At 37.2% G+C, this 72,089-nt stretch overlaps 1 long non-coding RNA gene across 1 annotated transcript; it reads right to left on the bottom strand.

The window, feature by feature from the left end:
• Positions 1 to 41,563: 41,563 nt before the first annotated feature.
• LOC118170128 lies at positions 41,564 to 70,537 on the bottom strand. The gene is made up of 3 exons (XR_004752503.1): positions 70,306 to 70,537; positions 63,696 to 63,759; positions 41,564 to 42,003 (listed from the first exon to the last, which is right to left on the bottom strand). It is a non-coding gene; the product is annotated as an uncharacterized LOC118170128 (long non-coding RNA).
• Positions 70,538 to 72,089: the final 1,552 nt, after the last annotated feature.

Raw genomic sequence — 72,089 nt, 5'->3', positions numbered from 1 at the left:
GTGCCTTAAAAAATATTTTTTTAAGCAGCATAATTTATTCCTTTAGAACATAAACTTAAGACTCTGAACAACTTCCATGAGATCTCAGCTATACAAGCTCAGGTTTTCATTAGAAATAATAACAATAATAAAAACATTGCTCAATATAAGCATGGATGGAAAACAAAGATTTTATATATATATATATATATATATAAGAAATAATTCCATTAACTGAACATATAGATAAAAAAGTACTACAAATAAAAAGGATGAATACTGTTAACCCGTGGTTATATTTGGGAACTAAAAAAAATGGTATAAAGGGGAAAAAACACAGCAGAGGATTGGGTGACATGCATGATGTATGTATATTTCCTTTAAGGTGCATTTCATTGCAGAAAGACAGTCTAACGGATTCTCCAGTTCAGCTAGATTCAAGAAAAAAATGCTGCAAATTAACCAGTGTTTTTTTTTGTTTGTTTTTTTTTTTTTTTTTTTACAGGACTTGCCATCCATAGATAAATGCATGTGTGCATGCTCACATGCAGCTCTCCAGCTGAAAACAGCTTTCCTGCATGCTGTACACACTCATTCTTAAGGCAGTAGCTGGAATACGCCATATAGTAATGATGATATAGAACAGCATAGCCACCTCTTCAAGCCCTCCAAAACAAAATACCACCCACTAAAGGCTATTTTACATAATTTCCAATTACAACAAGATGCTCTACAGTTTGCTTGGAGATGTTTTAAGCATCATATGAATTACAATTGCTCTCAGGATCCTCAGCATGGCTATGAGTTCTACAATGTTCTACCTCATACACCCGCAAACAGACCATTCCCTGCCATTCTAGTAATAAATCAGTCTTACTAAGGACTTAAATATTTTTTATTCCATTGCTAATTTGGAATAAACAGAGATACGTCACATGTACCTTCCCGCTTCTGCTTTAATTTACCTGAGTGTAAATGAGTATTATCTCAGAGTAGGCATTAAATGGTGACAGGAAAAACTGACAGTGTATTCTGCAGTAGCAAACTGCATGCACCAGCAGAAAACCGTGCTGAAATAACAATATCCTGCCCTTGCAAGGTTAGCAGAGAGATCCAATATTTTAAGAAGAAAGTGATCTACCTTAAAAGATAAAAAATGCCTTCCATGCCCTTCCTGCAGATTTTGACTCTCTATTTATTTTTTTAATCTTCTAATACCAATAAAGAATTTTTTTAAAAAAAACAGAGCTGTGTGGATAATCCATTATTATTGGAGAGTAGCTACAGCTTTATCACACAGAAAAGGCCTTGCAGGTCTCATTGGTCTTTTCAAAAAGATCTTTCCAAGTGGATTCACATCTGCATAGAAAGTTATTTCTGTTGCACTGGCCTGGCTTTTCATATTTATGCACTACAAATGTTTTATGGTGGTAAGACCTCTCTCTGCATCAAAACTATATGCTGTTATCAGACCTTACAAATCCTCCAGTTGAGTTTTCCTTACAGAATTTCTACAAGCTAGACATATAGACAATTTTAAGATGCAATAAATCTGAAATTCCAGAATGTAGTTCAACCTTTTGTCTTATATCTCCTCCATCCAACAGAACTCTAAACCAAATAACCTCACTGGGAAACAATGAATTTAGTGAAGATTGCATCTACTAAAGTTTTTGATGTGAAAAACAACGCTCTCTTTGGTCTATGAGATTGCGATATATATATATTGCTTATCAAAAGCAGAGCACTTTTTCCTCTGTGGTTAGAAACTGATTCACAAATTCTCATAATGGAAAAAAAGAAAGGTATCAAAGACAGATCAATTGGCTCAGAAATTTTGCCTGGGAGATTAAGTCTGTATGCTGTGACTACAAAAGAAAGCTTCCAGTAAGTAGTAAGGAAATGAAAACACCCTACTAAAAGACAAAATTATGGAAATATATATATTTTTTCCAGCAGGAAAAGTGTGGGTATTCATATTGTCTGACTTTATGCAGCCAACACTGTTGCCTAAGCAAATGCAGAGAACCATATCAGTATGAGATACATCCAAAGCTGATTCAAAATGCCTAGCCTACCAGCACACTTATTTTCCCCACATATTAAGCTGACTGCTATACTACAGTTTATGCATAGCCTGAGTTATTTCTGCTTTGAATTGCTTTGAGATTCCCCCTCTCTTTACTGGCATGCAGGACCAGGGGAGACTTAGACTCCCTGCTACTCCATGTGTTCTTGGTCGCAGCATGGATAAAATGTGTATCTATGAAAGAAATGTCTTTCCAATGATACATTTTTCATCTGCTTTAATAGGAGCATATACATAAAAATAATAAAAAGGGCAACAAAACAAAATGCTACAAAGATGATACAATTATCACCTTGGGGATAGGAGAAGGAATGAGCCAGACATGACAGATGTGAGTTGCATCACTTAGTGCCTAGCTGGCAGGCTCCTGGATGCTGAAGTGGTAAAAGAAGCCTAACAGAATATGACTGGAAAGGTAATGGAAAGCAGACATGAACCTCTGATTGATGGTTAGCTAAAACACTAAATTCAGACTTCAGAAAGGATGAAAAATATTTAATTTTTCGTAAAAACGGTGCTGAATGAACAGTGTCAAGCTCAATTCATAGTTAGCATTTTAGCTAATTGCAGTCATGCATTTAAAATTACTACAACTGTGGGGGAAAATGAAGTTAAATTTGTGTAGGGAAGCATGGCGGTTAAATAGTGATTATCAAGGAAAATTATGGGGCTTCTGGGAAGCACTCAAAGCATTGATCCCAAATAATTTACCATTCATGGGTAAAAGACTGCACGTTTTATAGTTCCATAGAGTATTACTTTGTCTTCAGTGAGAGAAGAGGTAAGGCCCTTAACATACCACAGTGAGACCTACACATCCTGCTATATGATATATAGGCTATAAAGACAGAACACAGCAAAAGCTTGAACCTTTCCTGCATCAGACCATGTAATTATGCAGAATTACATAGATTGACTCTTATCACCTATTCTGAGACAAGTGAAATCTTATTTTCCTGCCTCAGAACTGCAGAGACAAACTGCAGGACTCAGTACCAACATCTGTACATCAGTACATTTTGGGTTGGTTTTACCTAAAATTCTTGATAGAATGGACCACCTGAATGGTCATTAGAGGTTGGATGCACAAGATGGACTCATGGAGCACATCTCTCTTTGAGCCTATTTGCATTTTAGTCCAAATCAGAAATGAATCTTCCAATCTTACCTCCTCTTAGCCTGTAAATGACCATGGCACGTAGGATGCCCTGATAGGCACGTTCCTATCAGGGTAAACTAATTAAAGATTCACTCCAATCTGATGAGACCCAAACTCCAACAGGCATTTAGTCTAAAGGAGCAGGTAACAGCTAATGACTGAAACCCACTAGGTGAAGTTAGATACCTACTACCAACTGTTTTGCTATAAAGACTTACTGCTCCAACTGGATCATGCTAGGTGGTTAATATGTTCACAGTCAAAGTGCCTGCCTTAGGCCAGCTCTGTTTTCTTTAAATGGCACTAAGTTAATTAAAAAAAAAATGAAATAATTACGATAAATAAAAACTGACCTGCAGCAAGCTACTCTTAGTGTTTCTGGATAAAAAGCTCTTTCTGCAGATTATACGTATTCTGATTTTTTTTTAAACAATGCTATGCAACATGCAAGAAAGAGTGTGGAGAACCATGTGAACAAGATTAGTGTTATTTTTTTAAAAAAACTTTCTTGGTTAACGATTTTTGGGATAGAAAACAGACATTTTTCAGCTGCACTGCTTAATTGCAGAACCAAGTTGGTGTCAAAGGTTTTCATGGGAAAATATAATTAGCACTGACTCAAAAGGCAAATAACTTCTGTTTCCCTCCCACCAAGTAGGCAATAGCTTTAAAGCTATATTTAAACTTTATTAAACTCACTTCACAACCTGAATTTTACAGTGAAAAAGACACCAATGAAATTAAGGTTTAGGAATAATAAAATATATAGCACAAGCACAAGCTAAACATCTACCTCAAGCTATAGCACAAGCTAAACATCTACCTGCCTTGACAGATCAGAAGTTATGTCAACATGGCTCAGGTAAATTCCTTGTTGTTGGCCATCATTACTCAAACTGCTGTCAAAGTACTTAGCCAGTTGAATCCAAGGAAGTTTTTTTTATTTTTTTTTTATTATTATTATTTTTATTTTTTTAAGGCATCTTTTTTTTTTTTTTTTTCAACCGTAAGCAGCTCTAGTTTGACTCTCTGGATCTAGAAAGCTTTGAGAGACTTTCAATTGTCCTTCCACGGTGACCAGTCCTATTCTTCAGGATCCTTCCTGATATCTATACGTCTTTACTAGAGGAATGCTAGAATGTGTGAATGTGAGACCATCCTCCAAACATGCAAATGGCATGTGTGCTTAAAAAAAAAATCAGGAAAAAAAATACTGTTAAGCTTCTGCTCCCACTGCTAGACTTTTCACATTTGAAATAACAGGAATAAATTCAGCCAAAACAAGCAAACAAACCTCAGTTTTGAAACAAGAGTCGTCACGTAATCACGTTTAATCTCAGAAACATAATTAGCATTGATGTTAGGTGAAAGAGGTGTCATCTCCTCTGTCCCAATGTCATCAAGTAAACTCAAGCAAAAGTTCCTCCCTGGAACATTATGGTTTTGTAGTTAGGATCAACTAAAATTTTTAAGTTATATAGAGTTTCCCAAGCCAAAGTGATGCCACTAAAATCATTGACTGCTTTCTTTCTAAAAATGTAAGATCTGGCATGAACACTGAAATTATCATTTAATTCAGTACATCCTAAGTCTTTCTCTGCTCAGGTCTTCAAGAAAATGTATGGGTATTTGAATATTCACAGGAAGCATATTGATACAAGTAGTCTATCAGTACAAATGAGAAGCTTTTGATAGCCAAAACAAATCATTATAACACACAGAAATCAATATCTTTCAGTTCTTTCATTATACTTCAGTTCTGCTCACATCCTCATACTGTTGAAATGATAATAAAGAACTGCCCTTGTCAGTTGCTCAAGTAGATAGCACAACAGTCATGGATTTTAAAGAAATACTTGCTAGGAAAAGAAAATCCTTTAGGGGAATGTTTCCTTTCCATATTTTCAGGCAAATGCAGGAACAGAAGCACTCAGCTACTGTTTAGACCCCCGCCCTTTGTTACCTTCAAATATCAAAATATCACTGACTCATTCTTGGCAGACAGTGCATTTTTGTGACATTCTAAGTTAAGTGGAAATTAGAAGCATCCACAAATCTGAAAATCCAAATTCGCTAGATATGTATTTTAACACCAAATATTTACTCTATGTAATTTTCAATAAATTTAAATTAGCCTATCTACAAAACAAGAAGATTTCACAAAAGCCATCATATATATTTATTATTTTTAAACTAAGTTTTTAACTAGAAGAGTGCAGAATGGTGCAAGTTCATGAAAAGTTTGCCCTGAGAACACACTGCGTCCTGCATTATTTCTGATGGGGAACCTGGAATTTCTTTACTTTCAAGATAAATGTACTGTTTCTGAAAAGGATTCCACAGCTCCTAGTCCCTTGGAACTGCAACAATAACTGGACTGAGCAATTAAGCTTGACCAATGCTGAGCAAAGATGGGCAATTTTTAATTAATTAGCATGGGAGGCCTTCTGGACAGGTCATATTTATCGTGCCGTTCAGCCTTTAGAGTACTGAGCGGTTTTGTGAAACAGAATAGGGACTAATACCACCTTACTATTATAAAGAGCATGTAATCCTAAAGGTTTCTGTACTGTTTTAGGGACTTCACCAGGAAATTGAATATTTGTCTGAAAGAAGAGAGCCAGTGGACTCATCAAAACACAAATAATAAATGAGAGGAAGGTACAAAGTGAGGCAGCTATGTTTCCACATTTCCTGAAACTGTACCAGATGGCCCAATGCTTGCCTTTCATTAACTAGTGTGCTGGGATAAAGCTGTTTTAATTAAATCACTAAACTACCACTAATTCTTTGTTATTTTTCTAACTCAACAAATTCAATTTTTTTTGTTTCGTTCAATACAGCAAATTCTAATTAAGTCTTGTAAAGTTAAAATTATCAATAATTAAATAAAATAGATGAATAATGATATGCAGTTGTCTCTGTTGTAATACTAGCAACAAAACACAAGTTTGAGGCACACAGTAGCTTACAAGGAAGGAACGTTTTGCTGGAAAAAGACACAACAGAACAAAATATTCAAGCAAGAACTTTATAATCTACTTGCTAGAGCATCACAAATGCTGCCAGCACGCCGATCAAGACGTAGGCTGTTTACCACCAAGCATGCAGCTTTTCACTAAGATAACCTCACAAATGGTACGGTCTTCGCAAAACTGATTTTGTGGCCCCACAAGTCATACAGCTTCAGCTTCACCAATTTTATAACACGCAGCACTCCAAGCTGTAAAGAGCAGGTCCCATCTCTGCTCAGCTTTCGCTTTACCACAAAGTCAAAATCTTGTCAGGAAAGTAGCTGGAGTGCCAGGCATTCTTGTTACCCTTTCCTCCCTCATGGCCTTTTGGGGGAAAACAGCCAGCTGAGCAAGCCAGAGCAAGCCACCAAATGTCCTAATTGTTCCCAGCAGGACTAGCAATTCAGTCTTATCTGAGTGTTTCCCCTCATTTCGCTCTCTGCTTGCAGCAAGCAGTCCTAGGAGTGCAGAGCATTATTTATTAGGAGCTGTTCCTTCCCTCAGCTATAGTCACAGTCAAGTCCTTCCTTTCTTCATCTAATGTGCTGAAATTTGAGAGCCAGCAGAAAAAAAAAAAATCACTCCATAATCAGACTTGCTCTTTCCTTTTTCCCATGCAAGGCCTCGGGCAGCCTTCTGGGTGCCTGACGAAGAGGCACATCAGCTCTAGGACAACAAAGGTGCAGCCCAACAGGCACACAGAGTCCTGCAGGCTAAAGAGTGAGGAACAGGAAGCAGAGGAGGACTGCTCCTGCTCCAGAAGGGCTCCTTCACATTCCTTGGTTAAAAAGTAACACGGCAGAGCTCAGGGGCCATGTTAAAACACACATTCGACTTCCTCAAAAACAAGCTAACATTTTATTATTATTATTATTATTTCTAGTTAGAGAGTTGAGCCTACTTCATAGCCTATGAACTCATCCAACAAAAATACTTCCAAACTCACAGACAATTACTAGGAAATTTTTTTATTTTTCTTTTTATCAATTTGTATGTATTTTTCAAGGCAGAGAACTGTACAGAAAATTGATACTACAAGAAAAAAAAAAGAATTTATGATTACAACTGACACTATGTTCATATTCCAGCTCCATTCATAGCCTTCTCTGTGTGGGGGAAAACGTCCCGCCATTAACATGTGTGCAAGGCTGACAAATATATGAAATCAGTACAGAAAACAAATTTACCTCCAATAGAGGAGAATCTTCTGTCAGGAGAGAGAAAATATTGCTGTTAAGTGAAGATATTTTTTTTTTTTTCCTGAAAGCTGGATTGTAGCAGAGACTGTTGAGAGGATGGTGGGAGTAGCACCCAGGGTTAATTACCAGTGTCACCCTAGAGAAGTCAGATCATTAGCAGCACACAGAACGGATAACTACTTCCTTAGGTAACAGCTGCAGTGCTAATACTCTAAAAAAAAAAAAATGGCAAATGAGCCTCTATCAAATATTTATGCCAAATGCTCAGCTATGTGTATGACAGGTGTAACTAACCTGTCCAGTTTTTAATCTCTTCCATATTTGTATTTATGGTTTTTAATTGTGTAGTCTTGATACACTCACCCGTGAATTACGCCTGTGCCAGAAAGCTAGGAGCTGGACTCATTCGTTCGCATTCTAATAACTAATTATTTGGCTGTTAAGAAATGGTGATATTCTAGGAGATGTATTTGCTTGGTTTTATTCCTGAGGCTTTTCTTAAAATATATATACACATACACACACGTGCATATAGGACACATTAACACCATTTTTCCTCTGAAGCATTAGAGGAAGGAAATGCAAGCAAGCAGCTGAATTACATAAAGGGCTGCTTTCTTGGAAGGTTTCCCAAGTGATTAGTTCAAGAATTTGAGTTGTCAGAGAAACCTCAGCTGCAGAGCCTGCTCCTAGAGATGGACAGGCTACCAAGATGAAGCGTGCAGCATTTCTGCTGCTGTCCTTCTGAAGTCACTTGCAAACTAAGAAACAACTCAAGGCTAAGACACCAAGTAAATCTCATCCCCGGTGCCTTTGGGGCAACACATCAGTCTGACTCCCTCCCAAACGTGTTCAGCTCCTGTGGAAGCACCTCCCTGCCCCAGCAGTGCTCAGGCAGTGGGGTGAGGCACTGGGGCTCCCTGTTGACAGAACTCATGGAAGTCTGTAAAAGTCACGTACTGTGCAGGTATAAACGCTGAAGAGCACCGGTTCTCAGAGTGGATGCATAAACCTCCTTTAACAACCATTTTGGGGAAATGATTAAGAGACAAATATACCACAAAATATGAAGCCTATCAGCTTTTATATTGGTTTTAACTGAAAGAAATAAAAGTTGTAGCCAATTTTAGTTATAAAAACTGGCATCTCAGGCTTTTTTCCCCTTTATATTTATTTAAGCATCAAGTCTTCGTCAGAATCTCTCTCCCCTCTGCTCTGTGTGCCTCCCTCTCCCTTCCCAGAATGGAATTGTTCATATTAAAGAGATATTTGTCTTTTCATACATTTCTTCCTGTTTACTTGGCAAAATGTAATAGTTTATAAAACAATTATTATTATTTCCTGCTTATTAAATCCTTTGTATTGATTAACAATGCATACACATGCAAACATAGAGAACCTCAACTGCAGCCTCCATTCCCAAGAGAATACCCAAAGAAAGCGCAATTTAAAAGTGCTAATGTTTCATTACACTACTAATGATAATGAAACAAGGCTGATTTACATTGCATTCTGACAGATGACATTGTTGTTCAGCTTTTCCTCGGGAAAAATTGCTAACCTGGATATGTTCCTCACTTGGGAAGAGACTGTGGAAAGAGGTGAAGTGTATACAATGATGCTTTCTTCCTGTTGTTTGTGATGCTCAAGCTGAACTGTACCTCTATTAACTAAGGAGCTTAGCAAGGTCACAGTCTTTAAGGGATTATGCTCTACTTAATACTAGGTGTAAAATATTTCTCACCTGTACTAATGCCTCAGAAAAATCTTGAAGAATTTCAAAAATTACTTTGAATAGGTTTTGGGTGGGGGACTTCCCCCCGTTTCCCTTCGAGATTTTCTTTGTGCAAGAAAAAGAGGACTGTATTTAATGTATTTATTTCTTGCTACTGTTCTGAGATAGAAATTATGAAAAAATTGAAGAGATTAGAGAATATTTGCAGCTAGTTCCACTTACCTTTTGAGAAAAAAATACCATTTCTTTGCAAGCTTCAAAAGAATAAATAGGAAAACACTTCAGAGGTTTACTTCAGATACTTTTTTTTTTTTTTTTTTTTTTTTTTTTTAGAAAATACAGGGAAAAGGAGAATGACAAAAGCAACCGGAAGAGAAACCTCATTTCTTGTCCATATGCCCTCTGATCAAAGGGAAGACAAGACAGAATATATTTTTTTAATTGGTTGCATTATCTGGAAAAAATAATGATATCAAATCCACCGTACTAAGGTACTCAAGATGCTATAGTCAAAAATCACTAACATTACTGAATTAAATGCATGATGACCACTTAATTAGGTTTGCATTTTCAGTCTTTAACATGTTTGTATTTCTTTTAAACCTAAACTCCTTGGATTTACAGTAACTGGTCTAGAGATCATTACGTGACTTGTTAATTGTATTTCATCCTAAACTGTTATCAATACAAACTTCCTATCAGTCAAATTCTGCTTGGGAACAAACACAAATTACTTCCAAAATTCTCTCAAGTACCAGAAATACAACTGTTTATTGACTCATGTATATTGTCAGGAATCAGATTTGATCTCAGCAGAATTCTCTCAGTAGTTCTCCTCTTCCTTTGGAACACAAATGAAAATACTTCGACGCTTTAATTATCAGTAGTGCTCTCAGAACAGAAATTATATTTTAACCCTGAACTGCCCAGTCTTTCTCCTCCCTTCTTGATCTTAGATAAAGCCTTCAAACTTACTCATCTGTAGGGAATAGGTAAAGAAATTAGAAGCCTAACTAGATTATTTAAGTCATAATTTAAATCTCTGAAATTTCCAGTTTATCAAGGCCTGAAGGTCTGTAAAGAAATAATGAATAAATCTACCTTAATCAGAAAGAAGTCCACTCTTCCTCGGCTTGACATTTTCTGCTTTGTGCCATGTAATTTTTGTAAGGAATAATTATACTTCCTATTATCTGAAAACTGATAATATTTAAAATGTAGACATAGGCACTGTGGTCTGCAGTCCGTATAAAACATTCCATAGACATGAAGCATTGCAGCTGCTCAAACTCTCCACACATTCCACATCGCTTTTAGAAATACACGGTTTTAATTAAAAACAACTTATTCTTGCTGGTTTGGATTGTTCTGCAACAATCTCACTTATTAATCTTTGACCCTATACACCCAAAATGTCACTTGCTAAATTAGCTGTCTGCAGTACTGCTCTAATCAGATTATTTTAATACATATGCTTGCCATTGGCTCCTTTGCAGTCTCAAATAGATGCTTCACAGCCACTCTGATTTTTTTTTTTGAACAAAGTAATTCTGAACTATTCATTACATTTGCTGATCGTGTCAAATTATGAATGATAAAATTATTTGCTGTGTCAGAGTAAATGTAATATTTTATGTACCTTGCTAATAGGTTCATATGCATGCAAAACTCTTTGGTAGTCTAGAAGTAGCACGTTAAATTCACTTAAAATACCATTTTTCCCCACAATATATCTTAGTTTTATACATACTGTTTCAGCACACTAAGATACAAGTAAAAATTCAAATGTAAAAGCTGAACCCATCATCATTACCTTTCACATATCCATAGTTTATGGATGACAATTGTCAGTTATCTCCTACTTTAAAATATTAAATGAAGATACATGTTCTTCTCTTAAATGTTTGTTTGTTTTCCTTTTTTTTCCTCCAGTACATCAGTATACACCGGTTCTATTTACAAACCAAGTATTTAGAGACCAAGGAAGAAACTACATCTATTTCATACCCTAAAGTACCAGAATAAAGAGTAATTCTGCCATCAGGAAACTGGTAAGAAGCAGACACTGGACTAGGATGGTCATTGTACACAGCAAATTAAGATGCTTATTTTGAGCAGACTCATTTTAAAGACAGACCTTATCTGAATTCAAGAAATAGGTACCTCAAGATATGCAACTCATCAGTGGACCTACCCTGGGACAAAGAAATTTTGATAGATCCAAGCTGTATTATCTCCAGGCAGAGAATAACAACTTCCTTTCATCGGGGAAACAGGGAGCTGAAAATGGAGAGGAGCAGTGTTCTTCACTACCACCTCTTGCACACATTACCATCAGTGGAAATGTTATTTAGTCACTGGGGGAAAACGTTTCTACTGAGCACTAAAATTTGAACAAAGTTGACTTTTCATAAATTGTTCATTTGCTAAGTCTGTCAGTTGTTACTAAAATCTACTTTCCCTGAGACTGTAAGGTCCTATAAAAGAAACAGCTTCCCAGTCTAGTAAGTGAATGCATTGTGGAAAAAAAGATATCATTTGGTAATTAGAGTACATCAAAAATTTTATCCTCCCCTCTTATTTCTTTTAAGGATTAGTTTGTTTGTTTTTTCTCAAGTTTCATAAAAATAGGTAATGAAATTATATTTTTTTAAGAGGAAAATCGAAGTCTTGCATTAACATTTTTTTTTCTGCAAACAGTACAAAAAATTAATAGGAGGTGTGAGAATACATTACTTAATTCATTTTCTTCCAGTGGGGAGGACTGGATACTATAGGATGGACCTTTGAAAAACTAAATAATATCCAAATCCAAAATTCTCATCCATTTTCCTTATGCACTCTAATTAAACTGTCCCTCATGAACTCTTCTGTAAGAAAGAAACAGTTACTTTGCTTCTAAAGCACTGATTTTAAGAAAATAATGTATTGTTTGTATTTTTGCTTCTCAGGTGGAAACAACCATTGAATTGTACTGCTAGCTGTTTGTAAACTGTTTTTGTTTAAAAAAATAATAATAATAAAACAAACCAAAACCCAGGCTAGCTCTGCAAATATTTTAATCACAGACTGTAAGAGCAGAGAGGAAAAGCAAGCTTCATGGTGAACAAAGCAGTCTGTCACGCTATTGTGCCCTGAGGGTGAATATAATGCTAGATGTTTTATCAAATAAAATAAAAACAGCTTGTACCTTTCTTACATTAATTGGTTCGTGATTGAACTTTAATAAACCCACAAATTGTCTTCAAAAGTTTCCTTCCCATTTTTTAAGCTTTATCTTTTTATTTAAAATTTCCTTTTTAATGGAATTTCTCAAGTTCAGTGCAGTGACAGGGTTTTACTGCCATTGAGTGCTTTATTCTATTTCAAAGCATTTCAAGCCAGCATATGCATTCTTGCTCAAAATATTTTATTCTAATTTTCATCATATTTCTCTATAATCTTTTCAACTGGCTTATCTATATATGTTTTCTATATATGTTTTTTTTTTTTTTTTTTACCTTTATGGCTAACTCAACCAGAGTTGTACTATTTAAATGTAATCCTCTAGTAATATAGTAATATTTTGAAAACATCAGAAAGGAAAAAGGAATAAGGAAACAATGGCAAAGTAAGCATTTAAAGTAATCCATATCCTTAAATTGCTTGTTTCTTGCCACCAGCTAGCATATTTAGACAGCCAAAGATAACCTAGCTTACAGGAGTTTACATACTAGATATGTGAATATGTTACTTTCTGTGTATTTAACTTCAGATTCACCTGTTCTGAGGATTATGATTTTTTTTTTTCATCTGTCTTTCAGTGTAGTGCGATGTCTAGAATTAAACAGGTGGGAAACAAAATTGTAGGCAGTCAAAACAGAGAATGTAATGGAAATCAGCTTCTACCTGAACTCCAGAAAAGCAATCAGCTTATTCAGCCTGGTCATGATTAGTGAACTGACTGATGAAGGGAAGGGGCTTTGCAAAAACTCACATCCCTCTGAAAGATGAAACTGTAGCATCCATTGACAATAAAATAAGTATGATGAAAGTTCTGTTTCTATATCTGCATGTATATTGCACTAATGCTACCTTTCCAGTTCTGTAGCTTTTAAATTCAATCATATCACTGTTGATGAAGCCAGCCAGCACAAAGTCTTTAAATTAGACCACTAAAAATAGCTGTTCAGTGTAAGACCGGGTTAAGACTGGATCTCCTATTTAGAATAGGACTGTATTCTAAACTACTCAAGTTACGTGTCCACCATTACGAAATTTATCATTCTAACAATTTCAGGAGAATCTCAGGGAGTGAGGGAAGAGTATGGAAGAGTCTGGAAACTGCTCCCATCAGCTCTGACTTAAAAGATTCAGCATCCTACCCTTTCTTGTCAGATGAAAGTTATCCAGTCTTTCATGCAACTCCACTGCTATACATTTTATGAGGCACTTTACAGTTGTGCAAATTAACCTTTTATTTCCATAACTCTAGTGTGTTTAGCAGAATGAGGCATCATTAGATTTATGAGGCCATGATATAATTACTCTGAAGATTTTAACTATTACTCTTGGTTTAAATAGACAAAGAAAACAAGTTTGCTTGGAGGTCCAGCGTATTGACTTTGCTTACTTCAAATTTTTTATGCTGAAGTCTACTAAATGACCATCCATCTTTTAAAAGTAGATGTGTTGGTCAATTTTAAATCTAAAGTCATGAATTCTCAAGTCTCTCTGAAGTGAAAGCTAGCTTGGAATGCATAGATACTGCAAAATTAGGTCAAGCGCCTTTACGCAACCTTGAATTATTTTACGACAGCGATAGTGAAACAAAGTTACCTTCTCCTAAATATATATATATTTCTCCAAAAAGTCTAAGGTTAGTTGTCTTGTTTGTTCAATAAACCTTGAAAATTAGATAAGATTGGCACCATTTGATTATGAATTACTGGGAAATGTTCCTACCCACCTGAGTGCTGATTTTTGAGCTTCAGAGTGTGAAGTTATTTTCCTATGGCTTTATGGTGGGAGAAAAAATATGCACTTTTCCTTCTTGATCTGTGTAATTATTATTTTTAAGCATCATGCTTGTACTTTGGAGAAAAAACAACTCATTTTCTGAAAGTAGTATTTAATGTCAGTAATCAGCAACAACTGCTTTTTCAAAGACTAGCAATTCAAACTATGCTGAAATAAACAAAACAGCTCTAATACCAATAAATAAATAAATAAAACTTAAAATAGCGTTTCCTCTAATTTTAAACCAACATAAGCCTTACATTGGTATGAGTTTGTAGTCATTACATCAGTGAACATATTCAATTCATCTGCACTCTACAATTATGCACCATACAGCTAAGGCAAATACATAAGTCAAGTAAACTGACAAAAAAAATCACAAAAATAAAACAAGTTATTTTCAAATACTACAGCATCTGTAAAAAAAAAAAAACAACCTACACACCTTCATATAATCTCTTTTAAAAATACATGCAATGACAACACCCCATTCTAAATCTATTGTAGCCAACAAAGGAGCCATTAGCGTATCACAGTTACCATTGAGGAATCAGTTGTTGACCACTTCCAGTGTTATAGAAGCAAGTTTATAAAAAAACTCATACTTGAGTCCAAAATGAAGTAATTTTGTAATAACGGTCAGAAGACCTCTGATGAGAAGACCATTCAGATGTGCTTATACTCCTTGACTCTGTATTTGATTTCCCTATTATTAAAATTAAGTCACTAAAAATTGCTATTTTAATCCCCCAGCTCAGTAATGGCTAGAGGATCTGGCATGCTGACCATTTGAAGAACCACTTTATGAGGCAATATATTTGCAAATTTCTACAATTTTTGCTTCTGGTTATAACTGCTAGTTGGGGAATTTTATATGCAGAAAAACATTTCTGTGCTAGCCCTTTCTCTTTCTAATGAAGTTCATGTCATCTCGTAAGACAACTTAGAGAAAAGAGCTTACTGGTATTCTTGTGATTCTTTTTTCCACCACTAGAATCACTTGCTAACTTCATTAGGGTGATAGCTGTTGTGCATATGAACTCCAGATTATTTTTGTAATCTCACTATAATTTTGTATTGACTATTTAATTCCTTCAATTCTTCCTCAGTACTAAAGAAAAAAAAAAAAAAGATTTGGTACTTCCATCGATCTGTCTATCTCCAAGTAGTTAGCACTCAAATACTGACAGTGCAGGAACTGATTTACTGACTTCAGCTAAACTAGAGACTATGAAACCCCCAAGGATTAAACCTTTGGATTCAACAAGAGCTTTAGAATGAAACAAAAACTCTGGTTCAAAAGATAGCTGACAGATTCCAAGTATAACAGAGTACAGTGAAAACCACTGAAGAAAACAAAAAATGAATAGCAATTCAACACTGAAGCTTTATTTGCCAGTAGCACTGCACACGTTAGAAGCACAGACTGATTTAGGTTAGTAGAGATGTCCAGGCGCTTTCTGTAGTAAGATCCAACTATGGCAGGATGCTGAGAACTACCTAGTTTCTCCATCTTTGAGAACAGAGATTCCCCAACTTCTCTTAGCAGCCTGCTCCAGGGTTGGCCACCCCCCAAGGCTGAGAATAATTTTCAGCATATTTAGTTGGTATTTCCCATTTTCCAACTTTTTGTCTGTCGCCTGTGCACCTCTATGAAGAGCATAGCTCCATGTTCTCTACATCCCTCCTATTAGGTGAAAGAAATCAGCAATGACATCTCCCCTTTAGCTCCTCTCTGCCTCTCCTTGACTATCACACGCAGTGTCCTTATCATGCTGTCTCCCAGCTTCTCCTTTTATGCTACTGGCATGACTTTCTTTATTCTGGCATCTATCTAAAGAATTTAGTTTCCCTGGAGTAATATTGAAAGCCTTCATAACAAGTCTCTCTCTCTCTCCCAGAAGTATTAGGCTTCAGGATTAATTAATTGTATGAGGTACTTCATGCATAAGGAAGCGGGTAGCTGAAGAAGCCCATGCAGAAGTTTTGATGTTGTCATTTTTAACAGTAAAAGCCTCCTCAATGCTAATATTGGACAATATTTCCACACACACACAACCCACAATATTCCTAACTGTCCTATTCTTTTTTCAGGCTGAAGCAGCAGAGGATTCATGGTCGCATATCAATGCAAAAATTCTGCAGAACTAATTCATTGGCCAAGGAAGAATATGACAGTATGTTTTAATTATTCAAGAAATAATTATCCAAAAAAATATTAAAGGATAATTAATATGCAAAGCCATCAGTATGTTCAAGTATATCCCTGAGACACCGACCTCAAAAGTGAGATGCAAGTCAACGCTTGACTTGGAGTGATTTACAGAAACACCTATGCACACAGAGATATGACAATACTAAGAATCTGGGAAAGTGGAGAAATTTTTTGACAAACAACTACGTTCACAACTGCTGATACATTTATAACTGCTGGAAAACAAATTCACCGCTACTGAAATCAGTGGAGCTATGCTGGTATACTTCCTTAAAAAATCAGGTTCCCACTGTAGTCCTCTCCAGCCCCTCAAGATGCTTCTCTTTTGACATCACACTGGAAATCATTCAGTTCTCTAAGTTACTTTCAGCCTAATTTCTTTCTTACCCTTTGTTCTAGCTGAACTTAACAAGAATCATTTCAGGAGTTGTTAAACAACTGAACCCATAGTCTCCAATATTTATTAACGGAAACAGAGCAGAGTCTTATTTTGTCTGATCAATAACAGTTTGAAACAATTAGGACTCAATGAACCACAGCACCACATACCTTACTCACTACTCTACCGTTGCCTGGCAAATCTTTAAGATCATGCTTAATGCATTTTAAATGTATACTTAACATAGAGGTTCTGTTAGCCTTGAGGTCGCTGCTGCTATCTAGTACAAAACAAATGTAATGCCTCATAGCAAAGCATTCAGGTATATGTAGAAGTCTAACACATCATTCAAACTAAAAGCTATGCTTCACCTCAACTACTTTGATGAACGGTGGCCTTCAAAAAAGGAAGCTTGTTGGTTGAAAGCATGTAATATGGTACTTATTACCACTATCTTTTACATCAGAGGAATTCATCCCATAGATCAAAATCATTTTGCTAAACACCGCTGTTCAACTTAGAAAAGCTAATGAGTGAAAGCAGTAGGAACAGTATTCTGCATTGAGAAAAAAAAAATAAATAAATAAATCTTTTTCTCCCTGAAGCACCTTGTTGGCTGTGAAACTTAGCTGCATGACAAATTCAGCTTCAGAACAGAAAGTGTGTTGCTTCTTGTAAGGATAGTCAATTGCCATCTAAACTTCAGAAACTAGCAGTATTTTGTTCCCTGAAATAACCTATCAGTAACTGTGATTTTAAAATGCAATATATTGTCAGCTTCTGTTGCTGAATTTCCCCCCACCCAAAGCTAACTCTAACTCCAGGCTCTTTTGAAGCTATGGGAATGGGAGCAGAAGTGAAGAGCTGTTACCAGAATATTTTGCTGTTACATGTCTGCTACTTAGAGTATCTTTATTGTGCAACCACAGCCTTAATGAGATGTGACCAACATTTGAGATCATTTGGTTATGAATAAATATTAGAGGTTTGAAAACAGAACAATTCTTACATCTTATTTTATTCTCTCAGCAATTCTTGATAGTAAAAATTAAGTAAAGGTGAATCATCTTAGCATTGCTAACTTAAATTTTAAGACATGAAGCAAAAAATGTGAAACTCAATACAAAAAGGACAAAACAGAAGACCACTAGAATTGAACACAACGGGAATAACAATCAAAGTTAAATAAAAATAATAAAAATCAAGCCATTAGAAACATAATTTTTAAACATTCTTCATCAACTTCTTGACAGATTGGACATCGGCTTCTGTTCTCTCATGTCTAGGTCAAATACTCCTTTCCTTTCCCTTCCATGTCCTTTCCCTTCAAACTCAAAGTCCCAAGTTTGTTTCAAAGATGGTTTTATTGTTTGAAAATTAACACACTGTTTATGAAAAAGACAGCTGGCAACGTTGGAAACCAAATCCTCAAGTCATAGGATGGAGAGATGGGGCAATGTTTGTACTTCTGTCTATAATCTGTCCAGGCCTGTTCCGGGTATATCATGTTTTTTATCTATTAGCTGAGCTGTTCTGGGATTCTGCAAGAGCAGCCTATTCGAAAATAAGTCAAAAGAGCAATCCTACAGAAACTAGTGAAAATACTTGTGCATATAAAATAAATCACATTTAAATCCTTCATTTTTATCTTCTAGAATTTTTAGTAAGACATCAAGTACAGACTTTTTTTTTCTTACATCAGCATTTCTAACAAATTGGGATACCAATTCCATTTCCACAGAATATTAAACACTGACCCAGTAGCACCTCTTTTCTCCAGTGTTTATGTATCTAAAATGCTACTTAGGAGCATTCTTAGGAGCAACAGATTCTCGGTTGGAGTTCTCTGTTACTTCGCTATTGTTTCCCATTGTAGCACTACTCCTAGGGTATATTCACCCTTGCAAATTATTTTTGCCCAGCCAAGCTGTCATATCATCCTTCCATTTAGTCACTGGTTCTCAATCATTAATCCAGTGAGGAGCTGGGAGAGCCAACCAACAATTCCTGAAACAAAGGGATTAATATGTGGTCTCCCTTCTCTTTCAACCCAGGACTTTTTCCCTCAAAAAAGCTAGCAAGCTTGGAGAACTCACAATAAGTATCTACTAGCATTCACCACATGGTTTGAGTCAAGACTGCCGCTTCTGTCTGTGTCCTTGAGTAATACAACCAGATAGGAAGCCATTACACATCCTGTCTACAAGAGGAAAAGGTTTTACAGAGGTTTACATACAATTTCAGAGCAGCATATGGTGTAAGTACAAACATTTGCAGCTAGCTTCCCATTTTATAAGCATAAACTCAATACTACCAACACCTGCTTCTTGATGTTTTGGGGGCTTTTCACTGAGTACATACACTCCCTATAATTTTTGCCTTCTCTCATGTCAATTACTCATACATCTTCCATAAGAAATCACAGGCATCACTTCTGAAGTCACATTACAATTTTTCAATTTACAGTTACAAACAAAAATAAGGCTTGATCCAGGCTGCCCTTATGACAAGCCACAACAGTCTTCTTACCTTTATTATTTGTGGCTATCATATTGTAGCTATGCACACTGAACTGTGTTGTCTCCAGAAGACGGGCATAAAAATAAATGATTGCTCCTTCTTAGCAAAGCTACTTAAAGTATCCAGGGGCTTGAAACAGGAACTAGGATTTCTCTCCTTCTGCATCTATTTCTATTACTGCTAGTAGTCTAGTTTATGATAATACATGGTGTTAAAGAATGAAAGCAAGTGGACAAAAGACAATCCATTGATGGCTTCAGTAATAACTCAAGAAATCTGCTATGAATCAAGTTTGAATTAAGGAACTTGGTAGCTGGCACTGCAGATGCAAGTACTCAGGCTGCATCCAGACAGCTACTTATTTTCCAGGATGCACTGAGTAAAAAATAAAAATTAGAAAATAGTGCTACAGAGCTGTTTGAAACCTATTTTTTCCTAAAGCAAAGTACCGCATTGTAAGGAAAATAGGTTTATAAAGGAATTAGGGACCTTCCAAGACAATTAATGGGTGAATAACCTGGCTACATTTGACAGTAAAAGACTGCTTTCACAGATGGAAATAACATAGTGAAGGATGCAGTCTTAATGGAGGTGAACTGAAAGCAAACAATCACTTAAAAATTGGACAGAATACTCAGGGCATCAGAGAACAAAGTATTCACCGGACCTTGATGGGCAGATGTTAATTAGACTAGCGACCAGTGAGTGCTATCACACACAGAAACATAACACACTGCAAGATATTAGAACTGGAGTGAGAAGTAGCAAAGCCACACATACTGCAGTGGCTCGGAAACTGTAGACATCATGCAAAAATAGTGTTTCATACTTGAAATGGAAGGAAGCTTTTACCACAATAACCAACCAGTGAATAAAAATTATTACAAGAAGTTGTACAATTCTGAAACCTTTCACAGTAAAAGGAGCATCTTAATCTGGAAGTCAGGTGATCAAGGGTGCAGTAGAAAAATCAAGTCAGGCTGTGGATTTTTTTTTGTAATGGCACTGCCAAAATCAGAATTACTCCTATCAACACAGTTGTGCATGATGATGATCAAAGCACAGACTGTGATGCATAAAAACAAGACAGCTATATCATCTACAGTCTGCAGGAATCCTTCAAGATGCTCCTCGCATGCAAGAAATCTACAAGTCTGCCCCAACCAGAACAAGTGCAGCTACCAAGTGAAATGACTAGCTGTGATCACAGCAGCTACATTCACTAAAGTCAAAAGGGGTGGGTTGGGGGTATAATGGTATTATAACAACGCAAAATATTATAACACTGTTATTGAGCAACAGCTTTACTAATACCAATTCCAATGGTGTTTTGTTTGTTTTGTTTTCATTAGCAATTAATAAAGTAATACTTTGATAATGCACCACAGAGGATTAATGTATTCTGCAGGACACTGCTCTTTGATCACTTTTTAGGGGGTGTACTGATCTGTGGCACTGATAGCAAGATAGGACTTTGAAAAGCCTTTTTAATAATTATAATGACAATGAAAAGCCCCTTCATTTCCTTTATCCCACATGAATCTCCATTACTGTGAGCAACCTAAGCCGTGACAATAATAGTGTTGAGTAGCCAAGCAAAAGCATTGAGTCATATCCTAACAAACCTATTAAGAAAGGAAAATTAGTAAGATCACATCTCAGTGCCATGATACTCACTCTTTTCATGCAGCTATGCAATATATACATATCAGCTTCTGCACTCCTACATTAATAAAGAAGCTGCAGGCTTAACCTGGATACCCTCATCTCAGTTCACATCTGCAGCAATGTTCTTCTTTCCTGCTGTTTTCTCTTAAAGGACGCCAAGAAAGCAGCATTTAAGTCTTTTGTCTTCTCTTTTGCAAATCCTGCACTGTTATCAATTCCTGAGCAGAGAATTTCCTGCCAGGCACCATGCCCAAAGCCTTGGCAGTCAGAAAGGCTTTAACTCATTCCAGGACAGATTTGAGCATTTTGCATTGAATGGGAAGGAGATCGGTCACAGAACCAAACAACTGGAAGAGTTTAGCAGAAATTAATGAAATAAATCTCAAACTGCCATTTTGAACAGCTTCTTCTATCAGTTCTCTCTCTCAACACACACCCCCCACTTTTTCTTCATGTTGCTCTCAGAGCACCATGGTCAGCATTTTACCATCCAACTAGGGAAAATACCTCCCGGTCTCATTGCAAGGCAAGCCATCTCCTCATACACAACCTCGAGCAGCCCAAGCAAGGCTCAGATGCCTCATCACACCATCATTTTTACACGCTCAACACAGCACTAATAGACCTGGGTCAGCTTTTGTGCTGTTAGAGTGCACAGCATTGTAATTGTTAACTCACTATAGGAATAAGCCACCACTTAATGCTCCCCCCGTTCAAATGAAAGCCCTCAAGCTGTGCGGTAGCGTGCCACCTTTGATAATTCAACCATAATTCATACCAAATCTGAATTAGCATATACTGTAAAATATGCATTTGGCTAAGGCTTTAATGGCTTTCTGAAAAAAATAAAACAAACATACAATGTGGATTCAGATTAAAATGGTGTAAATAGAAGTTAATGAATATTATTACTTGAGTTATTAGAACTTTCTGCTTGAAAAAATTTAATCTAATATTCCCATTTTTAGCATTGCCAACAGCACTGGGGCATGCAGTTCAATAGTTCAAAGTTACCAGCTTTATAATTGCTTTCTACAGACCTTAAAAAGGCATTTATGTTTCAGGATATAACCAAAAGGAATGAATTACCCATAGTCACTTCAAATGCAAAAAAAAAGAAAAAGTTATCACCGCGCACCGAGGCTGCCCATATACCTTTTCCTTTGAGGAACACGAGGAAGAACTAAAATGCATGGTAAACAAGTGAGAGAAAATTCTCTGATGAAAAAATCAGTAAGTCTTGGGCATATCCAGTTCAACCAATACTTGTAAATAAAAACATGTTTTTAATTGATGCTACAGTTTTTTTTCTTTTAAATACAACATTATAAATACCAAATTGTATTTTACATACTGTTTTCTATGCTCTATGTACTCAGAGTATAACAAAAGTCTGTCACCTATTACCCTTATATCACTTAAAGCAGCACACCTGAGGAGAAAGGTTTTCACATGCTATCTTCTGGTTAGATGGTATTAAAACATAGTGACAATTTTAACTTTGCCAGTTAACACAATGCACAGAGCATACCACTGGAAGGAGGAGTTGTTTCATTCTCATACTCTTTGTCTTGTTAATGGCACCATCAGATTTACTATTTGAGTGGCAGTCACAGGAATACCTGAGTGACTACCTATAGCAAGGATGCACTATTTGCTGAGCAACTACTGTGACAATCTATTTTCCGTTACTAAGAAGTATTGATTCAAATAATGAGTCTAAATATTAATCTTGATAGGGGAAAAAATAAGGTAGCTAGCCCAAGAATCATTGTTCTAAAAATCATGTTTCTATCGACAGCATTTTATGAAAAAAATCTTTTTTAAACTTGCAAGCAAGTCAGGTCCTCAGTGGACGAACTTGTCTTCTTCCTGTTGTCATTAAGGGCTCAGTCCATAACGAAAATTCCTTTTCAATATTTAGAAAAAAATGATAAAATTTTTAACACAAATTTGTAGTGTTCAGCAAAGGGATGGAACATCAGTCAGCTTGGGGTCCGTATTCAGGCTGAAGCCTGAGCACATTCACATGAAGCACCAGCCTCACTTCTGCAAGCAACCATTCATTCTCTATAAGTCACAGCAGATAAGAAATCAATCACACAGAACATGTCCAAGTAGTGAATATGAATATGAGCAACTGTGACCAAGTAAGTTGCAAGTTGAAAATTTGTATTTTGTTTTATGGTCTCAAACCCAAACCTGTTACTTTAATCAAACATACTTTTCCAGTCTGAATTGCATACCATACCACATTTTCATAGATTAAAGAACAAGATAAATAGTTATAACTCAAATATGCAGGAGCAGATTGATGCAAATTACTCTCACTTAATCATTCCAAGTGATTTCAAAGGCCTTGCTCCAAAGCAATTTGGCCTCAAAATCTTTAAGGTTCTCTGAGATTTATGGAACTCTTGGTGGATGAGAAAAGGTAAAAACGAAAGACCATCCTTGAGCTAATACCCCTATGAACTCTGTAGTTCTTACTTCACTCTCAGCTACATCAACACTGAAAGTACCATATATAAAAGGAAAACCCCGTGATTTTTGCTGAGGCTATTAATGAGATAATTACTTCATAATTCTGTGTTCAAATGCCATGATCAATAGCTCTGTGAGCTTTTAGAAAGGTGAAGGAATAGTTTCAAAGAGATGATGTGCCTTTCTTTCCTGTTATTGCCATGAATCACAGAATCATCTAGGTTGGAAGAGACCTCCAAGATCACCGAGTCCAACCTCTGACCTAACGCTAACAAGTCCTCCACTAAACCATATCCCTAAGCTCTACATCTAAACGTCTTTTAAAGACCTCCAGGGATGGTGACTCAACCACTTCCCTGGGCAGCCCATTCCAGTGTCTAACAACCCTTTCAATAAAGAAGTTCTTCCTAATATCCAACCTAAACCTCCCCTGGCACAACTTTAGCCCATTCCCCCTCGTCCTGTCACCAGGCACGTGGGAGAATAGACCAACCCCCACCTCGCTACAGCCTCCTTTCAGGTACCTGTAGAGTGCGTTAAGGAAAAATAAGTGGAATTGAAGGACTTCAGAAATTTATAAAAGCTATCAAGGAAAAACAGGGACCACAAACAGACGTCCCCATGGAGTACCGTGATTGAATGTATATGCAAGGAAAAAGCAGGATTCAGTGTGCAGTCCTAGGATAGTTTCCTTTTCAGTTTTAGTGTGTGTCTGTACAATATAGCAGAACTGTCAAAACCTGCTTAAACTAAATGCTTAACTTTAAAATATTCCTCAGAGACCAGTATAACCTGCACTGACTTCATTGGAGATTAACCTCCCCCCCCCCCCCCCAAAAAAAAAAAAAGTCCTTTTGAAAATATCTGTGAGCAGAAGCTCGGATTTTTAAGAATTCCCTGTAAATTTTGGGAGAAAAACAATATTCAAACTCCTTCTACTGGTTCGTAAGGCTTAGCAGTACAGACTGGATCAGTACTTCAACATTTCTAGCTATCGTAAAAAACTGCTTCAGGGATTTTTATTTTTATTGTGAAATATCCAACTATTACTTCTTCCTTCTTGCATTATGAGAAGAGAATGTGTCCACATTTCTGTCAAGAGGCTTGGGACCAGGCTATTGTCTCAATGGTCTGTGAAATCCTTTTTCTGTTTGGATACACTTCTGACACCAGCAGGTGATAGATCGCCTGAACACACTGAAATCCAAACCTCTGATACAAGCAAGGAATTTAATTATGAGCTCAATATTCACTGAGTGCTCATTTTGAATGTCAAAGCCTTCCAGGGAAAGATTTTTCATTTCACTTACACCAGTGCAAAACCAAAGTATGTACAGTGATTTTTTTTTCCAGTTGTTTCTAAATTGTACTGAGGTAACTGGCAGAAAGTTCAGCTCCATACTTCTGAGAAAGTGCACTTGAGAACAGTATGGCCATTGCACACAGCCTCGTCATACAAATAGCAACAGCTTTTTGAGGAGCATTGCATGAATATCCGTCACACTCAAAGACTGACTTTTAATCAAACAATTACAAATAATTCAGTAGTATGTGGAAAAAATAAGCAAAATCCATTTATAAAAGCCTGTTACCTTTTACACCTGTTACAAACATCTCCTTTTATTTCTTCTTCAACATAAAGACACCACAGAGTAAGTCTAGGTAACTTCTAGATACTTTAAATAACTATTATTTGGGCCAAGTTTTGTGCACAAACAATGAGAATGAAAAAGAAATTTGTCCCTGCCTATGGCAGGGAGGTTGGAACTAGATGATCTCTGAGGTCCCTTCCAACCCAGGCCATTCTACGATTCTATGATTTATTACGTTAAAACATTCCTTCAACAGAGAATTACAGGAAGAAAATGATGACAAAAGATGCATTGGAAGCTGACAGATTGAACTATATAACCGGGAGGAAGGCTATGGGCCACCCAGACTATGCAGTTGGTCCAGTTTTGGAGGTTTTGTACAGACAAATGTTCAGAAGTATGGAAAATTCAAGTACAAAGCAGACAAAGGCAGCCAGTGAACTCCAGAACCTCCAAGGGACCAGGCACTGCTGCAAACACCAGCACAGGCTCCTCTATCATTACAGCTAGATTAACATTAGGGGGAAAAATTCCCCTTCTGTCACATAGTACTGTATCAGTGACATAAAAGCCTGAGGCTAAGCTTCCCGAGGGAAACAGCTCTGAAGTGAATAGACTAAAAAAGAGCCTAATCCCAACTAAGCTGCCTGTACCTCATGTACGGGCACAACAACAGCAGCTCTTTAAAGAATGCTGCTGAGGGTTTACTGCAGTTAATAAAGGGGTGAGAATCCTGTACTTCCTAGATATTACCAAAACAATATGGAAAAAAAAAAAGGGGGGGGGAGGAAGATCTTGGCAAAAGTTCAAAAGTAAGAAAATAGAGAAGCAACCCAGAAAAGGGAACTAGGAGAGAAAACTAAGTCTTTCTGGAGTCAAATGCCTCATCTAACAATAAAGTACTTCAGACAGACTTAAAAAAAAGCTGAGACAACAGGCAAAAATTGACAAAGACCTTCAGTGGAGATGAATGTGGTTGTGCACCTAGGTACCATAACCTAATGCTGGACCTGACAAGGACCTGTCTTCCAGCTCAGAGTCACCACTCACAGTTTGGCAAAATCATCCCCTCGCTGAGGGCGGCAGCTGGAAAGGTCACAGAACAAGGGCTGGACATTGCTGGAAGGCCAGTGAGAGCCTGGGAGAGCAGCAGTGTTTTGCTAGGATGTATTGCCAGGCTGCAGTGGATGGTGCTGGGGAAGGTACAGAGAAGGGCCAGCAAAGCGTGCCTCAGGGGAGGGAGCAGCTGCCTTACATAGGGAATGAAAGGCTGAGGCTCCTCCGCCTGCAGGGAGAAGGCTGAGGGGTAGCTCTTCAAGGTTTCTGAACTCACAAAAAAGACAGTGGAGGCCAAACTTTGTTCAACAGATCCCACAATACTTAGAGTAGAAGATACTTAAGAAAATAGGAGATGAGTTGGAGCAAGTAAAGAGGGCCTGTATTTACACAGCTGGTGGCGTCCTCACAGAATTTGAGAGGCAATTTAAGAGGTAAAATCTTACCGTATTACAAAATAAATCTAAATTATGCACTGATCACAGATCCATTAAGACATACTGGAAACCTCAATAGCGTCCTCTAATACCCCAAATATCTCTGGATGTGGAAGTTAGGAGGATACTAAATGAGGGAAAGGAATTTATGAGGAAATAAAACAAGTCAGGTGATGATATTCTCCCCACACAGTATTTTATTACCATACAAGATGGGTGAGATGACCAACACTGACCTAACAGAGCATTTATTACATTTTCATGGCCTCAATAAGTGTTTTTTTCCCCATATGAAAAACTTAGGGTTTTGCATTTATTGCATTTAAAAGTCTATCCACTCCTTTTTTCTTGCAAAAAGACATAAATACCACCTGATTTATTTTCTTTACATTATTCATCTTATTTCTTATATATTTCCATATAACATATTAAACATCTTATGAGAGATAGTTCCCATTCTTACTCTCCAGATTACCTCTAATTCTTTGAGATTTGTATTTTTATATATATATATAGTAATTAGTACTGGCTACTGTTCCAGATGTTGTTACGTAAGACACATTAGTAAATTAATTGTCACTATATTGTGATTTCTAGACTGGCAAATCATAATTGTGCCCTGAGCAGTGGTTTCTGCTGAGCTGTCTAACAAGATGCCCAGGTAGGCTTCCTAACTATACATCATCTAAGCCATATGATGCAAGAGTTCTCCCCTCCACTGCTTGACCTTGGATTTATGAACACTGAACAACACTTCCCACACACATCTCAAATAACTCACAATCTTGTCTGGCAAAGAATAATCAAACAACCTTCTTCCAGACTTAATCCTAAATGCAACTCTCATTTTTTCAAGATTGTGAAATGACATTCATATGGAAATCTAAGGTACTCGATTTGCACCTGTTCTTTTTTTTTTTTCGTCATCCTTTCCTACACAAAACTACCGTGGGTCTCTCATTCTTGTTTGTTTTTCATTCCTAAACAAAGTGTGTGGTTTTATTTATTGTTTTGTTGGTGTTTTTTTTTTGAGTCACCTCTCCTTTCTGATCACTAAATCCCTATCAGTTCTGGTTAAATCACCTGTGAACTCATCACCTCCCATACAATTTGCAGATAATTGTACTTCTCAGCCTTTCAGCTGAAGCAGTCTGGCTGGCTGTCCCCATGTTAAATTAGGCTATCACTGTGTGTGAAGCCAAATATAATCTTTCTTCCTTTGGTGAAAGATGACCTATATGCTTAGCACAAGTATGGAGTGGCATGCCAAGCAAAATATCTAGAATTTGGTCATCTTAGCTGAAATTAATTTTAATATTTAATTCAATCACAAATTGGCAAGAAATCAGTTTTTTTTTTTTTGATAGAAAAAATTATAGTCACAGAAGACTTCTGTAAAGATGACCTACTCCCATTTCTTTAAGAAATGTTTTTGAAACTGCATTAAAAGTTGGCTCAGAAGGCTATTTTCAGTTACAGAAGTTTTAATCATTTTATCTCTCACGTAATACTAACTAAAAACTTAGAATGCTGTAACCCATTGCAACGATTTTCTTGCCCATTTAGCATAAAGTCTGTCCAGGGATGGAGTATGACTTTAGTGACACTGCTGGACATGTGAAATCACTATAAAGAGGCACTATATGGAAAGTCTCAATCTGACTTTGGACATGTTTTACAAATTAATTCAAATTCCTTGACAAAAAGTTCATTGTCAGATTTGCTGCTTCATGCCGGGTGCTACCCAAGCACAAAATATTTCAGCGCTAGTAATCAGACTGGGAGAAGATTCCTCTAGTAACAAACTAGCAGCTAGAGTACTTGGAATTCATGGACTTTGAGCTATATTCAGTTTTGAAACTACATTAGGTTTTGCTTCTCCCTAGTGAGAAAAATCAAGTTGCAACCTATTAATGAGCTTTTGGAAAGTCCGGTAATTCCATGGCTGCTGTTTCTGGCTCAGGTATATTGACAACTATCTTTTTTCTGCCTGTTTCAAGTAAAGAAAAATCCATATATATATATATATATATATATATTATTTTTTTTTTAAAAAAAAAGGAATGATAGTTATCACTGTGATCCTGCAATACAGCTTACAAATACTCTCTGGTTGTTGTGTAGTAATTCTTTAGAAGCAAAGAAAAACAGCCTCCCTACTGCATACTTGAAGTCCAACTAAATGAAAAATAAAATAACTGTTAGAAGAGACTGTAACAAATCAACCTTCCAATCTACAGAAGAGGTAAACAGCCCTCATATGAAGTTTATTTTAAACTCTAAAGGTCTTTTAACTTTAATGGCTACCGACGAAGCAAGTTGGACCGAATTATCCCATGAACTCTACTTGACAGTACTTTGTCTGAAGAAATCCACACCCTAAACAAAGAAACACACTGCCTGAATTTCTATGCAAGATGTACTAGGAGCCTCTGCTAAAAGGACACGGTCCCTATTGCTTGTCAAGAAATTTAATTTGTCGCGCAGGACACAGCTTTTGATCTGTGCAACTTTTCCCTTTTATTCTTTTCATGAACACTGAATGTTATTTTTAGTGCTTATTTATAGACTCATACAGATCCACTTCCAGAGATGAGCTTTAAGACAGGAGAAATACTTACAAAAGGAAAAGGAAACAAAACACTGCACATTTCTTCTGCAGGTACAGAACCTCATAACAAGGTACGTGGAGGTGCTTCAGCATTTCTGTGGGCCTCCTAGAACAAAAGAAGCACTGAACTTTATGTAGCATCCAGCAAAGATGAGGAGGGTCTTATGGAATAGACTTTGTTTAGCACACCAAGCAGTATTAAAATATAGGAATTGCTATTAATTAACCGCACATATACTAAATTGCTTGTCAAAACCCAGGAATAAATCAGTCTACATCTAAAAGAAAGGAAGATGGATAAAGCAAGACTAATCTTAATATTTAAGCAATACTTAAAGGCTGCTTGTTGATGTTTAGCTTTTGCTTATGAGAGATTCTTCGCCTCTGCACTATGCAGTGCAGGTGTGCTCCAGTGTAGGCCTTGTAGTCTTGCTACCCAAAGCAATTTAACCAGGCAATAGCTTCCCTCCACTAGCACTAAATGCACACAGAAGTACAGGCCCACCTATCTTGTCCATACATCCATGAGAAAGCTGCCAAGGATATTATTTGGACCTGGAAACCAGCCAGAACACCTGGGACGTGCCTTACAGGTACAATCAGTATGTGGCCATGTACTGCAGTGCAGCAAATTTAAGTTGCCCAAGCAATTTCAATTGTGTGGACTTAACAACACTGGAAAGACACTGGCTGTGAACATCACAGCAATTTAACTTTTATTTATTCTGAAATTAAATACTTTCATTCAAAGAAAGTGAGAAATATAAGCTAAAAAGGAGAAGAGACCTGCCAGAGTTCACTATAAAAAATGAAACTGTGCTGCAGGATTAGTTGCATGTCTTTAGAAGATGAAGGTTTTATTAATGTGTTAGCTATATATACACTTGTTATTTATCTATTTGATAATAAATAGTACAGAAGTAGTACTAAACATCATTCAGGCTAAGAGAAGATGGCAAGGAGTACCTTTTAGACTAGTAATTCTGAGAACAGCAGCTCAACCTACCCTCAGTGATAGATATTTTAATGGCCTGCAGAATATATCCAAGTACATAGAACAGAAGCCTCAGAGGAAATGAAAAACTCAGGGAAAAATGTGATCTAATTAGAGAAACTACAAACATTCCAAAAATGGGAGAGAATATTTGTCATTAACACCTGCAAAATGTTTTAATGAGATGTACATAAACCTTCAGACTTCTGGACTTTAAGTGTTAGCCAAAGTTTTACAAAACATTAATTAGCACAGCAGAAAAATCTGTGACAGAAGTAGTAGGGAGGGAGGGAGGGAATAAAATTATTATGTTTGTTTTCTGAAGAAAAGTATTGCATTTTCTTATATTAATAGGTTCCGTGTTGTAGGATTGGAACCGCTTCTTTCCATTATTAAATGGAAATACAATTCGATGGCTGATCGTTAAAGGGCTTTGTTCACCCACTGAAACACAGCATTATAATCCTGTGCAAATGAAGCACATGCACCTTGTTTCCCCTGATCAGCAAGAAACATAAGGAATAACAAGAATCTTGCCTTCATATCTGCACTACTGGGCTACACACCGGATGTTTTGGGGACAGACTGTCAGGGAAAAAGGAAAGCCACAAAACTCCAGGCAGGTTCATTAAGAAGAGAAGATAATGATGGAATCTGAAGTGAAACTTTAAAAGTTCCTGACACTTTGCATTGGAAAGCAAGTAAATGGACATTTGAATGAAGTTTTAAAGCAGCGTCCCAAGCATTAAAACATGAATTAAAATGAAGGTATGCCATGTTCTACTGTTAGTAAGTTTGCCTAATATTTGAAATATTTCTGTTCAAAGACCATGGACGTAATTTCTCTGAAAAAAAATACAGCAAGAAATTGTTTTTACTTTACATCAGGGTTCCGGTACTCAGCCTCAACTTCCTCTGCTTTATCTCAGTGGTACTTTGTAATTGTAAAGGTATTGTATATTCTAAAAATTGTAAAATCTGAGTACATTCATAGCAGCTTTACTTATTCAAATGAAATTTTGGCAGCTGTAGTTTGAGAAATGATCTTTTTTTTTCTTTTTTTTTTTCAGATGAATAGTATTTTCTTTGCTTGAGACTTTCTCTACTATTTAATGCGCTTTTTCCCCTAGAGGGCAGTATATTGGCTCAAAGAAAACACTGGGCTACAAGCGTATTAGTAGTTCAAAACCTCTTCTTTCTTTGCTATTAATTGCTGTAAGGTTGAACGCCCAAGTTAATAAGAAGACGAGAACAAACATACCGCTCCATGTTATCAACATGAATAGGTTATAGATTTTATTAGTTGCTCTCACACAAATTCACAGAGCACATTCTGAAAAAGATTAGTACTTTAGCTGCAAGGAAAGTTCTGGCAGAGACTATTTTCTCAAGTACTTCATTCTGAAAACATGCAAAGTTTCAGTTCCACCACCTCTGTTTAATTTTCCAGTATCACTAACTAATTGAGGACACTGTTTTGGCTACACATCTCCCTGGGAGAAAAGGCACCTGTGTGGGGATTAGTACTGCATGCAGATGAGATCAACTGTTAGTACTGAAACAAACGTAAAAGATTCCAAGAGATTAAGTAGGATGGAAACACAGAGGCCAGAGCCACCTGCTTGAAAAAATCCACAGTCTTTTTAGGTGTCAAAGAGAAGGGTCAAAATCATGACATAGCTCTTCTGGCAACTATTTTACCATCTCTTCACCTACATATGGTACCATTATTGGAGCACATTGTTGCACCCAGGGTGTAGTAGCTTCTACTGTTGGACTGCTAGGAACTCCTTCAAAAAAATTTACAATCAGCCCAACTTTAATTAAAAGCTCACTCCATTGATAGTTTTTTAATCTTTCCATGCCACTAATTCAGGATATTTGATATTGGGTCATTCTTGTATTATGCATTCCTATAAGTCCTTGTTACCAAACACACTAGAGTAAGCAAAATATTTAGATATCTTATCACCAAACCCTTCTCATTCAGTGTGAAAGTCACTAGTGTCCCTTAGACTCTCTCCAATTATCCCAATATGCAAGACAGAAAGGCATATCCATGGTGCATTTGTAATCAAATGAGTCTCAGAAGAAAAAAGCTATGGAGAATGAGAACTATTTATCTACAAGCAGTTGAAACTTTTCCCTTAATTCTTACAGACCAAGCAATTCAAAAAGTTAGCCAAAAGCGTCATATTGTCTGGGTGGGCTAGGGTTATAGGTTAGACTTCAATATTTTATCCAGGCACATTAAGTAATTGCATGATAATTAAAATTAATTTAAAAATCAGCAATGACGTAAAGCTTCCATTCTGCTTCCCTGTCTTTTTAATGGTCCAAGATTTTATCTTGTGGCCAGCTCAAGCACACCTCAGTACTCATGATAATGTCCTTTTTTGTATCATAGATTCAATTCCATATCCTTCTTCCTAATTTAAATTCCCATTAATATCATCCCTCCTACATATTAAAAAGACAACAGCAGTAATAACCTGGACTACTTAACTTATTCTCCCCTGGTTTTACATCAAGTGGGTTTGCCATGACAGAAGCCTCTGGAACACCCCACTTTAGTATTGGTATAATTCAGGACTGATACATTATTTGCATTATTTTGAACAAGGAGCCTTTGCTTCATTTTAAACCATTAGGTCAAAATATAGATGCTTGCAGGGGAAAAGATCAACTGGCACTAGCCATTTTTGAAAAATCCTAATTGAAACAGGTCAGCCTTCATAGACTTTCATTTAATCAGATGGTTTTATAAACCAGTTGTAAGCTTCGGTTATAATTTTCCTTCCCCCAGAATTTTGCAGAAATGTATACATCTCTATATGTATTCAATTTCATTCTTTGGGCTAAATATATAATTTCATATTTTTCCTCACTTGCTAATTTTACCTCAACATATCTTCACAGAAGACAAGAAATTATTTCCTGTGACACATTCTTTTGGGCCCAATTGCATACCCACAAACATAGCTGTCACTGAAGTCACCTGCTTACTGACAAAATACTGTCTAGAAAAATAAAGTAAAAAGCTACACAGTTGTTCAAGCTCTCTATTTTGAGTTCTATGCTACTTTGAAAAAAATCTAGACAGGTACAGGGAATGCTGAGGACTGGCTAGGAGCATGTACAGCTAGTGACATATGTAGCAAAAAGTACAAGGAGAAGGGTAGGGAAAGGAAGGATACATATTAAAAACATGAATTACACTTACACAGTCAAACAAAACTTATTCTATATTATTTCCCACATACAATTATATTTCCTTATCTCAGCATTATGATAGAAATATTTGGGAGAATATATCTTACTTTCACTTCACTTCTGCATTCATGCAGGCAATAACCAATATATGTCATGAATGCAAAAAGCATTGGAAGCTGAAAGTGTAACGTAAGGACAGACATCCCCTTTCCCTGTTCATTTCTCACTGTCTACTGCAGACATAAGCATGTTAATTTGGGCCACTGCTTTCTATTTGCCAGCGTTTCTGCTAAAACAAGAAGAAATATTTGGATTTTGGATCAGAATAAAACCACCTCAATACTGCTCTGGATCAAGGCAGCTATTGAGATCAAGGATACACAAAACCACATTTTGCTTGAGAAGTACAGTATGTAATAAAGATTAAACGCCCTTTTCTGTTCCAAGACATTTCCTAATTACACGGTGAGCCAGCTAGCTGCCCCATCTTCCCTTACTTTTATCAAGGTGTGACCCATCAAGATGAGATATGAGAATATTCTTACAGACAGGCTAACCTATATCTAAATCAGGGCATGTTTCTACAGTCCTTGCTTTCTATGTATCCAGAGGAGAGAACCTGATGCTAGCATGACCAGGCTTACTTGCACAGCAAGGTAAAGGAATGGAGAAGCAGAGCATTTTCATTCTGCTTTGAGATGTGCTGGGAGAGACATACCTCATACTTCTGCAGTACAGATACAGCTGTTGCCTGTATTACTCCCTATTGAGTAGTGTTTTGAAGATTCTCGTTTTACCCATGGAATTTAGAAGGCTCATGAAGTAGAAATGCATTTGTTCTGATATACTATATTAAAATGTTCTGTCCTGAAACATACCGCTAAGCAATACAAATCTTTAAAACTCATAAGCAAAGCTATCTAGCTTTCTTTCTTACTTTATCAAACATGAGACTGTCTTTTCATGTTATATCATCAAAAGCTGACAATTACTAAATATTCATGTCTTCAGAAGAGTAACTACATTGGCAATTTATTTCAAAGCTCATGACGTATAACAACAAAAAAACTCAAAGTGATTGGGTCTTATAATCAAGAGTATTATAAGTCATTTAAATGCACGTGTAGATCCATCACAAGTGATGGTAGAAGCAGTAGATGAGTTATACTATAGCTATAAAAAAAATAACTGAAAGGGCCTGGTATCATAAATTACTAGTTGTGACAATGCATTTTCACCTCTGACAGTTTGCACTAGAATTTAATTGTAGCTATAATGAGGTGTATCATTTGAAAAGCAAGGGAGAAGTTGCAACTGATACAGGACTTCTAATCTGTTTTTATTTGATTTTATAGACATTTTTCTAATACTCTCATTTCATTAGAATTAGACCTTAAACCGTGTAAAAAGATTATTTTTATACAGATAGATTATTAAATATATGTTACCAGTAAAGCTTTTATTTTTTCCCTACTCTTATTTATGCATCGTCACATAGGAATCAAACATTAAAAGATCAAAAATCAACACCTAACTCCCCAAATTATGCTATCCAGAACAGTTGCTTATAATAAATGCCAGTTAGTCACCTGGCACATGCAAATAGTGGCCCCTGACAGTGAGAAAAGAAAACCAGACAATCTAAAAATGCTGGTTCAGTTAAAAGAAAAAAAATCACGCAGCAGTTCATTAAAACATAGAATAGCCATGAAAATATTTCTGCTTGGGAACACGTAGTATTCCTTCTCCAGCTCAGTATTCCATCAACTTGGATTTCATACAGCAAAATTCTTGCACAGTTAAAACCAACACTTCTTTCTCAAAACAGATGGCCAAGGTAGGTCCAATTAATATTAAACAACCACCAGAAGACCTGTATTTTCTCATGATTCTTTCTTGGAAAGCATGGTAGCAAATAAGTCCTTAAAAATTGGACTCACCATTAATGAGTCTTACAAGCCAACTATCACACAGAGCTAGTCGTGCATAGTCACCCAGCTTTACCTTGAAACGCAAGCTCCATCATTACCTCCTTTGGACTTTAAGAAATCTGCTGCCTCTAAACAAGATCTGCACAAATAAACGATATTAATGATGCATACAAAAAGCCTTAAGCTTGGTCATAGCTTCATAGTGCGGGCAAACTGGGTCAACAGGTATAGCAAATAACAAGAACATTTTGTCATTAGAGACAGCAGATGGGACCAAGCAGATTCAGGGCACATACATGAACGATGGATTACAGTCAGTGGAGCTGCCTGAGCACTTCCCTCAGCATCTGTGAGCACTGCAGAATGGCAGCAAAAGCTGATGGACCTGATGCTTTGCATGAATCCTCATAGCTAATGCTGTGCACTCACACAAAACAGTGGAGCTATACAGCCTAAGGCAGCGTGATTATTTACATCTCACTTGACAACGAGGCTACAACCGAAAATATCACAGCCACTTTCCACTTCATCCTAACGACCATATCCTTCCTCTCTGCCTGGAATAGATCTACCCACTTGGATATTTACATTGCTTTTTTCCTTTCCCAAGTTTATCTAGCATTCACTAAAACCTCACGAAGGAAACATACACATGGAGTATAAATGTCTGAATAGATAAAGAAATAAATTCCCCCCTTCATTGGGGCATATAGCAGGTATTAACAGTTTTTGCCCTACCTAATCCAACAGAAACTCTGGTTATCACGCTTCATAAATTTTGTTCTAGAAGTGAGTTAGCTTCTTTGCTCTCTGCAAAATTTATTTAAAATTACCTACTCATGCAGAGTTTCATCTCAAATGCTAACAAGATATGATGTTCTTTACCCTCTAAACTTTTATGGAACTGGATCTGGGACTTCCCTATGTGAATCCTCTGCACCCTCACAAGCAGCAGATGCCTTGGCTCCTCCTGAAGTATATGTGAGTTTTCTAGGATCACAATGCATGGACTTCAGTCAGATGAGTAGCTAACCATTTTTTATGTGCGATATCACAACAATTGCATCTAGAGAATGGATAAATCTATCTGGCCCTTCCATCACCTTAAAAGTACTTCCTAAAAGTACCATAAAAGATGCACTTCAGTATATATTACAGGGTAGTTCGTTGTTTCAGAAACAAACCGTGTTCTATGCATTGTGTATGTAACACACTGATTTTATCACATGATATTTGTGGAAAATCCATAAATACAACCAAGCTCACTGAACTCTACAGTACCTGTGATAGCAATCATCCCCAAACTGCCAATACATATGTAAAAAATAAATCTAAAAGCAGCTTTCATTTCACAATTCATGAAAGAGAACGAGGAGGATGCACACAATCTGCATAGCAAGCGCTGACACAACATTACGATGGCATTATAGAAACAAAGAGAAAGTCACTACAAAATTAAGTAGAGGAACAGCAAAACAGCAGCCCAGAGAGACTGTACAATCACTATGCATGGAGGTTTCCAAAATCCCAACAGGATAAAGCCCTGAGGATCCAAAGCTAAGCTTATAGTTGACCTACTTTGGACAGGAGGTTAGGCTAGAGATGTCCAAGGTCCCTTCCAGCCTGAATGATTTTGTGATTCTTGCTTATATTAGTTCAACATGAAGATGATAAAGCCACTTTACTGTTTACCAGTTTCTTTGCTATTCAGAAACATTCAGCTCTATCAGACGAAGAATAAAATCATTCTAGTCAGAGATTAACTTATTTGAGAGTAAAAAAAAACACAACTGTTTTACTGTAAGGAAATAGGAAATTTCTAAATTAAACTTCAAATAACACAAACTCAATATTTCTTACTTTCCTTGTCTTTGGCACTAAAAAATAGGAAATAGTCAAATATAAGATGCACAGATTCTGAATATTCAGTTTTGCATTTTGATATTAAACCTGTTTCAAAACAAATTAGAACACACATTGGTTAATTCTCTGAAAGTTTTTTCTATCTACTTATCAAGTGTAGTTTACTACAATGTTTGACCCTTGTTAAAATATGCCTTTCTCTCAAGCCAAGCAGTAGCCTGGCCATTACCAAAAAAAAAAAAAGGAAAGAAAACACATCTACAGTATTCCTCCTGCTTTGTCAGAGACTCGAGCACCATTACCCAAGAAAGTAGATTTCTGTCTTTCTCTTAACTTTGATGCTGGGAAAAGGAGCGTTGTTTTCTTAAGAGAAAGAAAGGGTGTTATATTGATCAACACCAGGAATACTTCATCTTTTGCTAACAGGCATATTAATAAAGAGATAATCTTCTCACATTTACACCAAGGTTGAGACAATCCATAGTACTAAAGCAAAATCCCTCACTCATCTTCCACTTATGCCCTGTTAGTCATATAATGTTATTATAAAGACATAGTAAACTAATTACTGTTAAGTTACTTTTCTTCCACACTATAAACTAAATTACTTTCTCATGGACACACTCAATTCTCAATGCAGCTGGACTGTTTGTTTATTCTCTTGCCCTCCAGGCTGTTTAATGTCATTGATATATGGAAACAGCACGATCATAAAGATACCTTCCCACATACCTGAGGAGAAAGGAACATGCGGGTTTCCTGAGGCCCCCCTGTTCCCCCAGAGGGAAAAAGGGGAACAGTGGGAGGGAGAGGAAGCAGTAGGGGGGGGGGAAACACAGCATTAATGAATTTTCTCCTTGATTGTCAGATCCAATTTTGAGTTTTATTTGAAAAGCATTCTACAAAATTTTGAAAAGCCTATTAGATGCATTACTGTACAGCCTGACATTAAATTGATATAACGCATCAGTACCAAGCACAAAGTGAATTACATCTATTCCTTCATTTACATACATTATCATTATTTAGACAGATTATATAGCATCAGGTAATAGTAAGTAGCAGGTGACAGAATCAAAATATAAGAGAACAATACAAACACACTAGAAAAGAAATGCTTAACTGAAGATGCATTTATTAGAAATTTCTGGAATGATGCATTTTAAGAGCAAGAGATGGCAGAAACAAAAGCTGGTGGAAGACTTGCTAGAAGCACACTCATCCTTTTAATGCAGAATTACCCAGTATATGAGGTGTTACTTTCAAGTGTTTTCTCTTGTGTGATCTCCTACTATTAATTTTTGGTCTTGTCTCACCAGGGTTAGTGACTTGAACTTCAGTAAATTGAGCATCGTTTGCCTCAGTTTCCAGTAGAATATATTACTCACCACCTGGTCTTTATCATCTTACACTTAGAGAAATCACCTATAGTGGACAGTAACAGTTATGCTAGTCTTCAGCCTCCCTATTTCATCACAAGTAAATTCTTTCAAGGTAAGGAGTGGCCTGAAGATGACAACTAGCTTTCACAAAGAAACCCCCCAAAAAACTATGGGCATGCTTGATGAACTGCTGAACTACTGTAGCTGAAGTATTATGCATCCATATTTGAAGAATATGAAACAGAAAACACTCTAGTTTATGAAAACAAAGCACACTTTCAGGGAAAGTTTTTATTTTAAAAACAATCATCTGTAGGATAATGAGAAAATAGAAACAACATAAGCTTTCAAATAGTCAACAGGGTAAAACCATGCTAGCATTTTGTTTTGGAGTACTGAATGCTGAATATTGAGTTCCAAATATTAGAATAAATATTGAATGTATTTCAAAATATTAGTGTTGGAGGTGTACATACTCATCATGTTCAATGCTATTTATGAAAGCAAATCCAAATGTGTTCTGAAAGGGTTATATTTGAAACTGAACCTGAAGACGCATTCAGTTTTATTACACATTATTATTCTTCTATTTGACAGGTAAGTACAAAAGGCATTAATATATGAAACAAAATGTACTACTCATTTTTCATAGCACGATACTGAATATTGCCATCCATTTTTGAGGACAATAGAAAACTTTTGTACTTGGAAGGTAAAAACCAGATTATGGAATCCATTCTAATCTTGTAAGGTCATTAAAAACATATGATTTGAAATGGAAACTAAATATAAACGAAAAAATCCTTCAGTGCTATATCTAATGCTTTACATCAGCTCTGCTGATTTATGGGTAGAAATATAAGTACAACTACATGTCTGCATGCACAGTTTGTATTTGAATGAAACACACTGTAGACACTTTCAGCAGAGAAACTGAGACATTTTACAGACAGTAACAAATGAATTCATCTCAGATAAGTTTCATTTGCTTCAGTAAAAACTGACAGTACTGGAAAATAAATAATATTTATGAGAGGAAACAGTCAAAATGGATTCATGGTGGATTCATGGATCCCAAAGGTAGTAGGAAACAAAGGAGATGGGAGTCCATAGGAGACTAGAGTCCATGGTATGACTTCTCAGTGGTTTCTAGCATACTTCTCTTATTTGAGATACACCAACTCAACTTCCAGAAAACAAAATCACACAACCCTTGAAATCATTAAACCGTACTGAGTTATGATGTGCAAATCAGAATTGCCTTTTGAATCCTATACTAATACAACTTATTCCTACACATGTTCACAACAGGTCACTCAGAGAAGCCAACCAAGACTCTTTACAAAAAGACTCACACAAAATATTAACATCTTTGGAATTTCCGAAGATGTAAGTATGTATTTTAATTTCAAAAAATATACACAGATTTCTTTTATTAGGTGAGAAAAAGTTATTAATAAAATTACTATGAATTTTATTAAAGTTAGCAGACCTAAGTGTTGGGAAAACTTTCACAGATAAGCCTTATCCCAGGAATTTGGATATTTTTTTTCCACCTAGTAGCTTTCAGCATCCAAGAGAGAAGTACCCCAGCTGAATACATGAAATGTGTTCATGGCTGAAATTCTAATTTCCTTTTTTTTAAAAAAAAAAAATAATTCTGATTAATGGGTCACATTTAAAGGAAAAAAATGATTTAATAAATTATGTTCCACCTTAAACTGAACTTTAAAAATGTGTAATATGATGAGAAAGTGCATTGTTGTGAAAGGAAAAGGAGCAAAGCCATAGATGTACAGTAATGTTTTCAGTAATTTATCTTCAATTTTCTACACTGCTCTTTCTAATTGTGCTGGAAGAAAAAGTCTGTAGCTTTCAAATAGTGTACTATTTTTAACAGTTCATTAAAAATAAAGTTGATAAAACAGCTTTCCTTTAAACTGATTTACTTCAAGGAACTAAGTTTGCAAATCATCTCTAGTAAATCTAGTCTTTAGAATTCTAGCTAAACATACTTTTTTCCCCTATGACATTTCTCAGTTTTTACCACTAGGGTAATACTCTTCCACACTGCTGTACACATTTAGACTACTGATGAATAACCACAATCAGATAAAGCAACCTACAGAAAGGTAAACAAAAATCTAAAAAAGTAAACAATACTTTGTGTTTGGGTGGAAAAAAAATGAGTAGTGTTTCATTTAACTCCTGTTCCATCACCCTAAGCCCTTGGCTCTCACTCACCCTTTGGAATACAATACTCCTTCAGTAGAGTTTTATGGTTTTATGTTTACCATAAACAGTTCAGAAGCATTAAAAGCTTTTCTTTTTACTACCAATGGATTACTGATCCCCTAATCTTTAAAAAAAAAAAGTTGAACTTCAATATGTACTTTATTTGTTTTCATCCTAGGACTTCAGAATAAATGGCCTTTTGTGAATGCCTTGTTGGAACTGTCTCTCAAAGTCCCTTAGTGCAAGCCAGTGTCACACTAAGTGTGATATAACTAAAGACAGCTAAGATAGATTTAAAAAAAGGTACCAAAGCCTCCACATTGAACTTACTCCTATACTAGTAATGTCAATAAGATTCCTACAACATTGGCCAGGTGAATACAAAGCACTTCAAAGATTTCAGGTACAGTATCTACTGTATAGCAAAGAAAACTGCTGAAAATACAAAGTGAAGCAACCATCTCCTCAAACTCCGCTTATATTTTAAAACATGTTATGAGAGAACTTGAACTGCAACTCTTACCATAGAAGACATCATCCTGAACCTTTAAGATGAATAAGGATAATGAATGCTGTTGTTTGAAAGACAGTACTGCAGTATTTACTAGACTCACCAGGCTAGTTGCTAGGTCTTCACTTTCAGGTTCACCTGCAAGAATAGTTTATTCACTACAGCTTTTCAATATCGTTATTTTTGATACAAGCATATACCTTAAAGTAGCTCACACAATGCTCTTTTTGAAAAGTCTCATCAGTTTATAGCTAAAGTGTTTCACTTCCCACTCTAAAGTTACCACTTCTTTTCCCTACTTTCCATCAACAGATTTAACTGTATTTAGTATATGTATACATATTTGAAGGATACTAAACTGTACAAACCCCAGAGTAACTGCAAAGAATTAATAAAGTTATGTTAACTTTATAAGATTTCCTTAGCAATCAGCCTTAAAAGCACAAGAGACATTCTACCACGTTACAGGCACGTGCAGCAGGTCGTGTTCCCAATCGAGGATTAGTTTTCAACTAACTTTCTTGCTTTATTTCCACTTTACATTAGTGCTGTCCCCTCACTGCGCTAAAAGCATGTTTATACTAATGAGCGATGAGTACATTTACATTAGCAATAGCATTAGTTTCATAATATTGCCATACTTTTTCTTATTCCAATAAAAAGTTACTTAAAAGAATCAGTGGAGCACGGGTCTTCAAAGTCAAATTCTTTCCTTCCCTTCTGTTAAATATCTAACAGCCTGCATTTAAAAAAAAAAAAAAAAAACTGAAAATCTATAATATAGGTAACATATGGTATGCATGGGAAAGTATTTTTCTATTACAATTATTTTTTTATGAGTTGCACTCTTCCCCTCCCCCAAAAAAAAGATATCAAGCCAAAATAAACCCAACTTGCATATTAATTATTAAGAAGTAACATAAATAAAGAGCCCCTTTTCCTTCTGCTGTTTTAGCACTATACTCTCGCCAGCCTGGGGAAATAAGGATAAAGATTGCTTTGTTTCATTTTAATACCAACAGAATCAGAAATGCAATATAAAGCAGATTTTTTTTTTTTAATGTAGATTTTGCAAATGAGATAATCACTTCTCTGTATTTGGGCCTGATTACTTATTCTCAAAATACTATATTGTTGTTCCGGGTGGAAAAAGTTTGAAGAATACTGTGTACTGACAACCATCTCTTTTGCAACAACAAAGATCCTATAGCAGCATCACACTACGTGCAAGTCACCAACTTCCAAGGTGCTGCTTGGAGTTACAAGTCCCTGAATCCTTACATCCATCTGTCCTATTCCTAAAGTTGATGTCAGCTAATTTGCTCTCACCAACAGCCCTAAACACATATGTTCTGTTGCCCAATGGCAAGGTACTCTCAAATTCCCTAACCCCAACAGTCTGTCAGAGTCCAAGTTTACAAGCCTTCAGGGCATGCTGCAGGGCTTATCTATTTATTCAGGCTTTCGCCTGAGGGGTTGGGCTGCAGAAGCAAAGAGAAGGTTGGCAAGTTCTTTATTTGCCAACTAGGTCAATTTTATATATTAATTTATGTACATGTGCCTAGAGATTCTGATGGGCACAGTTTATACAATAAAAAACAACTTGAGTCATATCCTAAATAGTGCTAAATAAGAGGAAAAAGCTCTACAGAATTCCATTATAGACACATTCCTGTAAAAACTAGCCAGGAACATAGGTACTACAAAACACAGGAGAGTTTGTCAGGCCCAAAAGGAGAAGGGGAAAAAAAAATTGGCTTCTCACAAGTTGAGATATACATGTAAAAATCTAGAGCCAATACAAGCATTTTACTAAGTACATGATCCTCTTTGGTACTATCATTTTTATTTTATTTTTTAAGTCTTTTGAATTATGACAGAACACAAAGGAGAAATTCTCCTAGTACAACCGGGCATAAGTTTGCAAAGTATTCAGAAGGGTTAGAGATACTGTAGTTCACTAAACTTGAGAGGAAATCAGGAGCTTCTATGAAAGAAGTACCCTGAAAAAGAGCACAAGATAGTACACTTTGTGGTGTTATACTGAAATAGTATAATCAATAGAAGAAATCAATTGGAAAGCGAAAGAGACTGCTGAATACTTTTCTAGCAAGTCTAAAGAGACTTTCCTGCAGGTGTTGCTTTGCCCCTTTCCCTGAGGAAATACAGACATGATATTAGATTGCCAAGTCTAGGGCACAACTTTGTGAGACAGTATTGTTTTAAAGAAAAACAAGAAAATGCATTTAAGGTGAAAAACATTAGTTCCACAAATGTGTTTGAAAGAAATGCAGGAAATCTTATGGCACTCATTTTCTATGTTGGTAAAACGATTTAAATTAGTGTGTTACTTGGCAACACCAAGAACCAGTAAAAAGACATTGCTTCAGTGGCAAACTTCCCCTAATTTGGGACTGTTCATGTCCCAGGCCAATATATTAAACAATATCAGAGCAATATTCAGAGGACCCAATAAAAGGCTTTAAGAAAATTTTAGAGATGCTAAGAGAAGCTTCAACCTCATAAAATTTTGCCGTACATTTGCAGTTTCTCAGAAAGAGTTCAAGTGAATCGTTCTGACTTGGGTGGCTATATTGCCCATTTTAAGAATTGCTTTGCACTGATGGAGATGCAAAGCAACAGAAATGCAGCTGAGGATTGTATCAAACGCTATAAAGTGATCAAGTACCAAGGGTTTATAAAAGAGCGAAAGGAACCTGAAGTCGTAAGACAAAGCTCATAAGTTCTTTAGAAATATATTCAAAGTAACGGAACAGCTTATCTGCCACAGACATTATTTCCAAAGGGAACACATGGCATAGTTGCACTCCTGTTGAGGAAAAGAGATGCAAGACTCAGACTTTCAAACATGCTCCAAGTATGAAGACATACATATGCCTTGATGATAGGCATATTCCAAGTACCTTCGAGAAACATTCACAGCAAGTAAACAGAAAACAGCACATACTGAGAATAATACAAGTAGGGCAGAACTCAGGAATTTAACCAGCTTTATAAGGATGGAAAATAAATGCAGTCACAAACATTTATGTAAAATGAAGATGGGTAATATGCTCAGCAGGTCGCATTTGAAAGCTTTCTCTTCCAGTATCTCAATTACAAGAACATTCCTGAGTATGATCTATCCTTTTTACAGAGGATATTGACAATATCAGTAGACCTTTAACTAACAAAAGTTTCCAACCTTCTCTAGTCTGCAGCTGGCTAATAAATTTGTGTTTTAGGTCATATTAAACCACTTTTTATGTAACAGAACCCATTCAGTAATGCCCTCCACTTTCAGGTATCCTTTTCCTTCATACATGAAGCATGCTTCAAAAGAGGCAGTGATCAGAACTAGGGGGGTTGGGAGACTCCTAATCAAAGTCTGTGGGCCTTTTCCCATTTGTCACCCTTGAGCTCAGAGTGACTTAGAGAGACCATTTTGCAATCTGTAGAGATACATGATAAAGTTCTTTAAGTACAAACAAACTTAGGATGAAGAACACCAAGATGACTTCAGGTTTCAAACTTATCTCCTAGCTCTGCTGCAGGATAAAGCAGCCCATAGCTCAGCTGCACAATCTGCTCTGTGCCTCTCAGTGTAAGTAGGGGAACAGGTGGATTCAAGCTGTATTGCCAGTTCAGGTACGAGTTGTGATAAAATGCTACGTAAGAGATCCTTACTGTGAACAATCATTTCATCGGGTTTAGGGCCAACTGCCCTGTATGTAATGCAAAAATTCCTAGGTGACAGATGAGGTTAATGATGTAAACTCAACTTCATATTCAAAATAAACTCAAGCCTGCTACAGCAGTTGCAAAGTACATCAAGTTTTCTCTGACAAATGCAAACATTTCATTCTGGTTTTAGCACTATATAAAGATTCAATAACGTTTATTGACATTATTGGTTTAAACCCTTATTTAACTATGACGACAAATTGAAATACATGATATCCTCTAGAGTCTCATTTTCATTAATATTTTCATTCAATATATTTGCATTCAATATTTTTATGAGACTAATTGGAAAGTATGCCTAATTTTACATAGAACTGAATAAGTTTGAAAATCAAAAGCCAGTTGCAGAAGTTACTTACTGTGAAGAATGCCCTATTTCACTTCAAACACTGTTCACCTTCAGCAGTAATGTCACTAAGCCACTAAGACTTAAGTATGAGTGCCTAATATCATGAGTTTGAGATTTTTTTGGTTATCTGTTTTCTTTACTCAGAACTTCTGACATAATTGTCATCAATACTGAAATGCTAGAAAGTGATTATATTATCCATTCAATGTGGTTGGAATGGAAAGAAAGGAAAAAGCTGTTTTTTCCAAGGTTTAGGAACATTAAGTCCTTAATCTGTCTACTTGTTTATCATGAGACCGCTCTGTCTTTGTTGGGGATGTGATACCACACATGACAGATGGCCTGCCAAAACCCTATCACGTTTGTTTCAATTATTTGTGAAAGCCTGTAGAGAAGGGAAGGACTACAATTATATGATGAAATCTAGAAGAACTACAAAACCAGGTACTGAACAACAGCAAGAATGACATGCTGAAGCAAATCGATATACATGCACAAGTTACCCTGAAACCACTCCCAAATATTCCACTGCAACAGAAACGATGAAAGTACAGAGCCAAATGAACATGATGCCAACCCAGATAGTTTCATTGTTCATTACGCCTGTTTTTCCCCAACCCTCCAAAGACACATACAGCTTGCTTTGCACAGTTTGTCCATAGAATTACAAGTGTAATATTATGAGGACATACATTAAAGATACACCTTCTAGTATAGTAATTATCTTTAAGTCTAATTGCAAAAGTACCAGGGCAAATTTGTAATGCGAAAGGAGATCAAACTACTTCCTAGATGTAAGGCAATGCTCAGAGTTGTGCTTTTGTTTCACTTAAGCCTTTCAAAAGGCTTTCTCTTGCTTAGTCAAGGAGCTGCCATGGAGGATGCATGCAGAATGGACATATGAAAGTTCTCTTTGGTTTCCACACATCTTATGCATCTGACACAAAATGTAAACACAAACAACGTGGTGCTACTTTAAGCAATTGAATAATAATAAGAAAAGAAAATGTAGTGAATATATTTATAAATGAAAGGATTTTTTAATTATTATTTTTGTTGAGCTAATAGGATTTTACCTTGTAGCTGCAGAAATTCAAGATATTTGAGGTAAGATTATTTGTTAGTTTATGAAATCTGTAATCTTATTGCAGACTTCACTTTTACCTGCTACCTCTCCCTTACTGGATTCAATTAATTATATTTATTACCTTTCTCAAGGTGCCAAAGCTTCTTATGAAGACATCAAAACCAAAAAAAAAAGACTAAACTAATTATTTCTGACAGTATGTTCCAAAGATTCCTCTTTACGTATGAAAAAGGTCCAATCACCCATTTGTTGCAGTTTCACTTTCCTGCCGCTGTCCCTTGACGAATACCCCCCCTTCAAAAATTCACCTGTTGCTTTCCTTGTAAGGACACACTGGCAAACTACATGTGATTTTCAATATATTAGATAAATTCAATATACACACATATAATCATATTAGATAACCAGATATTTAACTTTTTTTTTTTTTAAAGAAATGTGATCTTCTATAGGAATATTTGCTCTATCCAGAACTTCCAGAAGGAAGCTGCTTTCTACTCATATTTGTCTAGTCAAGAATCAGAAAACTGTTATATTCAAATCAAGATAATTGTTAGACATGAAGCCCAGACCCCTCTCCAGTCCATAAGTGACTAAAGCATCATTATTCAACACTGTGGGGTACTATATCCGTAACCCCACACTGGGTTTTACTAACAGTAATTATTTGAATTGGAACCTTTTTGTCAGAACAATCTGCACCACAAAACCTGCCTAGCTCTTCAGATTTATTTATACTTCACTATTCATTCACTTACCTTTTTGTTAACCACGTAAGGCCCTTCACCTGTACTTAATTTTCAGATCATTGCTAGACATTGAGTGATACTGGACATGGTACCAATTTGCACCAAAAAAACCTCCAAAATTATTCTTTCCTCAAATAAGATTTCTTGCAACAATTGTTTTGAATTGTAACAAGTGTTCATCCTTTCTCAGGTGCACATAAGGGATGAAATAAAGGAGTAACTTCTTCCTCCACAATCAGAAATGTTATGCAGCATGAGATGAAAATAGATCATTTTCACAATTAGAAATATTTGCCACACTTAAATTCTCAGAAAGTGAAGCCAGCTTATTTGACAGGGCATTTTTCATAAATCCACAGACATCATTAATCCACATTACTTCTCCTATTATTTCATTTCATCCTAATACCAACTGACAAGACTACAGCTGCCTTGGGCATCCAGCTACGATGTCGCTCCCTCCAGTCTGACTTCTGACTTATAAATATATGTATATTTAATATATAAGAAGAATCTTACATATATATGAGAATCAGTACTCAAGATTCTGTGAATACTGTTCTGAGTACAAAACAATTTGTAAGTAGTATTACTTAAACTATGCAAACTATTCAGAGAAAAAAATGTCTAAGTAGTATATCATTATATGTTAAATTAAAACTATTACCACAGATTTTCAGTCTTAACAGGAATCAGAAGAGCTAAATCCGTTTCATTGCTTCAGTACTTCTTGAGGCAATTAATCATTTTGATTCCCAAAATTACTAGCAAAAAGAGATGCAAGACTGACTTCTGTGCTCCTACCCTCATATAGATCTAACAAACTGAGCTGTTCCTTTCATTTACAAAGGAGACAATAAATAAAAGCAAGAAAGAGGACGATTAGAAGTGCATCGCATGCTATCAACACTGGCAAAAAATAATTTTTTGAGATAACTAAATTATATTCTTTAATACTTTAGATTTTGTTTCATGTCAGTTTGAGTCCTTCCTGAATGAAGTAGGAGTTTTGATTTAAACCTTAACCCTTCTGCTTAGAGATAAACTATATCTTGCATTTGGGGGTGAAACGTGCCTGAAATCTGAAGTTCATTTTAACAATTCACACTCCAAGCTATACAGTAACAGACCTTGGAAGTTACTGTGAGGTACTGTATTCCTGCACTGTATTGCATGGCTCATACAAATGCACTTTTCACCTCTTCTAGTGTAAAGGTTGCTTTAAAGTCAGATTACTTTAAAGTCAGATTACAGTGTGAAGTCTGGTCCCTGCTCCATTGGTCTACAAAAACATTACCCAAAATGAATAGCAGCTTTCAGGTTCAGAAGTTTCACATCTGTAGGGTTATGATTGAGAGTTACCTTCCCTCTTCACTGCACATATCTCAGTTTGTTCTTTGACATGCTACACTTGTCAATATAACACCTCTCAACATTTGAAGGTAAAAAAATAATCAATATTGGTATAAGAGTACTCCAGGAACATATGCTAATTGTCACCACCTTAAGACGCTTCAAAAAGGCAATCCATTCAGTGTCCATTAGCTCTATGACCTCTTCAGATCAAACATTCACCTAGAAACATCAAAACAATTTGAGGCTCACTGGTAAGGTTTGATAAGAATAATGACATTGACCAAAGGTGATGGGGCTGCAGTAGATGTAGAGTTCCCTACTGTAGAGTTCCAAAAAGCACCAGTACAAGGCAGTGTTGGAGTCACAGATTGTGAAGAAAATTCCCTAAACCATCATGTGATATATGAATAACACAAATTCCTTCCTCTCACTGTTCAAGAGGTGTTAGAGTCTCAGTTTTACTAATATGCATTTTGAGTATAAAACCAGAGATCTTGGAGTCATCATGAAATGTTGCTTCCTGCTTGTTTTTCTGGTGGTGCAATCTCTTTGGCTATTAACAAATAATTCCTTTTCAAGAGACAGGGACCATAGTTCAGCTGAGTAACTAATTTCTTAATAAAAGAAAGCAAGTCTAAGTTACCTATGAAAACGATGGAGGAAATGTCTCTGCAATTACCAATTGTCACAGTTGTCACTCTCGCAAATTCAGTCACTCTTTCCAATGTCTTGTTCAAAACAAGTGTGCTATCACGTGTCATTGCAGATGATAATGATATTCAATCCTATTTTTGAGTCTTCATTGTAGGAGGAAAACAAAATAGCATCTGCACTTCAGTTATTTTTTGCTTGTATATGTGAACAGTTAACTGTAAAGAGTGTTGATGTTCAAGTATATGTAAGTCATGTCTGTAATATTCTAACAAAGAGAAAGCACTCTGCATTTTCTACACCATTTCAGAGTAAAGAAAATAAAAGTAAATATGAGAGCTATGTAACATCAGAATTGTTTATAGCTGCCCTATTTCAGCTGCAGAAGTACACTTTTCTCATTTGTCTAGCCCTATGGAAGCTGTACAAACTTTAAATATTATGAAATTCAATAATTTCAAATAAAATTTTAACCATAATAACAGCAGCAAGCCATTATGTTTCACCAATCCATCATTTTTATACAAAAATGTATTTTCTTCACAATCAGCAATTTATAGATTCAGAGAGTACATCTGGGACTTATGTTTGTAGTTTATTTCAGAAAAAAATAGTTCTGGTAAGAGTAAGGATAAATAAAAATTGGAATAGGTTGACATTGTGTAGATTTTTAAAATCTCAAAATAATTTGGTAAGCATTGCATCAAATAGTGAATAGAAAAATCTGCAGCTGGGAAGCTGACATTATTTTCAAGTAATATATGTTCCCACAGAAGAGAAAAAAACACTTCAAAATAGGTGTTATGTCTTTTGCTTATAGTTAGCTTTGAGAGCATAACCTCTTGTGATCACCAAATCACAAGGTAGGTCAGTTTTCTGGTGATTCGCATTGCATACACATTACAAGCACAGATAGGTTTGTGCTTGTAGCACTAAACTTGCCATAATTAGTAGTAAAACCATACAGCAATATCTACCATCTTCTTCGTTTGTGACTTCAGAGAATAAATTCCACACACATACACCCTCCCCCCTCCCCCAAGCTCTTGGTAGCCCTTGGGAATCCTGCTGGGACCCAGGTGCACATATACTGAGAAGCTCTGGTCCAGAAATATATCAGTCCCTTCTGGAGAGGACAAGTAGCCCATTAATGCTTCCCACTGCTCCTTTAAAGCCAGTTCTGGTATCTCCACTTCGCACCCTTAGCGATCCGGCGTGAGGTTTTTAGCTGGTGTAGTTTTTGTTATTGTTTGGTTGGTTTTTAAGAGCAACAGCAATTTTCACAGGAAATCAAGGTCTGCCCACAGAGAATTCTGGATATTCATTCAGTGCTTTTAAGTACTAGCATTTTTGATTTTTCTGTGAGGTGGCTACATATAAATATTAAGGGCATCCTTCATGACCACTTAAATATAAGGTAACTTCAATGCAGTTTGGTACTAATTAACCAATTCAAGAAGAAAACACACCTCTTTTGAAAAATAGGGCATTGTTTTGTTTGTTTGTTTTTTGAATACAGGACTTTCTTCACCAATTCTGAAAACAGATCCTGACTTTTGGGGGAAGAATTAACATTTGACAAAATATGCAAGCAAACCTAAACACTTACAGGAAATAATGGATCAAGTTTTCCCTTCAGAATCTACAAAATCTTAAGGTCGAGTGCATAAAATACCTTCTAATAAGCATATAAATCCCAAAGCCAAAGGGGCAAAGAGTTATTTTTCAACTGTAGCCAGTCCTTTATTACAGTACAAAATCAGTCTGCCATAAGCTATGTCAACAACATACAAGTTACACTAATGAAAACAAATCTCTTAAATCCAAGAGTAACACATTAATCTGGTCAGACAAACATGACGTTTTCCCAGATAAATGGACTCAAGCTGCTAAGTGATTTGGCTACAGTAATATCTTCAAAACAGTGCATATAACTAATCTCCTTCTTCTACAAAATCTTCCCGTATATTTTCTAAACTACAGGAATCTTTTCAAAACTACAGGAATCAAGTAGTTTGAAATTTATGTATTAGTAAAGGATACGTTCATCTGTTTTACTTATACTCCGTAGAAATGTTGCCTATGGATAATCAAGCTTTTTGAGGGTGGGGAGAACAGAGGAATATAATGTGCCCATGCCTCCAACTTTATTATTCCTTATTATACAACCTTACCTTTTTACTTGTAATAATTTCCTATGCTATTAAAATTGGTTCCACACTACAGACATAGGATACCCACACAAACTACTACCTTTAGATTTGAACATGGAAATAAACAAAAATTAATGTTAAGTAATACTTCCTTATCCACATTTTCTTGGGCTTCTCTATTCCAAGAGATGAAGAGTTACTCTTCCAGAAATCACACCTCAAAATGAAGATCAGTAAAAAAAAAAAAAAAAAAGTGCAAGAAACTTTGAAAGGTTCTCTGTTACATAGGCCTCCTTAAGTGATGATTTGAGATCTTTTCTGAAAAAAAAAAAAAAAAAGCCTAACTTCTCCTGTTAAAATTCTTCATTTTTAAGACTTGAATAGCTTCATTAACCTAAATATGTTCAATATTTGAATGTATAATAAAATTCTCATCAACACATTGGTACCATGGAACAATGGTGTCCGTTCTGCACAGTCTCCATTAGAACTGAACATACAAAGCACAAATATTCCAAATTACTTTAAAGACCCAGATATTATTCTCATTCATCATGTGAAATCTCAAATTTAATTGATAGTCACCCTAAATCAAAAAAAAAAAAGTGATATCCAAGGCAGTTATGACAGTCTTACAGCAGTTGTAAAGCTAAAATATTTCAAGTTCTGAGCACCTCACTTGTAGGACTAGGAACAACTCACCTCATTTATTGCCTGCAGTGCAATTATGTGCAATCATATCTGCTATCCACTGTCTAAACTGCCTACAGGACCTAATAAACTGTAGTCTCACCTTGCTGCTAATTAACTGGTACTCAAGGTACATGAAGCATCACTGAGAAACAAGCATGAGGAAACAAGTCTGTGCTTGAGGATAACAAGTTCTGAGAAACAAAACCCAGAATTTTGACTAAAAGACAACAATTTTAACTGTCATATTTGAATGTTATAGAACTTTTCACTGCAGAAGCATTTGAAAAATGGGCCTTTGAATCACTGCAGAAGAAGTAGCATTCAGCAGATCTCAGCAGATCTGATTATTCACAGTTTTTAATGAACATGTAGCATATTTGCAAAAGAGAGGTTATTAACCTTGGTGTTCTGGTTAAGTTCCAGCTTTGGTAAATAAAGTTCACCTGCTGTGATTCAACTTCCCACATAGTTGGCAATAGATAAACCTGTCTTCACTTCTCTCCAAACACACTTTGTACAGCATCATGGTGGCAGAGATGACTGCATATCAGCTGTACAGTGTTAAACGTACAGTAATATTTGTTCCAAGGAGGAACCTGCTTATGGACTCATTACACTTATAAAAACACTGTTAGAGCATATAGTTGCAGAGATATGTATAAACTGTGTTTAATAGCATGCAAGAGGTATAGGGGAAGATTAAGACTTTATACATATGTGCTTCTGGCTTTATTGTTATACTGGCAACACACAGTGCAGAAATATTTGTCAGTCTCCGCTGAGCAACATAGGATGCATGATGCAGCTTAAATTACAGGCAGAAGTCCAAAACAGCTTTCAAAGCTTCAGGATAAAAACACCCAATAGCCCATGAAGTGCCATTAAACACCCCTCTCCCAGTTTGGATTCATGTAGCATGTTAACTTTGGCTTCAGTTCAGAAAGTTGCTTAAGGATGCAGCTAGCTTGAATCCTTTAAATGGCACACTGATTTGAGACTACATGCACGCATATACTGGGGTACAGTGACAGAGCCACAGAAGTTACTTAGGATCTTAATTCTTATTTTCTTCTCTGTAGTGCAAAAACAGACTTGTGTAAACAGCTAAATGATTTTATTTTTTTCTTAAAGACCCAGCAGCTTTATTACTCCAACATCTTGTTGCCCATGAATATTTTGCATGTGTGTGTGTAGTCCTCTGATACATTTTCCATAATTCTTTCCATGACCTCTCAATGTGGTCTTTTGTTGTAGGTACAACTCCGTGTTCCTATGTTACAGAAAGAGGAAAAGGCTGAAGGTAAATTTACTATGGGATTAGTTTGCTCTTTCCTTAGTAATTAGCTGATAAATGAAAGAGGATGATTTTATAGATTTTTTTTTTCCTTCCCTCTATTACACAATATCTTGGAAGCTTCACACCTAAAAATGCTCATATAAGTATTACTACTTATATGAAGAAAATACTCAAGGAAAAAAACAAGTTCCACTTCCATTTGACTCTTCTGGGAGTAACACCTCACAAAGACCTAAAGCTACCCAGGATAAGCCTCCCTAAATCTGGAGAATTACTTAATGACAATAATTATTTAATATATTGAATTTAATGACAAGAATTATTTCATATATTGAATTTACCCTCTGCATACAACACCAATACTAGTGAGCCAACAGGGATCTTCTCCCTGGATATAATATCCCAGGGATGTTATTCTCTACCTGGAGGAGAGGCAGGGAGAAGAGGGGACAGCTCCTGAAGGACAAGAGACTGAAAGGAACTATCAATCCTTGACTACAAAGGCTGAAATTAAAAAATAATAAACAAATATCTCCCAGGGCCTATTGATAAGATAGTTATGCTTCTAAGCATCCTATTTTACTTAAGAACATCATATGAGAAGATATTTATTCTTGAAAAGCAACTATTTTCTAAGTATTTGTTCAGGTCACTAAACTCACTATGCTTTCTGAGTAACTGGTAGCTGATGAGCTTGGATGGATCAGGTGAAGAACAACACAAGCAATAAGAAATTTGTAATGCTAAGCCTAGAATAAGAATGCCAGAGCTGCTGAATTCCTGGACAGATGGCAAGAGAAAGTTGGCGAATGGGTGTGAATTTTCAGAACCCCAACATCGGCAATGTAAGGAAAGCCTCCCAAGCTTGGGTGCATGCAGCGTGCGTCCTCTAAGATTGGCCTGTCAGGAAAACCAGGACACATGGGCTAAAAATAAAAGACAAATTGTGGCTCACTGGCACTCCACACATATCACAGTAAACAGAACGATTGCCAAGGTTTCTCCTCTCTCTGTTTTAGGCATATGCAGCTGGCACTGATGTGTTGTTCTCATGCACCAAAGGCAGCAGATGGAATGAATTACATATTTCAACAGCCCTTGACATCACATCAAACACCTTGGCTTTTAGTTTTAGAAGAGTAACTCTTGGGACTCTCTTTTCAGACTTCACCATCCAAATAAGTCATTCACAGTTATTTCCTTCTTTATAGGACAATATAGCCATGCCATATGCTGCAGACTTGCCAGTCTTGCATAGTAAAACTGTGCAACACTAGCAAAAGAAAGCATTATAATGGATGGTTTTTAGCTAAGACATAACCACTGAGCAATGTATTACTGGTAGCCTCTGCAACAAAGGGCTTTACAGTGTCCCTGATATGATAGAAAAGATGAGGAGTTAAGCATTTCTCTAAGGAAAATAAAGGAATTTCAAGTCTTTAATGTTCAAAACAGCTATATTGAGCTATATTAAGTCAGCTGCATTTAACAGACATTCTCAATTGCTTGTAATTTATTCCTTAAATTTCAAAGTTCTCTCTTCCTCAGCAAGTCTACCTCTGTCACCGGGGTGCCCTTCCCCTGCATGATGCTGATTGCAGTGACAGGCTGGGGGCAGTGTCTGGCACAGCTGAACGTGCCCCACAGCACATCTTCATGGAAAAATTTCTATACACAAAAAACTCAGCTGAATGCCTGTTTCTGAATCAGATCAGAGGGACTCTGACCTTGTCTACAGCTGTAATGCTACATACAAGCTGGACAAGGGATAGCACCCCACAAGCCTGCTCCAGCACCTTACCTCCATCACTTGCTTGCTTTCCTCTCCCAGAGTGGTTGTCGGACCAGAGAAGTCACTTATTATTCACTCTACATATGCACCTGAACCATCTCTGTGTCCTTTCCCCAGCAAAAACCTAAAGCTATGTGCTTCTGCCTTCTGGGAGGCCAGTTGGAGACTGCTTCAACATAACAGACTGGAAGCTTCAGCATAGAGCAGATGGTAAGAGCGAGCTCTGAGGAGGGGCAAGCAGGGAAATGCCATGTCTGCTCAGGGCCATCTAATTCCTCTGAAAAATTCCAAGTGATTAAGGTGATGAGTTGTCCTGTTCTTAGAAGCTTGCATGCCTTCCATCTTTCTGGAGCAAGTTATCAACAGCCTCTGCTTTTATGTTACCAATCATTTCTTCCAGTCTCAGGATTTTGGCGGATCAAGCAAACGTACTTTGTTACGGCCTTGGTTCCCTCCGCTTTTGCTGAAGTGTGATCAATGGTGGCTATTCTGCTGTTTTCAGATAACGAATAGCTTCTAAGACTTCCAGGCTATATCAGACCCATATCCTCCTATAGCTTTCTAGCTGGAAATTCTGCATGTACAAGTGACTTTGATCACAGCCAGCTCAATACTTCTTTGAAATACTTTACCTAGTAGCTACTAACACTCATGTCAATCTCTTAATCATACTCTATATTCTTTCCTCCTTTCAAATATTAATATCCCAAAAGGCAGTTTACTTGCATTCAACTACTTACTATTTTAGTAATCCTAAAGCTGAGTTGAAATCTTTTTTAATTTTCATTTAGCAGGACAACGTTTGGGCTGCAATACAGATTTTTCTACTGTGTGCAACTTTTTCCTCCAAAACTTTTTTTTTTTTAGTTATTTTTCTTGGGAGAAGATATCCTTCTCTCTTTTTCCTCAGTTTTAAAAAAGTTCCGATATCTGTCCCTTGAAAAAATATATTCCTAAGAATTTTCTCTTGCTTCAGGGTCCGCTATGTTAACAGTTCAGAGTGAATTGATGTTCTGTTACAGATCCCTATGTAATACTGGGCGTTTTCATGTTCTTACCTCCATCCAAAGTGTACTCCTCTCTCCACCTTTAAGATACTTACTCGCTTTGCCTCTTCCCAATTTTTCTACGTATCTGAAGTTTAGCCTTCTGCCCAGTTTCTTTTTTTTTTTTAAAAAAGCAGAGGGGACAGCTGTGAGAGACAGGATTATTCCGACAAAGATGAACTACTTCAATTCATCTCTGTTGTCCACTACCCTAATCTTTCAATTGCTTTAAATCAGCCACTTTAAGTAAACAGACTAAAACAGCTTCCAGAAAAAGAATGAGAACATGAAGCCCAGCCCAGAATATCCAAAAGGTGGAAAGAAAATGGATTGCTACGTAAAAGCAAAGTAAAACATCAACTCAGCTTACAAAAGCAGACAAAAATCAGCAAGATGTAGGCAAAATACATTACAACTGAAACTACATAAGATGGAATGAGATTGGAGTTCTCAGTCTGTATATTCAGAGTCACTTTAGGAAAGTGTGCCAGGCAAAGTACTTATTTGTTGTCATCAACACTGCTTCAAAATAAACTGATGTTAGCCTTCATGCTCAGTACCACACTTACCTAATGTATTTGCTAATTCTACGTAGTTCATAACACAATGCAGTTAAGACACAATTGAAATAGAAAAAAAAATCATCTGTCTTTAATTTAAATAGTAGATATGACAGCATATCCTGTTCCTTTTATAGGAGTCAAGCACAGATACACTTTTCTTTGCCATTGATCAACTAAATCACCAGCTGTTTATGCAGAATTGCTGGCAACCTTGGAAGTGTAATTTGTCTTCCTAAGCTCTATGAACTTGATTCACCCATTTGTTTAAGAGCACAGCAAGCTAACAATATGTATGTTTTTCTTATTAGTGCATGAAAAGGCTCAAGAAACAGTCCCTAACCATGCAAAACTTCCACTGGAAAAAATTATACCTGCTGAAGAGTTAAAGGATGAACTCCAGAAGTTCATCACAAGTAGCATCTATATAAAATGAACATCTTTAATTGCTAGAATAAACAAATCTTTCAGCTCATTACCTAGCTCAATTTGTACTGCCTAAGGTCTAATGCTTGAAGCTTAACATAGGCAAATTTTAAAAGTTGTACCAAGTCCATACAGGTGTGCACACAGGCAGGAAAAAATGTGTCTCTTTCCCCCACAGTTTTAATTACCTTTTTCTCTTTTTGGCACCTTTTTGTTATCAGCACTTCATCCTCAAGAGCAGGGACAACCTTTTTAAGTTAATTGCAACTTCTCAGTGGTGGTCAACAACAAGCATGCTACTTTTAGAAAGTTATCACTAACAGGTTTACAACTAATACTGACAGGACCAGGAGAAGTGTAATATACTGGAGGTCAGACATCAGCCCATGTAGACTAATATTCTTATGTGCACCCTGTATATTCTAACTTTTGGAGTTTGTGACAAGCATATATTAGCCATTTAGAAGTGCCTCACCCTTATTTTATAGCTTGAAGCTCTGATCCTGTAGGCACAGCCCATGAGGTCTATGCAATCATGTTCTTTCCTTTTCTAACCTGACATTACAAACACATAACTGTTAAGGGGATCTTTTAGAATGTTATGGAATAGTCACTTCCCCTTTTAATGATTCCTTGAGATCTACACCACTGTCCAGAAAGCTTAAGACAAAAAAAATGCTTAAAAGATGCTTAAAAGCTATTACAGCTTACTATCATGGTCCTGCCAAGCTGAGTACAACTACTGAAGTCTTTACGTACCATAGACATTTTGATATGCAACAACCCATGACATGGACATAACATTCACTACTTTCACATAAGAGTTGTAGTTTCAGTTTTCTGTGCATTTCAAAGGCAAGTTAATAAGGACCTATGAGGGGTAGGTCCTGCCTAAAAATTTTGATTTCCTTTTATGATAAAATCACCCATCTAGTCAACCAAGGGAAACCAGCTGATGTGATCTTTTTGGACTTCAGCAAGGCTTTTGACACGGTTTCCCATAGGATCCTACTGGCCAAAGTGTCCAGCATACAACTAAACAAAAACATCATCCGATGGGTGAGTAATTGGCTGACGGGCAGGGCTCAAAGGGTTGTGGTGAATGGGGCCACATCAGGCTGGCGGATGGTCACTACTGGGGTCCCTCAAGGCTCCATTTTAGGGCCAGTCCTCTTCAATGTTTTTATAAATGATTTGGATGTAGGACTAGAAGGTGTTTTGAGCAAATTTGCTGATGACACCAAACTTGGAGAAGTTGTGGACTTGGATGAGAGTGGAAGGCCTTGCAGGGAGATCTGGACAGGTTGGAGAGCTGGGCGATCACCAACCACATGAAGTTTAACAAGAGCAAGTGCCGGGTCCTGCACCTGGGACAGGGCAACCCTGGCTATCCATAGAGACTGGGCGATGAGACGCTGGAGAGCAGCCCCGCAGAGAGGGATCTGGGGGTTGTGGTTGACAGCAAGCTGAATATGAGCCTCCTGGCAGGCAGGAGGGCCAACCGTACCCTGGGGTGCAGCAAGCATGACATTGCTAGTTGAGCAAGGGAAGGGATTGTCCCGCTCTGCTCTGCGCTGGTGTGGCCTCACCTTGAGCACTGTGTGCAGGTCTGGGCACCACAGTACAAAAGGACGTGAAACTCTTGGAGAGTGTCCAGAGGAGGGCGACAAAGATGGTGAAGGGCCTGGAGGGGAAGATGTATGAGTAGCGGCTGAGGTCACTGGGCCTGTTCAGCCTGGAGGAGGCTGAGGGGAGACCTCATGGCAGCTTCCTGGTGCAGGGGAGTGGAGAGACAGGTGACCTATTCTCCATAAACACCAGGGATAGCACCTGTGGGAACGGTGTTAAGCTGAGGCAGGGGAAGTTTAGACTGTACATCAGGAGGAGGTTCTTCACTGAGAAGGTGGTTGCACACTGGAACAGGCTCCCCAGGGAAGCAGTCACTGCACCAAGCCTGCTGGAGTTTAAGAAGCGATTGGACTGTGCACTTAGTCACATGGTCTAGACTTTTGGGTAGACCTGTGTGGTGCCAGGAGTTGGACTTGATGATCCTTATGGGTCCCTTCCAACTCAGGATGTTCTCTTAAAAGTCATCTTAGAAATATTGATCACAGTTTTCCACCAGTTTTTGCTAACTGTCCATTCTCAAGTTACTTGAGAACTATTAGTTCAGCATATATCGGCTGTATGTTTGCCATCAGATCCTATCTGGAAGCCAGGTTTCCCTCTGTTTGAAACAAAAGAAAACTTATTTTAACACCTCACACTCCTGTACAAGATACTCATTAACAAAATTGCCCATGTACAATCAGATCGCATCTGGTAACCTGTCTAGATTTACTTGACCTTTCATGACCACGCACTAAGATTAAAATCCTCATATTAAGGATACGAGGAACACTGTCACAAGTGTTCTCACTGTAACAGATCTCCAGTGCAGTATTTTACAATAGAGCAGATCACAACCTCAGAAGAAACATGTATGCAGAGAGAATGCATATGCACGAAGAGTCAAGCACATGGTACCTGTCTTTTTCAAGCTGATTATTCTGATGCAGTCTGACAGAAGCTACATCTAAGCTGTATCATTTTCAAAGGCTCTCTGACCGCGTGAAAGTCAACGGATGTGGCAATGGAATAGCAGTTGGAAAGACTGAAAAACCAGGCATAGAACAGCAACTGTTAAGTTCCATTTTTCTCTCCCTGCTCTGACACAAACACACAGTAGCCACCAAGTAAAGCCTCCTCCTGTAAACCCAACTCTTTGGAGAAGGGACGAGAGCAGCGGGGACAAGGCAGAAAGGAAGGAGTAGCAGGAATACCTTGTTCTGTCTATAAAACAAAGTAGGAAGGAAGCACATGCCAGAGCCAGCAACCTATCACAAATTAGGTGATAGGAAACAAACAGTGGGGAAACAGAGACATTTTAAAGACACTTGCAAAGATAATTTACAGTTACAATAGTGATCCAGAGCACTGAAAAATTATAGCTGTCAAATGACTAATTGGTGATGAACACCAAAGGACTGAGTGAAGCTGTTTGACAATAACTGTCAGCATGATCACAAGCAAAATACCAGCTACATACCCAGCAGTCCCACCCAGCATATTAGTGAGAGAGCTGGGACAATCCTTCAAACTACGCTGCATAACTGAGGCCCAAGCCAGTGAGGTCAAGTGACAAGTGATTTCATTTCCAATTAGAGCTCTTGTAATCATTGTGAGAAGCAAAGTTGTGTTTTTGCAGTAGAGAATTACTTTTCTGTATTCCAAGGTAGTTGTGTGGTCATAAGGAGAAATGCTAATTAGGGAAGTGGACAGTAGAAGACCTCACTGTTCCAAAAGAATGCAGAAGCTTGAGGAAAAGAGGATGAGCAGTGTGAGAACAGTAAAACAAAGATCACAAGTTCTCAAAACATAAGGAAGGAGAAATTGAAGGGTTGAAAAAAAAAAGAAAAAATGTATATGGTATAGAGGAGCGTCGAGTAGCTTGTGAACCTGCAGTACTCAGCCAATGAGGAAATGGGGAGCTGATCAGGTGTCAGGTAATAGGGAATAAAAGGTTATGATTTGTTTACTGAAATGCCCTTCTGATTGACAGGATGCTGGCCATCGCAATCACAAATAAAATAGCTTCACAGAAAATCCTGTCTGAAGAAAATTTGAGATTTTTCCTCACATCATGCATTAGCAGGTACCTTTTAGTTGCAGCACTCACGGGTATAAACCAAACCAGTTCTCACAAATAAAAACACAATCTATTCTAACCATATACAGGACTTGCATCTGCACCTGCACAAGTTGTTTCCTCCCAAGATCACAAATTAAAATAATTTGTGCCTAAGAGTCCTTCTTAGAAATCTGTTATGATTTTAATCAAATTCACTCACCCCCAAACAATACAACAAACTATTCACTTGCTTTGTGAGTTTGCAGAGACACTACAGAAGTCTCAACAGCTGTTGGAAAAATGTTGCAGCCTCTGACTTTTTAATAAAGTTGCTGCAGCCAAGGTTTACTATAAATTGATGATTTAGCTGGATTAGATGTTAATATGCAGCTTGATATATTATTCATGAGACTGAGTCACAGACCTAATTAGAAACATGACATGAAAAGCTTTTGAGTCCACAATCTGGATTCTCCATGACACGAAAGATTTGACATGTGAATAAATTTTCAGTTACTGAGAGAAGAGAGTTAAATGACCTTTTACATCTTGGAGATGCATCACTTGCGTTCCTGAGAGTTTGGGAAAAACAGGAGCAGTAACCAGTTTGATATAAGTGAAGCCCTTCAGAAACCTGAAGTATTTACAACACTACCCATCTCTGTGTGTTCCATTTTCCTGTCCAGTCACAGACATTAAAGCACAATCCTCTGCCAGGCAAACTTTTCGGGAGCTTCATTAAGATGGCCTAGAAACAGGCCACCTTCACACAACTAAGCAAAGCTATGTCGTAACTACACAGCCCTAAATACCTGCATATACCAGTTGGTGTAAGGTCAGCTTTCCAGGCTTAATGATGATTAAACTAATCTTAGAGAATTGTTACTCAACTGTTTTGGCCAGAAATACCGTGTTAGCGAAATTAGTAACAATAGATTCAGACAACAGCAGAAGGGAGCTGCTGTTCAATTAATGATACTGACTACCAGTGGTCAATAAGTGTACCTGGGAAAGCGTTAGTAACACTTCATATTAGGGGACTATTTTGTGCAGTGAATTAATTCAGTAATAATTTATTTCTTGGGGCATATGCCAAAATCCAACTTGCTATAACACCAAGTGAAGTTGGTATGGTAGCATAACCCTTAATTATTGCCTTGCTAAAGACCACTTTTTGAACTCAGGATTGACTTTAAGAGCCCATTTTCCCACACTTGCCTATTTCAGTGCATATCAATGTATCTTGGATGCCAAATATTGTTTTGAGAAATATTATTGCTGTTCAGAAGTGATTTATTTTTGCAAATTTTGGTTACTTGTTTCTTATCTTGGTACATAGAAGTTTGATCATTTAATTGCTACTATAATTCTTTAAATCCTCTATTCATATGCTAGCTATTATCTTACACAGAATGAGACCTCAGATATAGAAAAAAATGAAGGTATCACTGGATACATCTGAAATAAATATGGTCTGCCAGGCACAGAGAGAATATGATGAGAAACACTTTCTTCGGTTTACAAAACAAACCACCATGATATACTAATTAGCTGACAACATGGAAGAAAGTATTTTAAAAAAGAGAGAAATTAAACTTAGACAGAAATTAGTGTCTGAAACTTGCACACTCTCTCTCTCTATATATATTCCTAGCCAACATTGATCTGAACCTGGTAAAGCCAAAGGATAACCCAACATAAGCAAGGCTTCTGAGTCCATGAAAACAATCTGAAGAGGCATATAAGCAACTGAACGCTTTTTCCAGACTTGACATCATTGAGAAATACAACAGCACAGAGCAAGAAAAGTCATTATTAATAAATACAGCCAACAGATTGTAGTCAGATGTCTTTGTATGAGGGCAATACTGAAGGAGATAAGAAGGAAGAGGTCAGAATGTACTAGTTTCCAAAATTAGTAATTCATTAACATTTCATTTGAGATCTATTATGAAAAAGGTCAGAAGAGGAATGGAGTAATTCTTAGCATCAATGATCTCACTGTCCTGATGTGTACAGGATCAGCTCCTGAGCCATCTGTAAGATTTACATTCACAACCAGACTGGCTTCACTTACCTCAAGTTGTTTATGGTTTTCCAGCTTGCAGGAAACAAATACTGTGACAAGGATAAGGGACTATTTACTTCTGAGTTATTTTAAAATAGTATTATGTTTTAGACTTACTGCCAAATAGCTTCTGTTGGTGGTACCATTCATTCTACTCTGAATGAACCAAACAGCAAAAAGTGCCAACTGGGTAGAAGCTACAAGCAAGCAGTCACTGCCTCCAACTATAACTGTGCCACCTGGCCTTTTGAAATTTGTAGCTGTTGCTAATAAAGCACTAATTAGCGCTTTTCATAATCTGCCATTGTTAAGCAATACATTCGTTCTCATCTCTAGTGAAAACTTCTTCCATCAATGTAATTCACATTCCAGAAGAAAACATGGAAAATAGAGGTAGCTGATTTTTGATTTATAAATCAGATTAAAGCTTCAACCACTGTTGTAGAGATTACTAGTATGTCCATGGTCCAGATATATAGTTAAACAAATTGAAAACCCATATTTATAAAGATAAATAGCTTAACTAAAGAAAGATCATGAAAACAAAAAGAACACAAAACAAATCAAAGGGAACAGGCTTGACAGCTTAATCCTTATGAGCCCAATTTCAAAGTCTGTAATTTAGCTATAACACTCACCAAATGTAAATCCCCCAAAGGACATAACTCTTCATAAGTCTCACTAAAGATAAAATGAGCAACTCACACTCTTGACATCCTCAGTGACAGAAAACAGACCTCAATGTGCCACTGTTCAGATGTGTATTCTAGAGAGGGAGCTTTTCGCTTACCGTACATGAAAAGAGCAGATCCTTCATATTCTTCTCAACTGAGTTGGCACTCCGTTGGTTAAAGCTAGGGAGGGGAGAAAAAATTTAAAAAAACATTTTAGGAAAGGGATTCTCACCAATTTTCTTAGCCTGATATGTTTATACAGGACTTAAAAGAAATAATCATAAGACAAAAGGTTTAACCTCTGATGGAGGTTGCCCATGTTATGGCTATTTCAGATTAAATCTAAAAACTAACAGCTGATGCCAATGTACCATAAGTCGTTACACTAGAAGAACATGGCAAAGATGAGGCAGAGCCTGGTGCTTTTCTATTTCTTTCTCCCAGCAGCCCATTATTCTCTTACCAGAGAGTTAGGAAGTGAAAGAGAGCTACGAAAGTCAGACACATAGTAAGATGAGCCTGCCCTATCAGAAAAAGTTTTCTACCTCTGCTCCTATACATGTTTTTGTGTTTCCTTTTTCCTCCCCCTCCACTTCTTCTACACTTCTATGCTTGAGTGATACAAGACAGTCAAACCTCAAGATACAATATTGGCTCCAAGGCTTTTATCAGAAGCACAATTTGTACCTGCAGTGATCAAATACATATACCTGCTGATGGAGTGTGACGCTGTAGCACAGTGCTTGGAGATCGTATGTTTTTAAAATTACTAACAACTAGGCATTTTCAAGGAAAGAAGGATTCCTACAGTACTCCTATCAAATACAAGAACAGTATTTTTACTGTATTTCATATACAGCATGCTAGAGGAAGGAAATAAGATAATAGCATAGTCAGTAGGAATGCATTTGTCTCACACTTTCATAGTGGCTCCAAGTAGTGGATAAGCCTAAAACCATAACATGCCATTACTATTTTTAGAAGTAGCAGGACTGATAACTCAAAGTTAAAGTCAAATAAAGCATGTAAACACTGGTTAAAACAAAGTTTTGCCTGTAGCATTGTGATGGCAAATGCAAGTAAGAATATTTCAGACCTACTGAGTGTGAGCAATCCATTAATAGTTACTACACTTTCAAATCCCATCCAGTGCAGTAATTAATAGATGCTTAATAAGATGCCACATATAGTCTCACTCAAGTTCACCCCAGCACCCCCTACTAATTTCATTCCCCATGTAGTGATCTTTTTCAAAAACAGCAATATACTCGAGTCAATAGGACTACCCGTTCTGTAAAAGGAAAATCTAGTCTAAAGATGTAAAGTATCTGTTTAATAAACCAAGCAAAGTTTGGGAGAGATCCCTGAATACAGTCAGCTCTAACAGAGACATTAAGGTAAACAGTGAAAGGAATAACTGCTATCAAATAACATTGATCTATTGCAAAAATATATATATATATAATCTATTTACAAGAACAAGGAACTAAACTCAGCATTTGACTCAAAAGCAAGTAGTATCAGTGCTTTAACTCAAGTATTCCATCTTCCTTTGAGACAGTAACAATAATATTGTTAGCAGATCTATATTTTTGGCTTTCTAGTTCTGCTTTTCAGATAGCTACTATGGTCATCTGTAACAATCCAGCTAGTTATTAGGGAAGCAATCAACGTTCAGAGAGATACAAAAGTCATTCCCCTCTCCTTCCTCTGCCAAGGAAACAGGAAGAGTTTCAGTCCTAGTCACTGGAATAGGCTGCCCAGGGAAGTGGTTGAGTCCCCATCCCGGGAGGTCTTTAAAAGACATTTAGATGTAGAGCTTAGGGATATGGTTTAGTGGATGATTTGTTAGCGTTAGGTCAGAGGTTGGACTTGGTGATCTTGGAGGTCTCTTCCAACCTAGACTATTCTGTGATTCTGTGAAAAGAATTTAGGGATACAACTAATTTAACAGTTCAGTGTTTGTGAAGAAGTTTCAGTTTGGAAATTATAAACTGAACAAGCTACTGAGAAAATTCAGACTTTTAGATGCAGATTTAACATCACGCCCCTAAGATGATGCATTCTGATACAAAGTAAGCCATTTAAATAAATGGGTTCCAATCTCCCCTTTTCCAGATTTCTATTGCTTTTAAATTATAAGATTAAACAATCTGCTTTACCAGTTTAGTGAAAAAAAGTTTCTACAGCAAATTATTCTAATCTTTTGTTAACAGTTTGCTTATATTTAAACACAGCATTTCCCTGATTACCAGATGTAACCAGGATTCCCAGAAGTGCTTCTATCTAGAAATTTTTACTAGAATTATCAGTCAACATCAACACAGAATCTGCTGCAGAATGCATACTAGGCATTTCAATATGATAACATCACCCCAGACTGCATTTGCCTTTAATTTATTCAAATCAATTTAATCCCAAAGCTTTTATACCACAGAAGTAGAATATACTCCCTTGCACGTACTTAAACGATGATGTTATATACATTTGACTTCAGAGTACTATATTAAACACTTGTATATCATGATATATCATGCTTTCATCTGTGATCATTTTCCTTTCGTGTTAATACTTCTTTCAACACACAGCAGCATTCGCGTATGGCTCAGGCTCCCATAAAGCTGAGCTTGGCGGGAACTAAGGGTACTACAACGTGGTCGCAGCCATCTGTCAGCACAACTGGCCATACATTCAAAACACCACCAAAACAAGAACAATTAGAAGTCACTGGCCTGGTTACTGCTAAGACCAGAAGAAAATAGCTACCAAATATGACATCCAGGAAACAAGCTTGTTGGAGCCAGGGCCAGTTGCTCATTCTCCCATGATGTGCCTTTGAGAGGCAATAATTGGGTTTCAAGAGCTGTCTTTCAGTGACTGTAGTTTGCCAGAGACCATGTTGAACACTCACCGTAGTCTACTTGAGTTATCTTGAATTTTCAGTTCATAATCAAGTTTCTAAGTCACAATAGCTCATGAGACATTGCCTATTATCATTCTGATATATCCACGAAGATGATCCAGAGATTTACTGAGGACATGGAATGGTTCAGAAAGAAAACTAAAGAACTATGCACAAACACCCACTTTGGACCACCATTTGTGTTTTTATTGTATTCTAATTAACCATCTCATGGCCACCTCAAGATACAGTAAGTAGTCCATTCAGGTTAACACCACAAATCAAGTTTATTTTTTCAACCTTATCAATGAAAGCAATAAATTCTTCCTTTTTTTCAATCCCAGGTGAATCATATATGCTTAATACTTGAAAACACTTTCTTGGTTGATCAGAATAAAGGTATATTTAAGCATAGTCACAAGCATTTTATAAATATATAAAATCACCATCAATTACTAGATAAATTCCCAAGTTTATTTATTTTCTGCTCTTGCACTTATTGTTGCCTTAATTTATATTCTATTATTACTTGTAACACAGAGTGACCCTATTTCACTACAGTGCAATAATAAAGCAAATATTACCTAAGGGATGAAGAGTGCATCCTCCACTATCTTCCACAATGATGAAAAGTAAACTTTTCAAGGATTTGAGCAATTAATTTTTCTTGATATGAAAGAAAAGAAAAAAGAAAAGGAAAAGCTTGGAAGATGTCACGAATTCTAGCTCAAATACAGAGCTCACTAAGGGCTTCTAGATAAAGCCAAAGAAACACATGCACTGTCACCTTATCAGCCTACGAGCAGTATCCCCCCTGAACAGAGATTTAGATTAGCTGGCTTAATGACAGGGAGGGTGAATACCAATTTTAACTGTATTTTCTATAAAGAAGAACACTATCTTTGTTCTAGACAGCACCACCCAAACATACGCTCTTTTATATATAGCTGTCCTACCATTTAGGTGTCTTGACTACAGAATTAAAAGAGCTAAGGTCTATTTAGTATCACCTGACAGTGAATCTTCAGATCAGAGGTAGAAATGCAAGTATTTAAGCAATTAATTGGAAGAGAACGGGAAGTTGATTTTTATTTTACAGGAAGGATTAAGTGGGAAGTAATAGAAGTTAGCTTTCCATAAAGGCAGCTCTCAACTAATGAACTCTGAAGATAGCACCACAGGCTAAAAAAAAACATTGGTTGTGTCGCATGCCACCAATAGCATGTAAAGCCTCTACAGCAAAATATCATGGAGACTATTTCTTCTCCTGTTTCTCCAAGTTCCAGAGAAAGTGTTGCTTAAAGCCTGGCTTGCCCCGTAAGTTACATTAATGCTAACAACACTGACCAACAGAAATGACTGCAATCATGCTACTGCAATCTCCTACTGCAGAGAAGGGCAATCATGCAGATGAGTCTCCTGTCAAATTGCTATCTAATTTTAGTAATGTCCATCCAGCCCAGATATTATTACTTTGTATTTTTGTTTCAAAGTCATCACAGAACTGATAGCTGCAAGTAGAAAAGAAAGAAACAATGAGAACAGTCCTTGGGTACAAAAGGAAAAGAAAACTCCTGGGCTGTCAGGAACTAGAAATAGCAGATACTACCTCTATCAGCTGTATTTTTTTTTTTCTTCTCCACCAGTGCCCATTCCAGGCATCCCATCACAGTGATTTAGGATTTTGCAGGCTCAAGTACAGAGGGCAGCAAATTTAAGAGGCCTACAAGAAATAAACCTTACCAGACCCTTCCCACCCTCCCCAACATAAAGTTTAAAGTATAAAATGAGAAGGACTACAAAATTTCTGTAAGCCTAGCTTTAGAACAATACGGTATTAGCTGTAGATTCAGAAATGCAAGGGAGAATGTTTCTGGCAAAACAGATGCTCCATGTCTGTCCCTTTAAAGGGGAGAGCAATGGAGAAGCAGCAGGAAAATGCTCCTGAAAGTGTCTTTTGAAACCAAGGAAAGAGACAAGTTAGCCATCTGAAAAGCAAAGAACCATTTCTTTTACAGAGCATAAGACGTATGAAGCAGGGCTACATCCTTGGGTTTCTGTTCTTACCTAGCAGCAACGTACTTACTTGTGGTCACGAGGACAGTAATTGCTCTTGGATGTTTTTGAGACAGTTTCTAAACAGAATAGGGGGAGACTGCATTAAATACACTTGATCACATCTTTTATGAAACCTGCACATGTAACTATAAAAAAAGGCTATGTAGCTGCTGTCCTAAATGCAACGTTTGCCAACAGAAGAGGCATGTAAACCCCCCACCAGAGAGATACGCTCTCAAAGGAACCCATTTCATCCTGAGACACCTTACATTTTTTTAAATTCAAGCTTTTGCAAGCTTTAACATTACAATCGGACTATCCAGGCTTTTTGTTAAATAACTAAGTTTGTAATCAAAGAAAAAAATCAAAAGGAATGAATTTTAGTTGGGACAAGTCCTGTTTCCTGCAGCATTAGAACCTCCAATACAACTCGGGAAGGTGAAAGCTTGTGGTTGAAAGGTGTCCTGAAGATGCACACCAGCAGCTAAAGGCTAGATATTTCCATTGTTAGGACACCTGCAGGTGGTGACAGTTACTTGGCAAAGGCACAGAGCACAAGGGAGGTCAGAGGCAGGAGCTCTTGGTGTTTCCACCAGCACCTAGACCAGTTAAATACCCATCCACACCTGCCTGGAAGACACATGCTCCCTTCCTACCCATTCTCTCACCACAGTACCTCAACATTTCACATCCCCAAGCCCTCAGCCAGGCAACCAGAGGACTTCCCTCCTCCACAGGCATTAACAACCTGCACCAAGTGAGATGATGGCGTTAATTAACAGGTGGGCATCTCCCTATCCAAGACAGGTGTGGGCTCCTGACAGCCTGCAGAATGATTCAGTTCAGAAGTGCAGAACAACAGGAAGAGAAATATTACAGCTTTTCTAAATAATTTTAAACTGGTAGAAGAGTTATTAAGTTACAGAAGGACTATGAACATGGAAGTCAGGAAGAAAAATTGGAAGATGACAATAGAAAACATGCCAGAGAAGTGTGGCAAGCATAAAGGATTCAAAGACAGATAAGAGGGGATTATCATCTTTGTAAGCTGATGAGGGAAAATGACAAGGACTTGCACATTTGAGTTCACCATCCTGACTTGTATGCCTTCATCCCACTTCTCCTAAATCCAATAGGATTATCTTCCTGGAACAGCTTCCAGGTCCATCCCCAGCCGCAGCTCCTTTCCAGCGCTCCCCACCTGAAGAGAGAGCTACAGACATAGCAGGGACTGCTGTTGTAGCCAGCAGCATTCAAGGCAGTCAGCATCAAGAGAGTGGCAGCATGCAGCATCCAGGAAATAATATTTTTAGGAAATAGGAAGAAGGAAATATTGATTTAAGGTCACATTTATTCTGAGTTTTATGCTTTCAGCTGCATGTTCCTTTCCTACTAAAAGAAGCACCTGAGAAAAGATTGCCAAAAAAAAAGGGGGGGGTGGGTGGAAGCCATCAAAACAAAAATATATTCCTATATAAGAAGAGAAGCTAATTCAGTTGTCACCAGACTACAGAGAGTGGTTTCATTACTAAAGAACAAGATATAACTTCTCCCCCTACACTTAGGCATTATAATAAAAGAGAGACCCTGAGACACTGCAGTAAATTAAGAAGTTAGAAAAAAACACACAGGGCACAGGCTAATGGCATTTATACATATTTTGGGGAAGAAGAACAATTACTATTTGCATCTCAGCACATGCCCAATACTTAGCATAACCTTAAACACTTATAAATTCAACCACAACAGATCACTGATGCTCCTACCTGCTACTTTCCATACACAGCCAAGGGCAGCAGCAAGTACAGCTCTGTTTTCCTGTGGCTGCTAACGCTGCACTGCAGTTCCTCCAGCCACACCAGCACTGGAGTGGCCCCGGGTTGTACAGCCAGTGCTGAGACAGGCATGGAAGTGCGTTGCCTCCCAGGTAAGTACAGCTTAGTACTCTCCTGCAACTTCTCCAGGAGGAAAACAAGTAGTACCCCTACCCATGCCTCTTAAAACCTTCACTCAACAGATTAGAAGAGCTGACAGCTGCAGACTCCTCAGAAAGACTGTTAATAAGATCCAGCCCACACTCCTAATCAGCCCCAGCTGCCCCTCATCTCCTTTTGTCACTTGCAGCTAGCACCCCACACTCCTAATCAGGTCCTGCTCTGCCCCAGGGCACAGCACATGCTTGAAGAAGAAATTTCCAGAATTAGAATTTTCTTCTTAAATTCCTTTAGTCTATGAGTTGTGGTGGTAGTTCTTTGTTGTTTTGGGTTTGCTTTTTTGTTTGGTTGGTTCTGTTGAGAAGTAAAAGAGGAGAAATTTATCCATCTTATTCCTCTTCTGCAAGCCAGCCTGCTATCTCTAAGATAACTGTGAGCCTAGCAAAAAGCTTCTTAAAATCTAGTCCTGCTTGTCCAGGATCCATAGCCAGACTCCTTCTCAGCCCACTCCATGAGGCTGTGACTTTGAGACTGTACGTTTGCCACACAGGAACACTTGCACAAGGTATAAATGCTTCCTCTGCACCAGCTCTGCTTCTGCTCTGTGGTGCCCGTACGTCCAAAATAATGACATTTCTTACCACGAGACACAGAGCTGCGCTTAAGCACCTAACAAATATGAATGTGCACTAGAGTATATAGCTGAAATTGTGCCTCTGGACAGCTTCCTCCCCCAAAGGTTTTTATCTATAAAAACGATATGTGGTCCCTACACAGCTGGGGAAGATATTTTTTTTTTAAAAAAAAAAAGGAAACCAAATTCCATATGAAGATGCTTGAGGAGCTAGATGAATGTTATTACCTACCCTCCTACAATTCTTTTTCAAATTTTATTGGTGGTGGTGGCTACAAGACAGCAGAGACGCAATCAGACACATGCATGGTACATATACCCACATTTCTTCACTGTCTGTAGTAAGTTTTTGTGATTTCCATTGTGAAAGTAAGGAACTGACACACTTTTGTGTTGCTATGTGAATAAATGCTCATTTTTTTTGTTAGTTAAAGCATAACATTACTGCTCAGAGAGCGACAACATACCGGCCAGAAACATGCTCATCTATTTGTAATACTGACAAGTAAGGCTGCAATCCCTTGCTGTGCAGGTGACTGAGCCCTGGCACAGGCTGCTCAGAGGTCGTACAGTCTCCTCCTTGGAGATCTTCCGAAGCTGCCTGAACATGGTCCTGGGCACCCCTGTTCTGGGTGGCCCTGATGCGGCAGGGGTTGGGCCAGCTCTCTGCAGAGGTCCCCTCTAGCCTCAAGCATTTTAAAAAGTGATTCTGTAAAAGGAGAACAGAACAGGCAGCAGCATTGTTTACTCATACTTCTGTTACATGGAAATCATGTGTTTTTGTCTTGTTTTTATGTGTTAAACGCTTGTAATGTGGAAGTTTTCTTCTGAGAAAATAAAGGGAGAAATAGGGCAAGTTCAGCCACCTGAAGTCATGTACGACAGTTTGCAGAGGTAAATCAAAGACACAAGAAAAGCTTTTCTGTGTGAAGAGTGTCAGAGCAAATTAAGAGAGAGATTGGCAAGAATATCAACACAGGAG

Source organism: Oxyura jamaicensis, chromosome 7 (genome assembly GCF_011077185.1).
Source record: "Oxyura jamaicensis isolate SHBP4307 breed ruddy duck chromosome 7, BPBGC_Ojam_1.0, whole genome shotgun sequence".
Taxonomy (NCBI): domain Eukaryota; kingdom Metazoa; phylum Chordata; class Aves; order Anseriformes; family Anatidae; genus Oxyura; species Oxyura jamaicensis.
Note: the sequence above shows the minus strand (reverse complement) of the source record. Positions and strands in the feature narration are given on the sequence as shown.